The following is a 72089-nucleotide window of genomic DNA, read 5'->3' as shown; positions in this document are numbered from 1 at the left end:
TGAAGTAACTAGGCAGCAACGAGCCCGCATCAATCAACGTGCCCCTGCGCTGAAGGCAGGACGGAGAGCACACTATCCAAGAAAACAAGGTGAGCTGTGGATCAAAGGGAAGGGTTGGACCCCGGGGAAGAAGGGGTTCAAGCACACAGAGACAATAGGGAGTTAAACTCTACCAATCCTGTGTTTCAGGCCCAGTCTCCAGTCGAATAGCCTCCAGGGAAGGGTTTGAGGTCGTAAGAGGTCAGAACAAGCTGAGTGAGGTCCCCGTGGATACCAGGTGAGCGTTACAGATGCATGCGCAGTCACGCGTTGGGAATTAAGTAAATGCGTGATGCCATCATTCCTAACAGTCACATGGCCTTGCGTACCGTCACTTCCCGACTGGCTACATACTGAGGGATCTGAAACAGCATGTTTTGAACCCTCTCGTTGGAGGGGAAGATGAGGCTGTCTTTTGTCCAAATTAGAACCCCTAGAAACTGTTTGACTTGACTGGGGTCTAGGCTGGATTGCTTCTCGTTGATGGAGAATCCCAGGCTGAATAAGATTTCTATTGTCTTCTGAGTGTTCAGTAGGCATGTTTCGTAGGACTCCCCTGTTATGAGCCAGTCGTCGAGGTAAAGGTAAACCGGGATGGATAGTCTACGCAGGTAGGCTGCCGCTACTGCCAGTACCTTTGTAAACACCCTTGGCACTGAGGCAATGCCGAAGGGGAGTACTTTGAACTGATAGTGCTTATCCTTTATCATGAACCTTAGGTATTTTCTGTGCGCTGGCAACATTGAAATATGAAAGTATGCATCTTTCATGTCCAGTGTTGCCATGTAATCGCCCTGTTTCAACAGCGGGATTACTTCCTGTGAAGTGACCATACAAAACTTTTGAGGTTTGACAAACTTGTTTGCTGGGTGCAAATCGGGCACAGGGCGCATGGTGAGATCCTTTTTGGGTACAAGGAAGTACACTGAATAAAAACCCTTGTTTATCTGTAGAAAAGGGACAACTTCAATGACGTCCTTTCCTAGAAGGGTCTGCAACTCTTGCAGTAGGATTTGCAGGTTGTCAGGCATCGGGTGTTTTGATCTTGGCGATCTGAATTGGGGTGGTCGGTAAAAATTCTATACAGTAGCTGTGGGCGACCGTCTTGAGTACCCACTGGTCTGTTGTTATCCCCTCCCATGCAGTAAGGAAAGATGTTATACGCCCCCCGACCGGGGTTGCATGGGAGGAGACCTGGATCTGCAGGTCATTTCTGGGGTTGGAACCTCGTCCTCTACCCTTCCCACGCTGCTGTCCTCTGGATTGAAAAGTGGGGGAGGTATTGTCCCGAATTTCAGTTGTTTCCTGCATTATACTGGTTCTGGGAAAAACAAGACTGCCTACGAAAGGACCGGTGGGAGCCGCTCTCTCTCTGAGGGGAGGGTTTCTGGGTAATTTGTTGAAGGGACTTGAGTGTTTCATGTTCTTTTTTAGCTGCTTCGAGATCATCGTCCACTGCTTCGCCAAAGAGGTTGGTCTCCTAAATGTGTTTGATAATCAGTGCTGCTTGGGTCTCTGGCTTAAAACCAGAGTTCCTCAGCCATGCATGTCTCTTGAGCAAGGTACCTTGTGCCAGTGTTCTCCCAGCTGTCTCGCAGCGTCCAGAGTGTTTTGAGCACATTCTGGTTAACCTGCTTGCCTTTGGAAACTATGCTGTGCAACTTGGTCCTTGTAGGTTCTGGCACTTCCTGAAGGCCTTAATTTTTTAAAATTATTTTTATGAGTCTGTTTACAAACTTTAAAAAAAGAAAAGAAGACAAATTCAAATCCATTAGAAAGGATGCGAGACGGAGCGAACACTGAATACGTGGAGGAAAGGGAAGAAAAAGGAAGAAGAAAAAGGAAGAAAGTGCATTAGACTAGACCAATTTCATTTCCACAAGATCAAAATCACGTTAGTCTTTTAACGTGTATCTATCTCGGCCCAGTAGGGCTTAAGATTGGTGAGGATCGCTGCTTTATTCAGCCTTAAGTTCAAACAATCTCATCTCTAAAAATTCCAAAAATATCACCAAAGCAAAAATTAACTTTCTGTCCGCTCCCTCAAACATCCTTTACCACCAATCCTCTGGGTCTAGCATTCATGAGTTCACCCATTATCCTTGTTCTTATATCTGTAAACTTTTTGCATTATAAGGTCAAGTGCTTTAGGGTCTCGTTTTCAGAGTCGCAGAATCTACACAAATAGTCAGCTTTAGGAGAAAATCGGCGTACATTCAAGAGTTCTTTGGTTAAAAATAAGTTAATTCGAAATTTCATGTAAAGTCTTCTCTTCTTTACACAAGGAAATAATTCCATGTAACTCGGTATCGAACCCCGCGCTCTTGCTTCAGGGGCAGCGAGGTTCATACGACGATGAGCATTTCGGGTGTCACAAGTTTCACACCAGTCAGCGTCCCACAATTTCTTTTTGACTTGATTTGGATTTTTTATCAACGTTTCTCTGTCCGAGCTCACTTTTTCTAATATGGCTAGACATCTACCCTCCCATTCTTCTTGTATTTAGGCGTTAGATGGTTTGTCTATCATTTGTCTCAGGATAGAGAATTGTGGGAGGTTTTCTGTGCTCGTAATTTTTCTGAAGAGCGCCAGGGTGTTCTATGAAACGTAGGCGTTTATAGATGTTAACCCTAGTTCGTATCGAGTGCATGCCGAGGGTGATCCTTTCGGTAAATGCAAAATTCGGTTCCAATAGGTGTTCTCACACACCAGGACCAGGCATTATTGTAAAAGGTTCCACTGAAAGTCCGCTTAGCTGGCCAGTAGCGCTAGGTTATTGGCTATATGGGTGGTAAACGCAGCAGCCGTTGTTATTGTTTTTCCCAGTGCATAAAGCCTCTTGGATTCCTTAGCGGGTGGTCCCTCTCCTGTAGAAAGGGGAACACCAGCCCATTTTCTAGTAGTGGTAACCACTAACAAATCCGGAGTGGCATGACCTTTGATATAGGCAGGGTTGGTCGGAGAAGGCCAAAACAGCTTCTCCACCCTAGGGTTCACGGCCCTGGTCTGGGCCGGCGTCAACAAAGAAGGTGCCAACCTCCTCTTGATTGAGTTCAACAAGAGGATGGCCTGTCTGGCCGGAGTATATCCTCCACGAAATCAGAATCTGGTAAGGCCTCTTGAGTGGCGATCTGAAAATGGTCAGCCGCCTTCTTCAAGATGGCGTTGAATGCCATCTGGTCGTCCACTGGGGAGGCCTGCCGAGCCTCAGTGGAGGGGGGGATCTAAGCACAGGACATCGGGGTCCTGGGTGGGAGTAGGGGACCTCCAGGGTTGAGCATCAACCGGACGTCTGTCCTCCCAATTGTCCATAAGACCTGTCTGATCATCCACATTGTAGTTTTCCAGAAAGGTGCCATCTTCATCCTGATCATAAGTGTCCATAACATCCTCATCTATGAGGACACAAGTAAACTCCTCATGTGGATCTTCGAAGGTCCTTTGAAACTTGGATACAGGAGTTGAAGGAAAGTCTTTTCGCGGTCTCTTGGAACCAAGGGCCTCAGAATAAGAGTCATGTTTTTCTAATCTGTCCGTGCATCCCTCAAATTTCTCCCTGGTCCATGAGGATGCCCCAGGGGGGTCCAGGGGAGGAAAGGGATCATCTTCCCTGTGGCATCGAGATTGTTCCCCTAATGTGCCTGACAAAGGCACAGGACTCTCAACGTAGTCCTGACAGGGTTCGGGGTGCTGTGGCATGTCCTTCGACACGTCTCTCAGCCGTTCTTTGTGCTTCGCCGCCTCCTTCAGTCTAACTGCCGAAGTAATACCTCCGATGCTCTCGGCAATTGTCGGAAAAACCAGGCAGTCTACCGGTTGAACCAGAGGCTGAGAAGTGAATTTCGACGCCACTGGGACAACCGGAGGCTGAGTGGTGGATTTTGATCCCACCGGATGAACTGGGGTTGAACCGGGGGTTGAGCAGTGGATTTCGTCACCACCCGGGCCTTAAGCAGTGTTAAGCAGTGTCTCCCGGAGCGCTTCGACGTCTGTGTGTCTTTTAGTGTTAGTACCCTTTACTTTGGATTTCCCAGTCGCAGGCCGCGACTGCGGCTGCAGGGAAGGCTACCGATCATCCCGATCAGAGGAACTTTGTATTGTGTGTTTGGTGTTACGATCGTGTGCGCCCCTGCCGCTGGGTTTTTTCCCCATAGCGTGACTCGCGTCAGGCATGGTGGGGTCAGGGATGGGCGTCACGCACCGAGGGCAGTCTGCAGTTAGGTCAGTGGCTTCCGAAGGCTTGGTCATCGCTAGTTCCCCCATCACTTTCGGCGGTTGCAACAGCGGAGGAAGAACATTCGGACTGCGACATGCCGTAGGCTGGCCACCGCTTAAAGAGGCGCTCCTTAATCGTCTTAGGGCGCAGGAGCCTACAGGCCTCGCAACTCGGTTCGTTGTGGTCGAGGGGCAGACAATTGTTGCACCGAGCGTGCTCGTCCGTCCAAGGATATTTGGCCCTGCACTATGGACAAAATCTAAATGACGTCTTTTCCATAGCAAAAGACAATTAGAGCGATGACAAAAACTCCGGGAGCAGAGAGGGTGAAAGAGGAAAGGCATACTTGTAAAGGATATGTCCACCCTGACCCCACTCTCCCTACTGTGTAGGCCGACCAGAAGGCCCGGCCACGTGGACGGCAGCGCCACCGGGACCAACAGGCATCGAAAGTCTGCAGCAGTCTTCGGCATTGTTTAACAGGATTCAACAGTCGACGTGACTTAACGGGAACGACAATGTCGATAAAAATGACAATAACGCTATCTCTATGTTAGAGCTCCGCATTAGGGTGACTAGTAATCTGGGCGGAAAAAAACAATCTGAGGGACCTCGGTGGTGAGGGTTTTTGGGTACACTACACGTCACGGTAGGGATAGTGTTACAGACACGCCTATGCCGACGTCCCCTTTCGATCCTCAAAAGACAAGATGCAATACTCTGCGGTTACCACTGGATGTCAGACCATATGCACAGCATGTGATTCTAAGCAGATTAACAAGCATCAGAAACCTTGTTTTGGCTTTGCAATTGTATCTCTCCTGAACATCTGGTTCATATAATCCTTTCCTAGTCCTGATGCTCCTTTTCAGGACCTCTTCGTCAAAACAACACAGTTCTTTACTCTTATTAAACGACACAGTTCTGATTTCCTGGTATAATCCCCTGCCAGGACTTCTTAGGTTCACACTCTTACGATAGTTGCCTGGTGTACTCTCCTGCTAGGACTTCTTGTTTCCAAGCACTTTTAATCATACGTCCATGCTGCCCTTCACGAAATTTACACAAACACTTTGTTTTTCGCCATGTCCTTCGGATGTATTATCCGTTCCGGGTTCCTTCTGCATTTGCATAGTACACATCCAAATGTTTGTGAGGGTTTTGTTTGTAATTCACATTCCCTTCTGATATTAAACTTGCTAGTTCTTTCTCTCTAATTTGCCTATGCTTCATTTACTTACACTCAAAATGGCCACAGATATGCCCCGGTGTTCCCACTGCCTTTGGGAAGACTAATCGGCTTTCTTGGCGTTGCAGAGCTCTCCCTCGGTGGACCGGAGAAGCATCTGCTTCAGGTTTCCTCTTCAGACCACTTCCTTCTGGGTTGTCCAGCTCTCATGGTTTCCCCCTCACACGCTGGCTTTGCTTCAAGCTCTGGTTGGTGAAATGCTGCTTGCAATCACCTACGAACACCCAGGAGTCCCTCGCTGGCTCCTGGCATTCTCGCAGCATTTCTTTTCTTCGCAGCAAGTACTGCTTTTTTCGATGGCGGGCCTTCTGACTCCACCAGTCTGGTAACCACTTTTCGCTTTTCTCAATCTCACTGAAAGACTTTGCTCTCTCCCGCTAGCTGTAGTCGACAGTCTATTTACCAAAAACCTCAACGGGTCTCACCACAGCTGGGCGAGGAAACACATTCTCCCAGGTTTCCCTTTCAGTGAGGGAGTCTGCAGTGTCTTTTGGGCTGCTGTGGCACCCTGTTAAAGCCCAGGGGTTCCTGTTCTTTCTGGAAAGGGTATACTGGTCTCCTTGGCTCCTCCAGCATTTTGAAGCTCCCCATAGGCAGTTGGGGTGCAAGGGTTCCCCCTTCCTTCTTATAGCACAGCACTCCAAGGCCCTTCTCTCTGCAACACATGATTCCTGCAGCAAGGTCCTCCATGGAGGGCTTCTTTCACACTTCCTGAGCCTTTCCTTACTTTTATATTGGCTCTGGCCAATAGGATTTGGGAAAGGACTAGACTGCTGACAATGGTTCTCATGGTGATTGATCATCCTTGTTCCTCCACTCCTCTCCCTGGTCCCAGTACTGGGAACGTGATCTTCATTGAGGTGATTCGTATTCTTCCTCGTCCCAGAACCTTTTAGGGGATTGGTAAGAAGAGTACAACTTACGAGACTATTAGGGGAGGGATTGTTCTTAGGATCACAGGTAGGAGGTTTTGGGTCCCCTGACTGGCATAAATACTGCGTTCCATCTGGTGAGGCCACTTTACTCCCATTAGGATTGTCTACCTCCACATGGTCCACCCTCGGGCAGCCACCCCCACAGTCGGGATCAGGCACCGGATGCCCTTCTCTGGCCACATGGGAGAGACGTTCCCTGGGAAGACAGTGGTGCGATCACCAGATTCATTAGGAAAGCCACAGCCTTTGAGGCTAGGGAGATGAGCCCGCTAAGCAAAACTCTCCCCAAGTGTTTGGGAAAGCGGACACTAATTGGGAGCGACTCCCCACCAGTGGACAAGAACTCTCATTCCAGTAAGGAATTCCCTATTGCTGCGACATTGTCTATGTACATGGGAATACCAGAAGTGGACTGCTAGATGTGGAACAACAAATAATGTAGGAACTGCATTTAAATAGTTGGCTTAAGGCAATGGTGGTCTGTTAAGGGTCTGGACAATCAAACACACCCCTTTTGTATCTGATAACAAGGATAAAAGGACTTACTTTAATGGAGGATAAACGATATGCAGAGGCAAGCCTCTGACGTACTGATATCATTGGGATGCGCAGCCGTGCTGCCGAGCGGAGCCAACTGCAGCGCTGGGAAGGACCCGGAAGGGGGTCCAGCGGGAGACCCATGAGAGACTCTGGCAGAGAAACCAGAGAGGGAGAGAAAAATTGGTGACGAGGCACATGGCTGTGCGGAGTTGGAAAGGCTGAGCAGAGCCGACAGAGATGGTGTGACTACGCAGAGAACGTGGTGGGTTTGGAGCCGAAGAAACAACGCTGAACCCACAAACGAGAGGGAAACAAGTCCCCCACTTGCACCAAGAGAAACCAGAGAGAGCAGAACAAGGCAGTCAGCGAGGAAATACTCCTGCTGGCGTACCAAAAAGGATGATGAGAATGCCAGAAGTCACCTCACATGAGCAGGACCTGCGAGAGACAAGGTACACAGGTTCCTGTCAGTCGTGGGGGCCAAGGCGACCAAATCCAATCCAGGGGCGAACAAATAAAATATAAAACACTATGAGGGGCAACCCGGCCCAGAAGGGGAACCAGAGACATATAATAAGAGCAGTTACAGGAACTCTGAAAACCTGCACCTCGGAATCAGCCAAATGGTCCAAAGGCCCATGCAGAAACCAGGGGAAACATACCCAGGAGGAAATACGCATACCCCTCTGGATTGAGTGAGAAGCTGGGAACACGACAGTCAAGGAAGCCAGGAGGGCGCTATAAAGCAATGCAAGAATCAGCCCAAGGGAAAAATCAGAATTAAGCAAGGCGGGGCTCTCATGGGTAGAAACCCAAGTAGTTGGTGGAGGAAGATTAAGAGATTAAGGAAACAGCCCTTCATCTACGAGCTTTGAGAGAATTGACTTTCTTTGAAACTTGAGAATTTAGGATAGTTATATATGAGGAAAACCCCTTTTATTTAATTGTTGAACTCTGACAAGATGGACATGAACTGATAAAGCAGAGAAACCCCATCTCCTGATAAAGAAACTTGACACTATGAGAGATTCCTGGAACCACTGGGAGAGTGCAGAGTAAAGAACACTGGGCCAACCTATTTTGCCCACTTTCCCATTTTAAGAATTTTTTTTCTAAGCAGCAGGACCGGTTTAGAATTTAGGATTTGGACACAGGGACAAGTTTTATTATTTTGACTAATATTGACAAGCGCCCTTAATTTAGTTTCATAGGTAGGGAACTTCCCTATTAGCAGTAGAATCAATAGTGTTTTCTTTAAGTTAAATAAAAGCATTGTGAACCAACTATGTCTGCTGGTCCGAGTCTTTCTTCTAATACAACACGTATAGGATAAGTGGGCATGAGATTTAGACATCAACATATCAGTTGATGAGTGGACTAATAAGTGTAACCTGAAAAATCAAGCCCCGCTCAACTCGAGATTTAAAGTAATCTAATTTTAAAAACGAAACAGATTACACTACACCCTGGCCAACTGAAAAAGGCTCCGTTCTGATAACAACGGCCAATGCCCTAGATGCAGGGCAGAGAGCGCCGACTATCTACACATGTTATTAGGCGGTCCTATATTGCATTGGTTTTGGACTGTGGTAACTGGTAGAATTATTGAAATAACAAAAATGTTTCACAACGTGCAGGCCCTAAATTAAAGGGTATACTTAAAAGTAAGAGATGATTCATCAACCTAGGATGTCTGCTGGCATAAATATGTATTTTGAAGAGATGGTCTAGATGTGCGCCGCCCTCGCTGGAAGGATAGTTGAGGGAAATAACGTGGGCGAATAACAATGAGGAACTGTTCATTAGTCTGGTACCTGCTGTGTCCATGCCTAAAAACATCTAGGAAGATTTGTTTAAAATGACCTAATGAAAGTAGACCCAATGAAACGAAATATGCCACAAGGTAAACAGTACAAACTATTGAATAAAGGTATTTTAATTGACTATAACTAGAAGCTGGGAAACCCCCAGACCCACAAATATATTGTATCCACGCTGCAATAAAGTTAATTGAATTTGATTTCAAAATCCTGTAAATGTACATGTATCAAGATTTGTAAAGTAGTAGATAACATGTCATGTCGAATCTTGTTGCATCAGTCAACCTCATAAATAAACCAAAAAAAGAATAGGGTGGGGCAGAGTTTAAGGAGACCAGGTCCAGGTAATTTGGTCCGATTTTTCACAATTCTTTGGTGAGGCCCATGTCTGCAATCACTATTATAATTGCACAATGCAACTAGCATTTGCAGAAGAAAGAACAATGTGTAGTGGAAGCAGTAGGGTGGGAAATGGGCCAGCGCTGAAAGAACAGTCGGGCACAGGAGAGGTGACGGAATTATTGCTTTTCTGATAAACAAACTTCGTTTCTCCCCTAAAACAAGACAAAATAGTGCAGTAGAAGCTTTTGGTACACCCAGTCCTCTAACTAAAGGCAATAACAAGAACTACACACAAAGGATTAAGAATAACACTTAGACTGCAAATTACCCAATGATATGAGACAAAAAGAAGTGTGAGCACACTAGAAGAAAGTAGAAGTCATTATGAAGGTACTCCATCTTAAGATAAAATAGTAACCAGTCCTCGGAAGAGGACTGAGTTCTGTAAGTCGCCTTGACATCTCAACTTTTATTGGATCCTGAGATTCCAATAAAGGACTTTTGCCAAGAGACCAATAACAGCACAATACGTAGGATTATTTAGCAATATGATTAAAGCTCCAGCAAATAGTAAACTGCCTTTTAAAATAGCAGTTTTAGAAATGTGGTGATTTTGAACTCCAAATGTTGGTGACGCAACCGCAACTCAAACAATAGTTTCTGTGCTGATAAAACCTAGAGACTGCTTTACCCTCTTCAAAGTTCTGGGACAATCATAAGCTTGCAACACGAGTGGCAGTGTCAGGAAGTGTGTGGTTCATGCAAGCAATAAGCATTTCGTTAATGGACACCTGGCAGATGTTTAAAAATAAATCAAAAGGTTATTTAGTTCTCTGGGATCCTTGGTGATGGCATACAGTCTGTAATTACCAATACATAGAGATGGAACAAGCAGACAGGAGCAGAAGCTGGGCAAATTGGAGTAAGTCTTGGCCACGGCAGCAAGACAGGCAAAGGAGCGAATAGGAGGAAAGGCCAGAGGACAAAGGTGAGAAAGAGCAGGGACAAGGGCAGCAAGATGTCAGGTGGCAGTGCAGGGTCTAGCGGTGAAAGGGAACAAACAAAGCCAGGAAAGCATGACTGATCAGAAAAGCAGACACTGAGCGTTGCGATGCACCATGCTGGAGCCATAAGGGGAGTTAAATGCAATGGTTGTGACCTCGCTACAGGAAGTACAAGGCCGCCACCAGAACATGGGTCCACATAAACGTCACTAGTAAGGATAGCACACCGTCCCAGGAACCCATGGCAACGTTGCAACAGGTGCTGCTTCTGCAGGGGGGGGGTGGGGTGAAATGCTAGACACACCAAACTGCCAGGTCGGAAACCGCAGGCCCGATACGCCCGATGCATAATAATAATGAGACTTTGGGCATTGTTCTTCTATTGTGTGATACAAAATGGGCTTTGTCTGCCCAACATCTCAATATCTTCTGCAGAAAAGCTTAAAAAATGCTGTTCTCCTAAATACAGTGAGCGATAAAGACCACTCTAAATTCTGTCTCCAAATCAACCCGCTTTTGGGATTCCTAAAATATGCCACTCTTGTAACTCACAAGAAAGTATAACCTATAAATGGGGTACGCATATAAGGTGCCAATCTGCGTGGCTCACATGGAGTCTTGTGACTAACCAATAAGGTCTCCTCATACACCTAACAGTAAAAAGCACTCCCATCTAAACTAGTAAAACAGACAGTCACACCCAAAAAACCAGTAAAGGCCAAATATTTACCTTTCTTGACACATTTCTCACAGAGGATGTGTCCACAACTGGTGACAGAGAAGGCAGTGCCACCCCTGCTGAAGCACTGGTTGCAGTGGAACCAATCCATACCTGTGGGAATGCCAGAAAGAAAGCATTAATATTACAATAAATATGTATAATGTTACAAAACATAACATCATACTGTCTAGCAAATGTGGAGCATGGAAAGCGAAAAGAGAGTGGACTGCAACTGGGCTGGGACCAACACAGAGCTCACCCCAACACCATCAGAAGTACTCTTTCCATCTATCTGAGGATGCTGGCAGAGGTCATGGGACACCCAAGAATCATCCAGGATAGATCTAGGGACTGCCCACGTGACCTCTAACAAAGCTACTACGGGTTACTTTGGGTCTATAAGCACTGTCCTTTGGGCGTCCATTCGTCAGGGGTCCAGAGCAAAGGGAGGACAGAGCAAAGGGTTTCTGCTATAGCCTTCTCAATTTCATTCTATGTTCCCTGCAGTGTTCCATATAAGATTTGGAAGTGAGAGTATTTTACTCCGTATTTTTTAAAGTTGAATGTAAAATGAGTTTTAGGGAGTACAAATATAAGTTCAATTCCCAATGAGAGTATTTTATAAGCAAGTACAAATGTGTTTTAACTGAAAAACAGAAATTATTTCGTAATTTGTATTTCTTTGCACCTAGTTTTCATGCATATTAAGAGATACGTTTACTTCTTCCAATCAGGAAGTTAAAATAGTAGACTACAGAAGGGGGCTTCAACTCCCCTGCGCTCATCACTTTCACATTCAATTGCTCAAAAATTACAGACTATTAAGGTAACGTAAATGACGCAATTAGGCAGCATAGTATCAAGAAAAACGGCTTCAAGCCCATTGGAGCCTTACAAGAAAACTGAAATTAACTGTATCTGCCCTATGCGCCAAGCGTCTATTAGTCCATTCAATATATATAGATGTCTAATATCTGTTCATCGAGAAAGTATTGCCATATGTAAATATTCTTTTAATCTCTGTTTCATCAAGAAAATATCACCAACACGTGTTTCAACCTCTCATTAACTGGTCTTCATCAGGGCTTAAAACATCACAAGTCAACTACACATATTGTATATAGAAAAGAATCAAAAAGAATCATATACAGGCTAGCAAACAGGCCAGCGATGTGTCACAAGGTAAGGGAGCAATCAATGAATATTACATGGAAAAATAAAATATATTCCTACTATTAGTCTCTACATAAACAGCCAGTTATACTGCAAATGCAATTCATAATAACCAAAACATGCCAGTGCTAAGGAACATTGTCACCCATTAACTCTTCTTGAGAAATTATCACACCAATCCAGTGTCCACCACCAACACTCAATAGGTTATTTTTGTAAAATGTGTTGTTGAGATTATATAATCCCCTAAATGGTACAACCTGGTATAACCTGACCTATTCCAAACACCCTCATTTAACCCAGATGTCTCCACAGTCGGTGCTTGAGGTGTTAGAAATTGAACAGTAATTACTGATGACATTTATTCACGATAACACCTTCCAAATGGTTCCTAGTTCACATCAATTCATAAGTACATCTTGTTTCACCGACTATCAGAAACAACTGGATTAATACACAGGTGGATTTATATACGTTTACTCGGTTTTTTGGGACAGAGAATGCTATTGATTTGCTTCTGAAGGCGGTCACTCGTGACATACACAAAATAATAGACAATAGCAAGCAATAAAACAAGTAGGTACAATAATATGACAAAGCTAGAAAGACAAGCGCTAGATGAATTAAAAGAAGACACCGAGATTGTAATCAAGCAAGCAGATAAAGGTGGCAAAATTGTGATTAGGGAGGATTAGATATCAATGGCTAATATGCATTTAAATCTACTAGGTTGTTATGCAAAATTGGGTACCATTTCAATCAAAAGAATTACTAAAGAAGCTAAAGATCTTGTTGCCAAATGGGCGAGGGCAGGCTTACTTACAGATGAGGATACAAGTTATCTATTAATTGAGAATCCCAAACTTCAGACAATATACTTTTTATCAAAAGTACGTAAAGATTTTGAACTTATTCTGGAAGGAAGACCAATCGTAAGTGGGATCGAGAGGGTAACCGAGACGTTTTCAAAATACATTTATGCTATAATTGCTAAAGAGGTTCCCAAACTACCAGTTTACCTGAGGGATACTTTTATTCATCTTTTACACATTGTGGAAGATTTTGAATGGGAAGATAACTACTATCTTGTGACATTAGATGTTAAAGCATTATATACATCGATTCAACATGATCAAGCACTCAAAACTACAGATTACACCTATGCAAAATGATCATCATCTTATTTGTTACACAGTATGATGGTAAAAGAAATGTTGCATTTCACACTCAGAAACAATGTATTCTTGTTCAATGAGAGCCTATTTAAACAAACCAAAGGGGTTGCAATGGGGGCAAACTATGCTCTATTACTTGCTAAACTCTTTATGGATTTATTTGAAAATAAGTTTGTATATTGCGATAATATTTACAGACCAAGAATCAAACTATGGACTAGATTCATTGACAATGTATTTCGAATTTGGCAAGGGAATTCTAAGTGTTTGAATGAGTTTGTGAACTATTTCATTGTTAATGATCTTGGTATCAATTCACGAGTCATATCAATGTGACTGAAATTGATTTCCTAGAAACTAGACTTCATGTTATAGGAAACAGGACCATGTCAACAACATTCAGAAAATCAACAGAGGTAAATGCTGTCTTGTTAGCCACCAGTTGTCACAACTCCAGTGTTATTAGAAATATTCCAAATGAGGAATATATTAGAGCCAGAAGAAATTGCAAAGTAAGTGTAGAATTTGAGAAAGAATGTATAACCCACAAAGGGGTTACACTGAGGAGGTTTTAAAGAAAGCAAGAGAACAAAGTGTCATGTTGAATAGAACAGACTTGTTAAAACCGAAAGAAAGAAAAAAGGTGGATACCTTTCAAAAAGTAAGGATGGTGACACAATTCTCGGCAGAGAGTGAAAAACTATATGGATTACTGCAGAAGCATTGGAAAATCTTAACCTTAAATCCTGATTTATCTAACTATATAGAAAAAAGACCAACAATAGTGTATACAGCTGCACCAACCTTGAAGAATTTGCCGAGTCCATATTTTCTACAGCCATTAAAGCAAACAAGGACATGGTTGCATCAGAATTTATTTGGTTTCTTCAAGTGTGGTAGCTGCAGTATGTGTCAGTACAAACTCGAATACAAAAGTTTAAAAATGAATATCAATGAGAAAATTAACTTTACTGATTGTATTGATTGCAGGAGCAAATTGTGGTCTATGCGATTATTTTTGTGTGTGGCTAGATCTACATAGGGAGCACGATACGTGAGCTCCGAATGAGAATCATGTAAATACCTTGCATAAAGAAGATGTGAGGCTGCCCTTAACGGAACACTGGAAAGTATCTCATCAAATGGATGTCACGGCTCTGGGGGGCTGGAGACTATGGAATCAATGGAGGCGCCGCCGCCATTGATTGTGCCTTCATGTTCTTTCAACTTTTCCTGTTAGCGGTTTAATCTTTTTCATATCATGGCAGCCGACAGGAACTTCATTTTCCATTCTGTTCCCGGCGGTCGGCGTCTTGCAACTTTTGGGTATCGTTTCCCCTTTTGTTGCCTGCGCTAGATTTTCTCTGCTTAGCGGTGCTCCGCTGCTGTTGCCTTCCCCCTTTTTGTCTCTGCCGTCTCGCCAGCGATTTCTCTTTGTGTCGGCTTACCGCGGCGCCCCTCCGTATGCTCTCTTTCTCTCTCTTACATTTCTGACTTGGTATCGGCGTCTATGGTGCCTTCTTTCATTCTGCTCTGCGTTTCGCCTTCTCCCCTCCTGTCTTAGTGTTATCACCTCGCTTTCTTTTTTCCCTTACCTTTTCCTTGTTCCAGCCTTGCGGTTAGCAATCCACTTCTTGCCTCGCGGTTTGCTACCTTCTCCTGGTGGTTTACCTCACAGCGCTCTTCCCGTGCCTTGCAGCTTGCCCAGTCAGCATTCCGCTGCCCTCTTTGCGGTTTGATACCGCTCTCTATGGGTTTCTCGCGGTTCTGCCATCCGTGCTATCCGACTCCATTATATCCAAGTCTTACTCTTCCATTTGCCATCCGGAAGTTTCAAGAAGCCCTATCCTGGAAAATTCTCCTCAGATACTTACCTGGAATCCATACCTTCAAGGGTTTTATTATGCCATAAGGCTTTTTCCCCATTTGTTTGGCTGTCCCGGAAGAGAGGTTACCACCGGCCTATTGATCCCAGATAGCCACATTGGCTTCCTTCCGTGGCAGACAGTATCTCCACAAAAAAAGGAAGTAATCACTCGGAGGAGTATGAAGATCCTGTCACCGATAGCAAGTGAATCAGTTTAGGAGGAAGAGGGGCATTTCAAGACTGAGTCCACCAACACTGAGGAAGGGAATTCTGATAATGGATGACAAGTTAGGTATAAGATTCATAGGATTGAAATCCTTACAGAGAGATCCTAGGGGTGGTGACGGACAGAAACAGCTTTGCAGGTTGGAAGCTAAAATTATATGCAAATATAGACCAGTCCTCAAGGGACTAAATTCAGATCATGAAATGGGGATGTTTCTTTAAATATGGAATGTGACCTATATATTATTGATTGTATGTCTAGGGTTACTTAGCCTAACGAAAGCCTTTGCAATTTTTATTGTAATTATTTCAATGGGATTGACTAGCATTAAGTATAGTCACTATTAAGTTGAATTGACAGAACACATCTTGTATTGTTGTTTTGATCAGTGTTCAGAGATTGTAAGATCATCATCAGGATAATATCTTTAAAAACCTTCATACGAGGAAAAATTATGAACATAGGTATTGGTGATTTCCAATGTCCACCAACAAGATTTAGCATGGACTTGGGGTGTCCAAGGATATGTCAGTAGATTCTAGGCTATCCAGTAGACACACCATGGGTCCACATTTATTCACAGTCTTTAAATATGCTGTTGTAGCCGCTATACTTTCCAGCATGTGGGTAGCATGCATGGATAGTTTTGTATTTAATTGGAGATTTGGAAAATGTTCCCTGAAATTATGTATGCACGAGATGGCGACAAGACGCACAGTGGATCGCAGTCTGTAGAGTTACAGATAAGGTACATGCATTTCCACGAGTTGAAGGAGTAGTTAAAAATAAGGTTGTAAGTTGTTCTACGAGTTGGGATAATGGTCATAAACTATCACAATGCAACATTTTAAAGAATCCACAATGCGGTTGTTCCACGAGCTGGAATAATGGTCATAAACTAGCTGCATTCAACGTTGTCAAGAATCCACAATGCCGGCAAAATCATTCTTTATTGACATATGGTAATAAGGGACTCTCACATCCCAGTGTGGTGCATGTCAGACTATAAATAAAAGGAAAAACAAAATGGCCACCTTGCGGATCGCCGCATTTTTGAGAAGTGGTGGGGAGCAGAGGCTATTGGGAGACTGAAAGGTAAGGATTGAGGGACTGTATTGGTTTTTGGGAAGGAGAGGTTTTCTGTGCTAGTGTTTAAATATAATTGGGATATGCTTTGGTGTAGATTGAAAGGCTAGTGATTTATTTGAAGAGTCTTGTTGGTTAGTGTGACTTTAGGTGAGGTACACATGAATTAATCAAACATTACATAAGGGGTGACTCTATGTTATGGATTTCTTAGGAATAAGAGGTGTTGGGATTGGGCCTACATGAGTAAACTTTGTGAATAAGTTAGAATTTTGTGGAACTTGGTGGAAGGCGCAGAGCCATTAGGTAAGACATCAAGACATTATTATAATTGGATAATCATAAAATTGGTATAACTTGTGATTAGGTCTTAAGAATTGGTATCCAATGTGGAAGTCAACTAATTGGTATAAACGGTGACTCACACTAGAAAATTGGAGGTATGAATAACTAAGCTCAATAGAAGATTGGGGCTAATGGTGTAAATGATTGAGGATCTTTTTCATTTTTGCCTCAGCTTGGAGCTGTACTGAATTGGCGTGAACTAGGGACCATTTGGAAGGTGTTATAGTGAAGACATTTCAACATTAATTACTGTTCAATTTCTAACGCCTCAAGCACCGACTGTGGAGACATCTGGGTTAGGTGAGGGTGTTTGGATTGGGTAAGGTTATACCATTTAGGGGATTATATAATCTCAACAACTAATTTTACAAAAATAACCTATTAAGTGTTGGTGGTGGACACTGGATTGGTCTGATAATATCTCAAGAGCAGTTAACGGGTGACAATGTTCCTTAGCACTGGCATGTTTCGGTGATTATGAATTGCTTTTGCAGTATAACTGGCTGTTTATGTAGAGACTAATAGTAGGAATATTTTGTATTTTACCATATAATAGTCATTGAATGCTCCCCTATGTTGTGACATATCGCTGGCCTGTTTACTGGTCTGTATATGATTATTTATGATTCTTTTCTATATACAATATATGTAATTGTCTTGTGATGTTTTAAGCCCTGATGGAGACCTGTTAATGAGAGGTCTAAACAAAAGTTGGCAAGATTTTGTTGATGGAACAGAGAATAAAAGAATATTTACATATGGCAATACTTTCTTGATGAACAGATATTAAAAGGACATCTATATATATTGAATGGACTAATAGACGCGTGGTGCATATGGCACATACAGTTTATTTCAGTTAAAATAGTAGTTTCTTCCTGTGGTACTACATGCACTACTGGTCCAAACATGTCCATTGAGCTGTGAGGGTGAAAGCAGGGGCGCACAATTCGACATGTCTTTTTGCTATTTTTTTGTTGTGAGTTTTTTAACTCACTATTTTTATTTTTGGGAGTATTTGCCAATTCCTATGGAGTAAAAGTGGCCAATACCCCCCTTATCTGCAGGGCTAGTTCTCTGTTAACCACAGATTGCCTCACATACACCACAAAACATTCAAATTAAACTCCAACACAAAATTACATACACCTGCATTCTTCTCAACTGCCATTCTGTACCTGCTCACACACATGAAATTAATGAACTCCTTAGCACACACTCCCCAAAGATACTCTTCCTTAAAGAAACATGGCTCAAACCCTACTACACAAATGTATGCCTGACATGCTTTCCCCACACTATCTCATCCACCACAGAAACCACCCACACAAACAATGTCGTGGCATTGCCATCATATATAAAGACACATGCACACTTAGTAATCCCACCCCATACACATTCTTTGAAGCACTCGCCCTCACTTGCCCCCATCCATCGCACCCCATCTTTCTTCAGCTCATTTATTGCCCACCTACACACAATTCCAACTTCCACACCGACTGCACTGACTTCACGACTAACAACCACACTTCGCCCTGCAACAACATCTACCTTGGCAACTTCAAACCTGGTAGTTCCCTTTCAGACACCAATCCCACCGTATCCTCGCTCAACTCACCCCTTATGACCTCACACAACTCATCACCTATCCAACACACATTGCTGGCAACACCCTTGATCTTTTGATCGCAAGCAAAAATTATTTCTCTGTGGATAATGAAATCTGGGTATCGTGTTCTGACCACTTTGCCATCTCCTTCACACTCACGCTATCACAAAAAAACCACCACCTGCCACACATCCCCATCTCCCACCAGCCAGACAAACCAAACATATTACAGTCATAGCCTTAGCACCACTCATACTACCCCCCCACAAGCACATCCCTCCATCCTACTCCACCAATATAGCACCATCATCTTCGGCTTTGAGTAAGTATTCGGCTGAAATACAGGTATTTGGCTTCAGTCGAACACTTACTCTAAACCTTGCTTGAAGCTGAAGTTACACCCCTAATGCATACGAATGGGTATACATACGAATGGTGAAAGGCAATTGTCCGTGTGATAGTGATTTATGAAAAGATATGTAAAGTATGGCTGGCAATGACTTTAAAAAAATGCTGTGGAGAAGATGAGAGATTTTCTAGAGGAACGGGATATGAAAGTAAACAGCATGTAAGAAAAGTAATGGGTTATAAAAATAATTGTGTTTGGAAAAAATGGTTAGTAGCATACCCCTGTTCGGAAAGGAAAAGTCATGGATAGCAAAGCATAATTGAAAAAATACCAAATTGTAAAAAGTAAGGAGGTTTGCATAAACCCATGAATTGTGCACAGAGGTGGCAGGAGATGGGAACAGTGTGCTTTGCTTGAAGCGCAAAGTTTGCACGACCCACCATAATCGATCGCCCCATGGTAGCATGCTCGGTATTAACACGGGTTGGTCAGCATTCAAAGAAGGGACCCGGCTGCCAGCCTCGCTCATTCCACACACTTCACACCGTGCGAGCCCCACAACAACAGAGTGGGAAAGTTTTGCCAAGTCTAGTAAACAGGTGTGAGGATGCGCCAGCTCCTCCCCAACTATGGCCGAGTGGCATTTTAATGCCCTGGGTTTTTCAATAGCACCCATCCGGCTCTGGATGGCCACCTAGGGACTGTCTCTTTGTGTATGCCAGTGCACTGCCCAAGCCTTTGTGCGGTCATGCAGAAGCATCCGCTGTCATTCCAACACAGGCCTTCCACTCCATTCTCCCCCTGCACCTAATCCTCAATCTCCCCCTTTTCCACTTTCTTGCACTTTCTCCTTTTCCTTTAGTTCTCTCTCCAATTGGTACTATGAACCGTCCCTCCACTGCACCCGGTAATACTCCCTCTTTCCCACGGTCAGCCCCCATCCACTTTTTACCATTCCTCGCTTTATTCCTTGTCGCATTCATCTGTATACATCTCCTTTTCCCCATATCCCCCTCTCGCGTTGCCCACATGATCTGCTTTTCTACACCTCCTTTTCCCTTCCAGTATTCCATTTTCCCTTTCTCGCCTACTAGCTCACCCCTCCCTTCCTCCTCGGTTCTCCCTCTTCCCCTCTCGTTTTGCTCTATCTCCTGTGCTGCCTTCTCTCTTACTCTTGCTTCCTGCCAAGATCATCTGCGACCCGTCTCTTCGAAACGTCTTACCCACTCTTCTACCAGGTCTCCCACCTTGAGTCCTCTTTCAATCTCTCCAATTGTCTTTCCCCCAATTTTTCCCTCCTCTTGCCTCTTTCTTTTCTTGCCATGCCCGCTCATCCTCTACCCTCTTTTTACCACTTGCTCCCTCAGCGATGTCTCTCTCCTCCCCGTTTGCCTTTTTTGGGGTTATAAATATGCATTGGAACACATGTGGGCAGGAGGAACCCAGAGGATAAAATTAAGTCGAGCATCAATTTGAAAGCTGCTCATATTTGCAAATGACACCTGAGACCTGAATTGCCAAGCGTTTGTAATGGGATTTTCCCATTGAAAAACGCGTATATAAATCCAGCCCTTACTTCCTTGTGACAGAATGTTTGAGTAACAGTATACAAGAGAGAGCTTTGGCGTAAAAATATGTTGCAAATTGTACATATTAAAGACTACTTTTTCAGTAAAACTTGTCAAAACTACAAACTGCACGGTACAGTTACTCATCAAACTGACCCACTTTGGCAAAAAATGGGCCTGCTTTGACTAAAACAACTGCCCGATTTGGCCAAATATTACTGGCCCACACTAACATGTTGAGACTGCACTTCAGACCTTAACCTATTTCCCCATATGTGCCTCCGAGCCATCCCGTGGGGCATGTCCCAAGGCCCTTCCTCGTTGATATGGTGATACCGGCACACAACACAACGCCCAGGTGAGTTGGTTTAAAGACCCCTCTACATTATTTTACGATCGACATTGTTTCTCACAGAACACGCAGTGACTGGGCACTGTTATTTATCTTGAATTATCACGGACTGAAAGCAGTGCTCTGTCCCTTCTCCTCTCTCCACCACCTGTGGTACCCTTCAGGGCCCACCCAGAAGAACAAAAGGAGAGACAACATGCAGCTTCTCACTAAGTGGAATTCATCTTTTACTTGCTGGAGTTTGGATTGATTTGGAAAGACTGGGAAATTACTTTTAAAGTTGCTTTTTTTTAAGCAGGACCTATTCTAATACGTAAATGCTTATGTAATTGGAATTGCGATGACTCCTTTTGTGTTTCAGTGCCTTGCTAGAGCCAGAAGGCTAAAGATGGCCAGGGCCAAAGAGAACATTGGAAAGTACAAGTAGACACATCCCAGTCTCCCATCACAGTGATTGCATGCATGCTATACTATACTTTTAGGATAGTCTTAGTTACTTGAGCCCTGTCGAAGAAGTGACACCTATCATGAACAAAAATACAAACTGTGCTGTTATTGAACAGTTTATTTTCTGATAATGTATTCCTCTCATGGTTTACACAAACATCTTCTGTAGACAGCAAATAAGAGAAATGCAATAAAAAATGGATGTACATATTTTAAAGCGTGTTGTTAATTTACAAAGTGTTTTTCTTGTCTACAAAACTTTTTTTTTTTTTTTAAAAAGCAACTATTCGGCTCTGTATTCGGTTCCGGCAGAATACTTGTGCAACTATTCGGTATTCGGCCGAATACTTAAATCTACTATTCAGTACACCGTGTAATCATCACACATGCAAACGACAAAACTGCACCCCTCAAATCACAAATATCCCACAACCACCACCACAAACCATGGTTCAACAGTTCTCTCCTCTCCATCAAGCAGGAAGCCAGATGCCTAGAAAGAGCCTTGCAAAAGAACCCATGCGTTCAACCAAGACATACCTCAGACACTGACGCAACAAATATAAAACAGCCATAGACAATGCCAAAGCCACGCATTACCTCTAAGAACTCCAATCCACCACCAATCGTACCCAGAAACTATTCAACATCGTCAAGTCCCTCTCCAAACCACCATCCACATCTTCTGCACTCCCATCAACTGCAGTATGCAACTCGCTCAAACTACTTCAGCTCCATAATACACATCAGGACAGCACTCCCTTGAGCTCTCCCAAACATTCCAACACATGGGACACCTTCCACCCCATGGACACGGACACCCTCATCACCCAAACTGACAAAAACAAAACCTGCACACTTCCTGAATTATGCATGCCCACCTCAAGTTGCATCCAATTGCATCACCACCCAAGCTCCCCAATGTTTCAACATCAACTCTTGTCTCTCACATGGCACTATCCCCATTGCACTCAAAATGGAACAATTCTCACCCCTCAAAAAAACATCTCTCGACCCCACACTCACTGAAAACTACAGACCCATTACTATTCTACCATACCTTGCCAGAATCATGGACCGCTTTCTAACTACCCAACTGCACCCCCACAAACAACATATTCAACTCCTTCCAATTTCGGCCTAGACACAGCACTGAGACCGCTACTCTTCACATCCTGGATGACCTCCACGGCATCACAGACAAAGGTCCCACACACAGGACTACTATTATTCCTCGACCTCTCTGCAGCCTTCTACGCCATTATCCACACCACTTTACTAGACATCCTAGCCCACAGGATGTATCCCTCTGGCAACGTACTCAAATGGTACACCTCCTTTCTTACTGGCAGGACTCACTTTGTCTCGAAGCCTCCTTATCGATCAGACCACACCCCTGTCAAGTATGGTGTCCCACATCCCTATCTCCACTCCTCTTCAACCTATATATTGAATCCCTTGGACAGACTCTTAGCAAAAACAAAATACATTTCCACTAATATGCAGATCACACACAAATATACTTCCAAATTGTATCCCCTTCACAACTCCAAACTCTCAAAACCTGTCTTTTTACCATCACCAACTAGAGGGCCACCCAATTCTTCACACTCAAGCCTTCCAAAACAGAATACCTCATTATCTGCCCGGCAAGGCACACACCAAACCTCCCCCTTTGGATACAAGAACTTGCCACGGATAACCCACACATCTCTCTCTTCACACCTGTTAAATTCCTTGGCTAAACCATCGACCCCCACCTTTCCTTCATATACCACATAGCTGCTGTCACCAAAACATACAATCTACAACTACACCTCCTACACAAAATCAGACAAATCCTTCCTAAAGATCCTAACCAAAATGGAGGTCTTGCTGTGAGCTGTGCAAGGAGCTCCGATAAATCCTGAAAGAAATTAACAACTGAGGCGCCAAACTTCTCCAGCATGGTATGGATTTGAATTCCATAAGCCCCTTCCAGGGGCTCTTGGCTACCCTTGGCCTGAATCTGACCCAACCTGACCATCGAGAGTGCCTGGCCCTCAGTTTGTGGTGGTGCCAACAACACATGAAGACCCAGTGTCGCACCAGCCCCGAGACCGACAGGGCGACCGGAGTGGCGAGCACGTCACCGGAGGACTTGGCAGGCCGAGAGTATAGCAGTACGCTCCAGCCCGCGTGAATAGTGATGGACCCTGTTGCCCCGAAAGGCAACTGGTATGGAGGCCGCCCAGTGACCCGGACTGAGAGAGAGGGACGCGGCTGTGCAGAGCAGGGCCCCGGCCCTTCAACACCCCCCCACATCAGAGGGAGGAGAGGCCGGAGTCTGCAAGCAGACACTGATTGAGCCTGGCCCGGGAGAGACGACGGCGGGATCTGCTGTACGCGGCAGCTGATTGGGGACCGAGCGGGGCATCCCATGAGGCCAGTGAAGTCTGTGACTGACACTGCAGATACAGCCTGTCGAGACCGGGGCGCTGTGGGTGGAGGCAGCTCCCGTGGAAAAGACACAGAGTGAGAAGTAAAGCGGGCATACACACACCCCCAGCCAAGTGGGACCGTAAAGGTGTACCTGACAGTGTGCGCATCCGGAGCCCCCCCCCACCCCCCCGCTGCCTCTCACGCAGATCTCAGCAGCGGCCATAATAACGGCATGAGGCCATGCAGCAACTGTCTACTGACACCTTAGATGGACCAATTTGAATCAGTTAACAAGAGAAAACAGACGGCCCTGGCCTCCTGCTGCAGTGTGACTAGAGCGCTGACACAAATACTGCTGCACCTCAGAGCAAGCTGCACACAGAGGAAGGGGCAGGAACAGTTGGGAGCCTGCCCTTGGATCCTCGACCGGCAGACGCTCGCCAGATACCTGGCCGACCATGGTGACCAATGGCAGAGGGGTGGCTCACTGCTCCCATACCGACAGACACTAACGCGGACCCCTGACTGATTCCATACGAGCTGAGGCAGTTGGGAGGCTGCTCAACCCGATCTTGGGGCATAGCACCTGTGGGGCAGAGCTTGGAGAGGTCCCCCGGGGGCCCACCATGCACCCTGTCCCATTAGTGGGGACAACCATGGGGGCTACTTCCGATAGGGACTTGACCCATATAGCCTAAGACAAGGGTCGCTCCCGAGAGCAAATTAGCCTGATGTTTCAAGCCTCCAGATAGCGAACGGCCGGTAAAGTACTTGCCCACCAAAACTGTACATAACCCAAAGGCCCAAAGGAGTCCACCCCGGGCCCCGATGGAAGCCTAACTTCGTCTCTCCTTCGCCGCTCACTGGGCTCCCAGTGCCAACACAAAAACTTGGGTCTAAAATGGACACCCCAAGCACTGCTTTTCACAACACTGCGCCTGGGTAATCCATATTACAACAGACTCAAACCACCTGAGGGAGCGAACTGGTTCACCCATTCACTCCCTTCTCTCAGACCACAAGACTTCGCCTACACAATGGCCAAATCAGACAAAACCCGGCAGAAACTCACCACAGCAACCGGTTGAAGTTCCAGGATCCTCGGAAGAGACAGTGTAGGGAGCGGTAAATGCAGCGTCACATGGACGCTGAGTACCTGTTCTTTCTGGAGTTCGAAGCAATGAGGCAGCCAGACTGTCAACTTGTTCTTCTGGTGGAGAATGTGTGACAAAGGGAACCAATCCAATGCCCTCCTGACTAACTCCGACAGGACTGAACAGACTCAGCGTCACAGCACTTCTCTGATTAACGTGACGCCAGGACGGTGCAAGCACCGACAGAGAAGGCCTGATGGTTTCCAGTAGACACAGTGAAGAACAATGAGGTAGATGAAGATCCGGAATTCTGGTTCGATGAGCTGAACAGTCAGCTGTGCTGGTAGAACTTGGTACTGGCAGGGCACTAGGCAGGTAGGCACAGGCAGGGCGAAAGAAAAGCAGACTCAGGCAGGGTAACAGGGAGACCAGAGCAGGAGCCGACAGATACTCCAAGAGCAGGCAAGGAGGGAGAACCAGGAAAGAAAGGAACCCCTGAGAAAACCAGGAATTAAGGAGAGACCCCCTACGGCAACCAGGGAACCAAGGAGCGACCCCTCCCAGCAACCAGGAACCAAGAGCATGGAGCAGGCCCAAGGAAGGCAACCAGACAGGCAAGCGGCCGCCGGGAAACAAGGGTTTTGAAAACAGGGAGCAGGAGGACCAGGCACAGAGAAATTTTGAGCCAGGAGCGAGGAACACAATCAAGGGACTGACCGCATTGAGACACAGAGATTCCTAGCACCTGATAGTCCAAACATAGGCTACTGCAAAGAAATGGAAATACACCAGTCACAAGATCAAAGAACAACGCTTATTACGATCGTACGAACGGGTCTCATCAGCCCACGATGCATGCGCACAGACATCGGGGAGGGAGAGAGCGCGATTCATAGGAGAAGGGCACATATATGCATTTTGAATAACATACAGCCGACTTGTTCAGCCCCTTCATGCGATAGGGTTCATAGGGTTCACAACCTGTCCACGTAATTGACAATACCATAACAACATATTTGCACATTCCCCATCGTCTCGCAAACAATTTACTGTCTGGGAACAGGGCAAAAGCAGAATATGGGAGCATATCATGTTCTCTAGTACAAGGTAGCATTCCTCATGTTACTTACATATATTGCTCCTGGAGTCTAAGGTCAGTCTGCTCTACAACTTAGCAATACGGTCTATCTGGAGGAGCACATTCAGATGCACATTATTATAATTAACGGTGGAGAGAAAAACATATTCTTAAAGAGGAAGAGGCACCTAACGCACAGATTAGCTGTTCCTGCAAGGACTTCATGGTTCTATAGTGAAAGACAAACAACACGTTCAGTAGATTGGGTATTCCTGTGCGAAAGTGTCCGAAAGTTCATGGAGCAGTCTTATACCATGTTCAGAGTGAAATGCAAATTGAGCAAGGAACTGCGCAATGCTGCCAAGATGGTGAACAACAAAATGGCAATTTAGCCAATGTTACAATGAGGTAATGCGGTGTGTTGCGAATGTGCTTAGGCCAACATACATTTATATAGTACCAAACTGAATGCATATTTACACACCCGTGACCCAGAAATAAGCCGGGAGCCAAAACGAGGCTTGGGACGCAAGCCTCAGTCCCCAGGCGATCCACACATGCGTGGTAGCCCTGACACGGGAGCTTGTGCAAGCGCCGACCTGTGGCAATGGCGGCACTCCTGGAGCCGAGGATCCGGGCCGGAGAAACCCGACCGAGGCGCCAGCGAGGGTACAAATGCCAAAGGAAAAATTCACGAACCGGATGCAAGGCATGCACATTGGTATGGGGTTCCCAAGTATGCTCACATGCCGAATGTCCTTTCCAATCTATCAGAAACTGGAGCACCCCACGCCTGATTCATGAATCACAGATATTTTGCACCTCAAACTCCGAGGTTCCCCGAACATCCGCTGGAGTTGGGCGCGAGCCAGAGCGGCAATAAGAGTCATGCACACCCAGGGCTTCAAAAGGGAGATGTGGAAGACAGGATGAATATGCCAAGAGCGGGGCAACCGGAAGCGGAAGGCCACAGCAAATATTCGTTATCTCAAAGTGACCAAAGTAACGAGGGGCCAGTTTGGTGGGCAGGTTGCGTACTGGCAAATTCCTCTAGGACAACCACACCTTGTTCCCGACTTGATAAGAGGGCTCAGGGCACCGCCGTCTGTCGGACCTGTTCTTCATGTGATCCCGTGCCTCAGCCAAAGTAACTGCCGCCAGTTTATTTTGATTGCGGATGATGGTCACCATTTCATCGGCAGATGGGACAGTACTGGGCAACACTGGGCAAAAGGGCACCAGCTTGGGACGTATTCCGAAAGAGCAAACTAAAGGACTGAGTCTGATGGCAGAATGGACAGAGTTGTAATAGGCGACTTCTGCAGTGTCTAAGTGTTGCAGCTAATTATCCTGTACGGCGTTAGCGTAGCAGTGTAGGTACTGCACCAGGGTCTGATTCATTTGTTCGGTCTGACCATTGGTCTGGGGGTGATACCCAGAATTTAGCACCCGCTGAATGTCCAAACGCTGACACAATTGATCCCAAAAAGAGGAGACAAACTGATATTTTCTCTGAGAGGCCGTCGAGGTGATACACCTCGTGTAAGAAGCTGCATGCCATCTGGGAAGCCCAAGGTATCTTGGTGAATGGGATGAAATGCGCCATCTTGGAAAAGCAGTCCACTATAACGATGATACAGGTATGTCCCTTCTTCTTGAGTTCGAGGAAAGCTTTGGATTGAGAATCCCAAAAGAAAGGCGTCTTGTTACTGGTTAGACAGGACAATACTGCCATCAGGTGTGAGAAGTGTGGAATAAAGCGACAGTAAAAATTGGCAAAACCTAGGAATCGCTGCAGCGATTTCAGATCATGGGGTTGCTTCCAGTCTTGTATGGCTCATACCTTGGCCGGGTCCATCCGGATTCCTGTACTGCTAACCACGTACCCCAGGAATTCCATGCTTTCCTGATGGAACCGACACTTCTCGGCCTTAGCATATAGATGGTTGAGGGCCAGCCTCCGAAGTACCTCCTTGACGTGACCGATGTGTTCCTCCAGACTGGTGGAAAAGATGAGGATATCGTCGAGGTAAACCCATACAGAGATGCCATTGAGATCAGAAAGGACGACGTCCATAAATCGTTGGAAGACGACCGGAGCGTTACACAGGCCAAAGGGCATAAACCAGTATTCATAGTGTCCGAAAGGTGTCTTGAAAGCCGTCTTCCACTCATCCCCCTCCTTGGCCCCCCTGAGATCCGACTTAGTGAAGATACATGTAGTATGCAAGTACTCGATGATGTTGCGAATGAGAGGATATCAGTCCTTGCACGTGATGTCATTCAACTGGTGATAGTCAATGCAGGGCCGTAATGTACCTTCCTTCTTCTGTACGAAGAATAGTGGCAACCCAACAGGGTATTTGGACGGAACAATTAATCCATTATTTAGATAGTTGTCGATGTATTCCTGCAAAACCTTCTTTTCAGATGGGGCCAGAGAATAGATCTTGCCATGGGGGATGACCGCATTGGGCAATAGGTCGATGGCACAATCGTAGTGTCTGCGAGGTGGTAAAGGTATCTCTCCAGGTACGGAAAATACTCTGGAGAAGTCTGCATACACCTGAGGGACTGTCCGGATGGCAAAGAGACAAACAGATGAATCCTGAAAGGTTTGTGGACTTTCATTGAAGACATCGGGTGTGGCACCTGAAGAACAGCATTTTTGATAACAGCGCCTGGAAGCGAACACCAGTGTCGCGTTTCCCAATCAACCTGGGGATTGTGGTACAACAGCCAGGGCAGACCCAGTACAACTAGGTACAAAGGAGACTTTATTACATCCAATGAGATCAGTTCCTGATGTGCATTGATGGATAAATGCAAGCTCCCAGTGTGTTGGCTAACTGGTCCGGAAGATAACTGAGTCCCTTCAATGACCTCCACAATCGTCAAGTGTTCCTTGTTTTCGAGAGGTATGTCGTTGCTAGTTACAACGGAGTTGTTGATGTAGTTGCCTGAAGCTCTGCAATCCAACAAAGCAAGAGTCTTCACCTTCTTGTCCTGCCAAGCGAGCCAAATCTCCAAAACCAATACAGCCACAGACTGCATGGGTGGAAGGACTGGAATGGAAGTGAGGTTTGTCGTTGCCTTCTCCTTACACGGCAATCCTGTCAGTTTTCCAACATTCTTGGAGGACGCAATGGGCAAAACCCCAAATAGTGACCTGCAGCACCACAATACAGGCACAAACGATGGGTTCGCCATCGATTCTTTTCAGCCTCAGATTACGGGCCCCGGATCGCCCCCAACTGCATAGGTTCTGAACCTGGATCCATCTGACCCTGTGACCCTGATGGCAGCACAGACTGACTAGTTTGATACCTCTCGGCTAAACGTCATTTGCCTCTTCTCTCAGCAAGCCTATGGTCGATGTGTAGCACCTGGTCGGATTCAGGAATGTGTAACAGCTCATCCTTGTATTCATCACGCAAACCACGACAGAACAATCTTCTGAGTAACCTCGGGCCATTGTGAATCAGTTGCCAGCTGTCTGAATCTACTGATTTATGCTATAATGTCACTAGAGCGCTGTCGGAGATCCATCAGCTGGTTCCGTGCGGGGGAGGCTAGGTTAGGCGATTTGAAGACATCAAGGTACGCCTTCTCAAAGGCCACAAAGTCATTCAGTATCAGGCTGTCTGAAGAGACTAGGGATGCGGCCCAGGCAAGCGCATTACCAGTTAGGCTACCAAGGATGTAACCTATCTTTGCTTTGTCATGAGAAAAATGACCAGGCCGGAAAAGAAAGTGTATTTTGCAATGGTTGCAAAACTCTGCCACTCGACAAGCGTCTCTGTCGAATTTCAAAGGGGCGGTATGAGCCATGGCGCTTTCCGTCTGAGGGGCTGCAACGAATCCTTAACCCACCATCTCTCTCAGAGAAATGTTTTCTTGGTGAAGGGCAGTCATCTCGAGACATAGTGCTCAAAGTGCCTCCAGAAGTTCTTGAACCTCATCCATATCAGGAACAGGAGGAAAGCGTCTCAATCTGTTAAATGCGACATTACATTGACGCAGAGTACCTGTTCTTCCTGGAGACCGAAGCAATGAGACAGCCAGACTGTCAACTTGTTATTCTGGTGGAGAATGTGTGACACAGGGAACCAATCCAATGCCCTCCTGACTAACTCCGACAGGACGGGGCTCAACAGACTCTCAGCGTCATGGTACGGCACTTCTCTGATTAACATGAACTCAGGATGGTGCAAGCACCGACAGAGAAGGCCTGATGTTTTCCAGTATACACAGTGATGAACGATGAGGCAGATGAAGATCCGGAATTCTGGTTCGATGAGCTAAACAGGTCAGTCAGCTGTGCTGGTAGAACTGGTACTGGCAAGGCACTAGGCAGGTAGGCACAGGCAGGGCGAATGAAAAGCAGACTCAGGCAGGGTAACAGGGAGACCAGAGCAGGAGCTGACAGATACTCCAAGAGCAGGCAAGGAGGGAGAACCAGGGAAGAAAGGAACCCCTGAGAAAACCAGGAATCAAGGAAAGACCTCCTATGGCAAACAGGGAACCTAGAGCGTGGAGTGGGCCCAAGGAAGGCAACCAGACAGGCAGGCGGCCACCGGGAAACAAGGGTAGAGAGAAAACAGGAAGAAGGAGGACAAGGCACAGAGAAAATCTGAGCCAGGAGCAAGGAACACAATCAGGGGACTGACCGCGTTGAGACGCAGAGATTCCTAGCACCCAGGACTCGGAAATAAGCCGGGAGCCAAAACGAGGCTTTGGATACAAGCCTCAGTCCCCAGGCGATCCACGCATGCACGGTAGCCATGACACAGGAGTTTGCGCAAGCGCCGACCCGTGGCAATGACGGCACTCATGGAGCTGGGGATCCGGGCCGGAGAAACCCGACTGAGGCGCCAGCAAGGATAGAGCCTCCAAACAGGAGGTCGCCTGGACCGCGGACCCCAAACCAGGTAAGTGGCCTAACAGGAGCTACCACATACCTGGAACTAGACATCAGGGAGATACTCCTTGACCTCAAGGCTGGAATTGGTGGGCTAGATTCGAAACTTGATTGGTTCTCTTACAAAGTGGACCTCCTCCAACGCCGCCTAGATAAACATGGAGACCGGCTGGATGAGGTGGAACACAGAGTTTCCGGGCTGGAGGATGGGTCGACCTACTTGACGGCCGGAGTCTCATTCCTCGAGATGCAAATCAAAGTGGTTGCAGCCAAAAGTCAGATAGAACCAGGATCAACGTAATATGGAGGAATTTGTGGAGACAGTGTGCAAGGAACTTTTTGGGACATCGGAACTGTCATTGCTGTTTTGTGGTGGAGCGGGCCCACCGTATACCGGCCTCCCAGCCAGTACCTGGAGCGGCCTCATGCCCTATTATTGCAGGCCTCTTCAATTATCGCGATCCAGATGCAATCCTCCGGCTGGCCAGAACCAAAGGGGAACTGCACTATGATGGCAAGAGGATCCACATTTATCCGGATTTCTCTGCGGCGGTACAGGCATCGAGAAGACCCTTCACAGGAGTCAAGCCAAGGCTGAGAGATCACAATATTCAATACTCCATGCTGTTCCCCGCGAAGCTCCATGTTCAGTACGGGGGAGAACAATTCTTTACTTCACCTGAAGCAGCGAGTGCATACCTAGACGAGATCAGCAGGCACTCCCCTTGAAACAACCCAAGGTCCTGTGAAGACAACCAGGACCGAGCAGATCGGAGAGACCCGGGATGAATGATCAAAAACTTGATTGACAGCAGAGTGAAGAAGCCATACTTTGAGTACCAGTGGTTCCGTTGTTCCATACCGCCCTGTCGAAAACTTGCCTCAATTGTATATGTACCACCACGGGTGGAGGAGCCTCAAGCGCTTGGCTGGGCACTAGCATCCCGCCCACAGCTATGTTTTGGGGGGGTTGGGGTTGGACGAATGGGCGGGGTGGGGGTTGCTTGTGGGGGCGGGAGGGGGAGAGTTCAGAATGAAGAGGAGCGGAAGATACAGGGGGTAGGGTGTAGGGACTGTTTGGGAATTAAGAGGGTGTGGGGGGCGGGCTGAGCCCACATTGGTGTTTTTGGAGTCGGATACTCACCAGCGCCTTCGCCATCTCAATTGTCCGGGAAGGCAAATATCACACAAATCCAACAGTACAATATATGGGGACTGACACCCACAGCGAGAATAGACGTACTGAGAACCTCTGGGGTTTTGCATAGTGACTTGGAACAGGGGAAATAACCCAGCTAACATCCGAAGGGTCACGCAATATTTGCGACGCCACTCGATTGACATGGCCTTCATACAAGAAACCCACCTTACCTCCTCTACTGAGAACAGGTGGGGCACCAATTGGTGATGTCACAGGTACTTCTCGTCCCACTCCTCATACGCCAGGGTGGTGGCTATACTGATTGGCAGGGGGTCAAGTTCCGCCTGATCTCAACAGCGAAAGATGACGAGGGGCGCACTCTCCTAGTCCATGGGATCCTGGAGGGTGTAGAGGTGGCTTTGTTGAACTCCTATGACCCCAATACAGATAGTTTGAATTGGTGATGATTCACCTAGCCCGGATACCAGGGTGCCACAATAGTGTGGGGAGGGGACTTGAATACCGTCCTGGATCCTCTCCTGGACGGGACAGCGGCAAGCCAGGGCAACATAACCAAGGCTGGTACACAAGCACGGGAAATATGTGCAGCATACAAACTTACTGATGTCTGGTGACATGCACCACAGGGAGAGAGACTACACCTACCACTCCTGCGTACACGGCTCCAGCTGTAGGCTTGATTATCTACTGGTGTCTCGTGCCAGAGGACTCCAGTGGGGTGTCTGTCAGATAGTTTCGCGAACACTCTCTGATCATGGCCCGAATGTGGGGTGGGCAGACCAGGGGCAGGGGGACACAGTTGGCAATTTAAATCTAACGTATTACAGGACGCAGTGATCCAACAGGAACTACGCAGTGACTTCCAATCCTTCCTCCAGGAAAATGAAGTTTCTTCAGTTGGGATGCTTTGGGAAAGCCTAAAGTGTTTTACGTCAGCGGCATCTGCATGTCCAAAGAAAAAGGTCTCCTCCAGAATATTAGACACAAGCTCACACAGGGGGAGGCTAGAATTAAGGAACTTGAATCCGAATATACAAGCACCTTGAACCCCCGAGTCCTTGCACATCTTCGCGAGGAACTCGATAAATTCAGGACGAACGCTGAACGGGAGGTCCACCACATGGCCCGCGATTCCAAAATCAGGCAATTTGGTGTGGGACAAAAGCCTTGAGCACTACTTGCACGGTTGATAGCTGCCGATAGGCGACCTCCCCAAGTGGAAGGCATACGGGACCCCCGAGGTAGATTGGTCAGCTCTGAGGAGCACATCGCGGCAGTGTTTCAAACATTCTATGCAGAAATATATAGCTCCAAAACCTTGCAAGGCCCAGAGGCACTACAACATTATTTAGACCAGATAGAACTATACTTGGTAGACGAACACCTCTGCGGACCCCTCGAGCGTCCCATATCACTGGAGGAGATATTACGGGTGATCAAGGAACTACCTCGGTCAAAATCACTGGGAACTGATGGGCTAACAGGGGAATTCTACAAAGACTATGCCCCTTTGGTGGCCCCAGTCCTTCTCAGAGTATACGAGGAGGCGATCACAACAGGATCCCTCCCACCCACACTGGGCTAGGCCAACATTGTATTGATACATAAACCGGGGAAACCCCCCGAAGAATGTGGGTCCTACAGACCTAGTTCCCCGATTAATATCGACAAGATACTGGCTAAAATTCTTGCAAATCAATTGCTCCCGCTGATTGGTACTGGCGGATCAGGCAGGGTTTATCCCCGGGAGGAATACAACATTTGGCCTTTGTCGTCTATTTGGAATAATGGAGGCAATTGATGACACCTCCCAGGCGATCGCTGTATTTCTAGACGCAGAAAAGGCCTTCGATTCGATCAAGTGGCCCTTTCTATTCGCGTTGCTCCGCAAACTGGGTTTGGGTCCCCAATTTATAGAACTGGTATCCCTCCTCTATGCCAATTCAACAGCAAAGATCATGGTGGGGCGAGCAAGATCGTCTGCCTTTAAAATGGGGAGGGGAAGCCGACAGGGATGTCCCCTCCCCGCGTTCATTATTCACCCTTGTGATGGAATCATTAACGGTGATCCTGAGGGAGCGGCATATACAGAGTGGGCTCAACCTAGGCCCGCACAGACTAATTAGATCATTATACGCGGATGATGTGGCCCTGTATATTAGTAACTAGGAGAACAACGAAGATTCAGTAATGTGGGAAGTGATATGTGTTCGGTGGCTTTTCGGATTTTAAAATAAATCATAATAAATCAGTGGTGTTCCCCCTCACTTCAAATTTTCTGGAGTTCAGAGATGAGTTTGGGCTTAGATGGGAAACCACCGGAGTCAGATTACTGGGCATCATGATCTCCCGGCGGCGTGAGGACCTATTCCGCAACAACTACGGTGGGGCAGTGGAGGGGCTACAGGAAATAGTGGCCAGATGGCGCACGCTCCCACTCACCCTACTGGGTCGGATCGCAATTGTCAAAATGTTTGTCCTCCCCCGATTCCTTTATTTGTTCCTGAATGTTCCTCTACTGCTACTGATCAGCTTGTTTTGCTGCCTGCGTGGACTCATTCTCGACCTGGTGTCGGCCGGGAAAACTGCAAGAGTGGTATACACGACACTGACACAACCACTGAGACGGGGAGGCTTGGCCCTTCCTGATCTAGAATGCCATTACTGGGCAGCATAGGCACACTTCTTAAGTCATTGGTACACTACACACTTTGTCCGACCCCATGTGCAGGAGGAGAGAGCTCTGGCAGCGCCGTATTTGTTGCGTGCAGTGATAATTGGGAAGTCCTGCATGGCACCCAGCACCCTGAATGTAGTCAAGATCACATGTGCGATCTGGCGGAAAATGGCAGGGAAAGTCGGCCTTCCATCCTATACTCGCCTCTAATCCCAGCCCGCCACATTCCAGGCCTACCCTCTGACCAGCGAACAGGTATAGCTCCGCTGGGCAGAAAAACTAGGGATACGTACCCTATGGGACATCTTTTCTAAAGGGGTCTTCATCGCAATTGAACAGGTGAAGGACCGGGGAGGAGTCTCGGCATTAGATATCTTTACGTATTTTCTGTTGCGGCTGGCACTCAGGAGGATCCTCAAAACGAACCCTGAACAACCCACGACCTGGCCGCTTTTGGAGAGGGTAATACAAGCCCAGGGGGAGGGCCACCTGGTCTCGCGGATATACAGGGTTCTGATCTCTGAGCTACCGTGCGATGGGGACACCCTCCGAAGGCGGTGGGAAAATACCTTGGTGACATCATAAGTGACAAAGACTGGGGGTAAATACTGAACCAGACCCAGAAGGTGTCTCTGAACTCCAGATACAAGCAAATACACTATAACTTTCTACATCAGACCTACCACACCCCGGCCAAGCTGCACAGATATCACTCTGACACACCGCACGATTGCGGGAGGTGTGGATATGCCACGGCAGGGTTTCTCCACCTGGCGTGGGAATGCCCAAGGATCCATGATTTCTGGGTGGAGGTGATGACCAAGGGTTCCGCTATTGTTGGTGGGCCGCTGGGGCTGGACCCAACTTTAACTCTCCTGGAATGCACTAGAGGTTTACCACCTGTGAGGAGGAGGTTGGTGGGTCATATACTGGTAGTGGCTCGCAGAAGGGTTGCAATGGCATGGGGGAGGGGGTCATCCGCCCCCAGAATACAAGAATGGCTACAGGACATTACATACTGTCATGATGTTGAGACTGCCTTAATAAGAACATGCTTCTGCATGCCCGCCCCCCAGTCTGGGCCCCGTACGTTCAATACCTGATTTCAAATGCAGACTGATAATATGTAAATGGATGAACATGTATGCTGTGGTAATCGCTGGCGCTATACTCAAACATGGCGGGCAATTGGAAGGACTCCAACTTTGTCTTTTTGTATTGTTATGTTGAATAATATAAATAAAGTATTTTTAAAAAAGACATATCCTTCCTGCTGACAACTTCTGCACTGCAGTATAAGCACTGGTTCTCTCTAAGCTGGAATATGGAAATGCTCCAAAACAAAGCCATACAAAACTCAGCAGCCAGACTCATTCCCCACCTACCAAAACATTCACACATCACCCCTGCTCTTGCCCAGTTTTACTGGCTTCACATAACCTAGAGAATTGCCTTCAAAGGACTCTGCATTGTAGTCAAAGCCATGCACCTCAAAACTCCATCTTACCTTCATGTCAAACTCAAACCCATGACCCACACAAACACCAGACAAGACAGCCAACACCTTCTACAAAATCCACTCTGCAAACTCGCATGACCACAACAACAAGCATTAACCCACTGGGCACCCAGGGCATGGAACACCGTACCTCTCCACATACAGACTGCATCCTTCATCACCACTTTCAGCCTCAAAACATACCTGTTTCCCCACACATAACCCTGCCCTCCTCCGCTGCTATCGCATGTCTATCCTAATCTTCCTATCCTGAAAATATTGTTTTACTTTCTCACCTCCCACCGTTTCAATATTTGAAGCATGTATTGTGCTCCGAAACCCTCTGGGTAGGACCAGCGGTAAACAAAAATTCAAATAAATAAAATACACAGTACAAGAGGTAAGGTTAGAAAAAAATACAGAAGATGAGAGGCAAGTGGATGTAGAGAGGGAAAATACACATGAGACGAGGAAGGGTAAATATGCTGTGGATGAGAGAGACATTTAAATTACAAAGGAAAAATACAAAAGAAAATAAGAAATGGAGCAGGAAATGCACAGGGAAAGAGGAGAGAGGCAAATAAGATTCACAGGAGCTGAGTAAAAGGGGAATGTAGTATTTAGAAAAATACTACGGTAGGAAGAAGAAAAGAGAAACACGTTGTCAAGGAATAGAGTGCAGGAGAGAATATACCACTAAGAAGTAGAAGGAAAAGCAGGGAATACAAGGCCAGAGAAGCAGAGATAATTGAAATACAAGAGGCGAGGAGTGAGGGGACCAGGAAATACATAAGAGGAGGAAAAGGCAAAGTGGTATAGGAGATGTAGCTTTGTTTAAAAAACCAACAGAGCACAAATTGGTATGATTGCAGGGTTCTCAAGGCACTAATTGGCAAACAGGCATTATATATGGAGAAGCAAGTTCTTCAATTCCCTCCTGAAGGACATGTGATCCATAATCAATGCAGGAGAGTTAGGAAGGAAGATGAGGGCAGTCGATGAGACCAAAAAGGCCTGGTCTCCTTTGCTTTCATGACACTCTATAGGAAGCCATCAGTGGATTTTATTGGATCGATCTAAATGGGCAGATCATGGTATGGCACACTGCATTGCCTATATTAAAAGCTGTACATTAAATGTGCTGAACATTAAACGTGGTAAGCCCAATGGTGATAAATGGACACTGTTGGCAAAAATACAGTGCAACAAGGCTGGGTGAAACATGATTTTGGCATCAGATGTTGAAAATCAACTGAGTATCCATGATCTAAATAGGTTTTCAGGCAAATTACAATGGAATGTCCAGGTAAAGGAATTACTACAGCAGGGTGTGAAGGCGCTGGGAGTTATTTAGCTCCTGCTTGCAGACTGGAAGAGTCGGATTAGCTTGTCCCCAACATCTATCATGAACTACAAAACTCCTCAGTCCAGCTGGTTCAATACAAACATACCTAGGTCACCTTAGCTTTATGAGGTTAAGAATATGTAAAAAAAACAGTCAAGCACTAACATAAGACATTTAAAGCATAATGAAAAAACATCATGGTTTGCTTTTCATGTGCAAGTCAGATTTGTGGCATGCCATGAACTAGCTCCTCGTTCCACGGCGTTACCTCCTACTTATTGGCTGCGGATGGTTGCACATGACCTACTTTTTGCTTCTGCTCATGGAAAATAGTCAAGTAGGAAAGAACCGTTTCTGCACATGTACAACTGGAAAAAGTGGTTACACATGTCTGATGCAATTAGCAATAATTAAGGAATGAAGCAAGGACAGGAATTTGAGTGACTGCATTGTGTAATCTAGTAGTCATAAATCCTGGTTTGGTGTGACAGCAGACAGTGGCTGCAAGACTTGGAAGCCAAGTGGGCATGTGACGAAGTCCCCCACATGATTCTGGGGACATCTAGTGGGGGCACCTTGGCAGCGGGGTGCCACTCAGAGCTAGTGGATGATGTGCAGGGGACGATCCACTGGACAACCCCATCACTGGGAAGAGGACAGTCACAGGCAGTTTCCCTCCCCTCTCCTCTGCAGGATTATCTTAGCCAAAGCTGGACCTTACAGACGAGGCCCCTTCCACAACCTATACTGATGGGCCAAACTATCATGCCCTTTGGAACGTTTTTTATTTGGTATGCATTGTTGTCCATTTAAGGGAGGCAGCCCCTGCACCAGGGACACAAGAACAAAAAGGAACCAATAATATGCTCTCCCATTCTCAAGAGAAATGTGTAAGCACCATCCATCCACTGTGAGCGAGGGAAACAATGTAACAATGAAAATAAATCTCTTTGCCGCAGACGTCAAACTTCCAGTCTGACATTAGAGGCCCTGTTTATTTTCCTAGGGCACTTGCACCGCATCCCGTACGAACATCAGTGGCACATCAGAGGTTCATGAGACACTCACCTAGCAAGCCCGCATGGACAAGCAAACTGGATTTTTCTCGGATGCTAATGCTTGTTCGTAATGATGTTACAAACCCAAACAGTGCAAGTGGGAAAATGGTGTGAACATTTAAAGAAATCCTCCTCTTACCCTCTGCTAACATCACCACTGACCCTGAGCCTCAAAGTCCCAAAGCACACACAGGAGAACCAATTAGGGTGAGACAACAGTGGACCCACATTTATTCTGATCAGCAGGTGCAAACCCTCAAAAGGAAGCCCAACACAGAGGGAGGGTCCCCATGGCTATTTAAGTCCAGGGTCTCAGATAGTGTGGACATTGGGAGTATGAGCTGGTGGCAGGAGATTGGAGCAAGTTGGAGAGCAAGGCAGGTGTTTGGCAGAGGTTGAAGAGAGAGAGAGGGGGTATGGAGAAGGTTGGAGATGAGATGGGGTATTATAATCAAGAGGAGGCTGGTTCAAGAGAGCAGGTGGTTGGTTGGAAACATCACCATGGGTTTGATTTGAGAGACTAGGCTGTATGGAAATGTCAGGAGGGGGTTGGTTTAAGGGAACAATAGATTGGTTTGAGCTGTCAGGAGGTTAATGGAGGAGAACTTTAGGAGGCTTGCAAAGCCCTCGCTAGTAAGAGCAGGAAGACAAAAAAGGCACACTTGGCCCAAGGTAGCGGGGAGTCCCTGATATGAAGAAGTCAAGGCCAAAGTGGAGGAGGAATGGATAAGTGGCGTGGCATCGGAAAGGAAGAGAGCCAGCTTGGAGTAGGTGGGTGATGAAAAAGGTAGGAATAGGAGCCAGGACTCCAAAAACTCAGGGAAGGAAAAAAGATGTTGCCTCAATAGCCAAGTTGAAGAGGAAAAGAATAGGAGACAGAGAAGGCTATGGAAGAAAGCTGTCGGAACCCCTTAAACCAAAGACTGAGAATCCAGGGGAGTGAACATCCCGAGAAGCACCAAGAGGGGTATAGGCAATTTTTAAGCCTAAACTGAGACCAAAAGAAGACCGCCTGAGAAGGGGAAAGAAGAGTATGGGAACCTCTTTAAACCCAGACATGTGGGTTTCCGGTGAACAGAGGAGGAGAGCAGTTCCAAATAGAGATGCACCAAGACAAGGGCGCTCTTGGGGGCTTTGCAACACAACTGATTTGGAGACCAAATTCAAGGTGGGCGGCAGCATACAAGCATGCATGAACCCTGAGAACCGGGCAACTGAGGTTCAGCAATAGTGTGCACTGTAAACTACAAAGGGAACCTGGGGCTCCTACATTGTGGCCTCACACATATGCTAAGGGGCAAAGGAGAGTCCACACATAAAGTTACGGGTGTGAGGAGTGATTTAGAAGTATACCGCAGAGGACAGTGGTGGGGCACGGTTGCCAGATTATGCTGGGATATATGGAAGGTTTTGTTAGTGGAAGACTGGCTCATACATCGCAGAGACAAGATTCAGAGAATAGTGGAAATAGGGAACTACCCCTGAATGAATTGTTGCACCAGATTTCTGGATAATACATCATGGCACCTTAGGTATTAAGACAGAGGCTCTCTAAGTACAACAATACCCTTATTTGCTTATTTGCTCTGCTAAACAATGCACATTGCTTCCACTGAAAGTATATTCAAGATTATAGGTGGAAAGCAACAGAAGAATAACAAGCAGTTGCAAATGAATAAACGGGCCCCACCCCTCAACATGTCACTATTTTGCAAAAATATTATGATCATAGAATGTATCATGTAAACTACATCTGTTTCAAACAAAAAATCCATTAAATTACTGTCCCAATAAAAGCTACATATATGAAAATGTAAAAAAAATGCCAAAATTGAAAAAATATGGTCAATGCAAAATACATAATCACATTCTCAAGTTTGATAAACCATTGGGATCATTACCAAGATACTTGATTACATTTCCAAATGCATTCTGAAGCACCCAATTTTTAGATTCAGATTCAATTTATTATCAACTGGTAAAATTATGAGAAGACGAATATTGCTTCTGTGGAAAAACCAGCTGTTACTCATTCCCTGAAGCATCTGATGATTGAGTGACCAAAGATGCACAATGTACAATATTAATACTGGGGAATTGTGAGAATCAGAAGGGATGGTTGTTAGAGGATGATTTATGGTCACGTTTAACAAGCGGGAATGAAATACTCGCAATCGCTGTATTCAAATTTCTGTAAAATATATAATATAATCAAGGCTTTACGTTAGGCTGTCAGTGTCTCTGAGAAATGTTTTATTAAAAAAGGCATTAAAAAAATATTTGATTTTTTTGTTTAATAATTTTTATTGAGCATGTTAATTTACATTTGAAACAGGCATAAGATAAAGAACATTTTGTATCTAGTAGGTTTACAAGTCAGTTAAATCCATTAACAATGGTATAACAGGTTTAGGGCCTCATCACAAGTCTGGCGGTAACCCTTAAATGCGGCGGTAGCGCTATTACCCCCGCATTTAAGGGCCCACCAGATCATGACCTTGGCAGATTTCCCCCCAGCTCTGAACTGGGGGGAAATCCGTGGCAAATTTGCTGATTTTCGGTGCGTTTACCGCCGGCGGGAAATCCGCCAGCGGTAATAGCGCAAATGTTCCCCATTGGGTCCAATGGGGAATGAGGAATTCCCGAATGGGCCCAATGGGGAATGGGCAATAACCGTTCCGCCAAACCCGTGATCCAGCGCTAATAGCGCTGGTGGGTTTGGCGGTAGGGCTAATAGCGCCGGCGCCACGCCTCTCGTGGTGATATAATAATAAGCTAAAACAGTTACATTGCAAATTGCTAATAAGACATACAGGGGGGACAAACTGGACAAGATATGATAGATGAGATGCATATAGGGGGTTGATAATGTTTAAGCATAACAATTTTGATGCTACATGGTTGAACATCATTATTCAGTATTATCGAGGTATTGAATAAAAACATTACATTTTTTGTTGAATTTTGTAAAAGATCTACAGTAAAAGCGTGACATTTTTCAATACGGTGGATGGAGCAAATGAAGTTCCACCAAGTATTGAAAGGCAAATTAGAGGCATTTTTCCAATTAAAAGTAATATTATGGTAAGCAATGCTAATGAATAAATGTAATAAAGTAGGCGATTCAATCAGTTGCATGTATCCATTAACGATAGTGCCAATCATAATATTATTTTAAGAAAAACATTTTGTAGACAAATCCACATTTTTTCCCAAAATGCATGTACACATTTACAATAAAAGAATTGTGTGGAGAAAGTCAGAGTTTGATGAAAGACATGACCAACAGTTATTAGATACGTTAGGAGCAATTTTTGCAATTCTCATGGGCGTGAGAATTGCACAATGTAGAAAGAAGAAATGAGTTTAGAGTTAAATTATCGCAATAGATGTTGAGTGATAAAGTTTCCATATTGTACTCCACATCTCTGGGGTGGGTTGGAGGTTCCAATCAAGTTTCCATTGTGTAGTAATAATAGAATTTAGCAAATTAAGAGAAGGGGGATCATTTAAGAAAGTATATAACTTGTCAGCTTTCATAGAGGGGCTATTGATTTGAAATGTTAGTAGAGTGGAGGGGATTATTGAGTAAATGTAGCTGCAGATTTGGTTAATGATTTGAGAAGAGCGGTGTGAATGGGAAGATCAGACATAGGAATATTAAATTGTAGTTGTTGAAGTTATGCAAAAGTGATTGCTGCAAAGTTATGAAATATATGTTTAACTAGTCTGACACCGGAAGAGTACCATCTTTGTATGATATCAGGTTTGAATCTGTTAGGGAAGTATTTATTGAACCAAAGAAATATATCTCCCAGTTCAGTTTCGATAAAAGAGTTGGAAGGAATCTTATTCCACGTGGTTTTGAAGAGATGTAGACATGAGAACGTGGTAATATTAGGCCATGAGAATGTGGTTAAGTAATGCAAGAGAGAGAATGGGGTGATGATATTTGCTTCTATGTTGATCCAAACAGGGGCTTCATTAAGATGGTTTTCATATTGTTTAAAAGCAATTAGTTACTGGGGGATAAAGGCTTTATGATATATTTGGAAGTTTGATGTACGAACTCGAGACATTGCAACATAACATTGTCCGTGACAGAACACTGGCTCTTAAAAATATTCCACTTTTTTGAAAGTTTGCCCTTGTGACTTGTTAATGGTCATTCCAAAGGCAAATTTCATTGGAAACTGTCTCCTCCTCAATATAAATAGAGGTCATTGCTGGAAGGGGCTAAATCTATTTGTGGGATAAACACCATATGGTTTTGAGCAGTTCCTGTGAGGACCCCCACAATTATCAGATTGGGTTTAATATCTTTAACTAACAATCTGGTTCCATTGCACAGACCTCTTTTTGTTTTAAGATTTCCAAGCAACATAATAATACAGTCAACTTTAATTTTCAATTTATGAAGAGGCATTCCCGATGGACCCAACTCATTTAGCAATTCTATGGGATAGTTTTGAGCATCTTTAAGGCAACCGGTCCGTCTAGAGGAGACAACAGGTGAAGCAGGCAGCCTCTACTGCGCATGACGGCTTCGGGCAAACATGCATCTGGCCTTTTATTATATAGTATGATTCGAACCCCAAACAGGGGGTTAAAATGGTTAATAATTCTTGAGTAGTTGTACACTTGAAAGCATCTGTCTGGTCATCTGATGCCCAGATCACCTTTGGTTCTTATCTTCTCTTGACAGGCTATAAAGGAGCACTGCAATCTGGCATGACGGGAACCTGCTCCCCAACAGTGGTACACCCTCTCCTGCAGAAGTGGTAGTGAATCTCGGGGGCCATATGACTCCAGTTGTGTTTTTGGGAATCTGACATTTATGGTGCAAACTGCATATTGTGGACTTGCCCAGCAAGCATTGTCATTTGAGATCCTGTCCAGGAATGGGATGGACTGGACAAGACAATGGATTCCAAGGTTCTTGTCTCACATACTCCCTTTCTGTAACTTTGACAGAGTTTCTCTCAAAATTGAGAGACAATGTGTTGTTCCCCATTCTTTCTTGTTTCCCATTCTCTCTATATGTGCTAAGGTGGCATCAGAGTCTCTAGTGCCATCTGATCAAATTGATAGTTGAGGAGACCTTCACAGAAGTGTACGTAATTTAATGCTGCAACATATACCATCTACAGAACCCAGACTATGTAGGATTTCCATCTTGTTGCTAGATGGTCCCGGTTGCTGGGACACAATGATTACCATTGAAAAACAGGTCCGATTTCAATTAGATACCTCGTTGGACATATTTAAATCTGCCAGTTTCTGTCTCCTCAGTCTGTATAGGCAAAACACCAGAACTGGCTGAGATTTCTGGGTAGATACAGCTAAACAGCCTCCCTTTTCCATCTCTTCTTTTTGGAGAGAAAGCCCCTTGGTACAAAACGCATGGAAACTCATGATAGTAATTGGGGATGATAGGAACCTATCTTTTCTGGTCGTGCTTGGGTTGGTTCAAAGACTATCATCTGGGACAAGGCTGATTACAAAGCTCTGCCAGCAACATCAGTGTTTTCGTACCTTCAAGCTCTCAATTTTATCTCCACCCCCTCAACAGTCCTGACTATTTCCTACCATCAGACGGTTCTGCTGAGAGTCTGAATCAAGATTTGACAAATACCAGGGTTGGTTCGCCACCTATCATTGTCTAATGGATCTTATACTTAATGTGCAATTGAGTTCTCAATATGTCTTGGTAGGTTGATATTACAAGTAACAGAGCTGCATGAGATTTCAGAGTGTTTTAATGGCACTTTCCATTGGCCACATCTTGTAGACACTGTTCTGACGCTAAAGAATAGGTTAAGAACGTTTATGATTTGGACACTCAACTTTGAAGGGATTGGACACCTAAAAAAAAACCCATTTTGCATTAACCCATCCCGACAATGGTTGCTCCAGGAACATCTTTATGGTTTGTATAGAATTCTCCCTAGACCCTATAGAGGTTTGGTCCAACACCTTTCCTGATTAAACACAAAATAAAGCTATGCTTTTGAACAACACTTTTTCTGTGGTAACTGTCATTGCTCCGCCTTGGGGTGTACTTTTTAGGTCCAAGGCACATGGACTCAGGCTGGTTCTTTTAATTTTTGGTTCTTTTTATATCTTTATTTTCAGTCGAGTTGGTGACGGGTGACAGCAGAACCATCTTTATTCTATTCCTTTACACCTTCTTTTGCTTAGATTGATTGATTGATTGATTGATATTTTATTTCTATCGCGCTCATACACAAGTGTTTCATTGTTTCAAGTGGTGTTATGGCTGCACACCTATATATTTCTACAAATCTTTGCACTTCTTACCTTGGAACAGTGCCAGGTTTTTTAATGTGCATTTCATTTGAGTGGGTTCTATAAAGGACTTATATTACTTCCTCATTTTAACAAAGGTAGCAGGCGCCCCTCTCTCAGAAGACAAGGCATGATAACCTGTTCAGTGGTTGTTAACCACATTGAGAGTTCGCAGCCATTGCTTTTTGCTCACTGTACCTTTCACAGATGGGAAATATCCATTTGCATATCAGTCTTTGTCCCGCCCACATGGGCAGTCCAGCACCGAAATGCTATGGCAATTCCTCTCTGAACAAGAGTACCATCAGCAACCCCATACACGTGTTTCAGCCTTGTTGGGCATCATCAGTGAGGTGAAGCTGTGCCTCTCTAAGCACAGTGAGCAGGGAGTCCACTTCTGATTTCCCCCAGGTACCCTAGGGTGACCAACCCCAAGTTCCTTCAACAAATTCAACAAAGGTAGCAGGCGCTCCTCTCTCAGAAGAACAAGGCATGATAACCTGTTCAGTGGTTGTTAACCACATTGAGAGTTCACAGCCATTGCTTTTTGCTCACTGTACCTTTCACAGATGGGAAATATCCATTTGCATATCAGTCTTTGTCCCGCCCACATGGGCAGTCCAGCACCGAAATGCTATGGCAATTCCTCTCTGCACAAGAGTACCATCAGCAACCCCATACACGTGTTTCAGCCTTGTTGGGCATCATCAGTGAGGTGAAGCTGAGCCTCTCTAAGCACAGTGAGCAGGGAGCCCACGTCTGGTTTCCCCCAGGTAACCTAGGGCAAAAAGCGTGTGCTGCAAACTCTCATCTCAGAACAGGTTATCATGCCATGTTCTTTCTGGAGAGGAGCGCCTGCTACCTTTTTTGAAATACTTCCTCACTTTAACCTAGGGTTGTCCTCTGGTCCTGACAAAGATGGTGCATATTGCAGTATCCACCTAAACGAGCGTGGTATGCAATTACTTTTCCAACCCCTGTGCTGGGTTTCCATTTGAGGTGGCATTCGCACATAGACCCTTGTTCCTATGGCTCTGCTTTAGACTGTATAATAGGTTGCTCTTATTTAGCAGTAGAATCAAAGCAGATTCCCAATTATCTGGAAGTACCCAAATGGATCGTTTACAATTGATTGTTTTACCTTTTTGACCTACAAATTGATGTCCCTTTTTACCTCCTTCACATTTGACCTACTTACACGAACATGTGAAGCTGGGTTTGCGGGGGTGTCCCCCGTGCTGCTTATGTGCAGTTAAGTATGTCAAAAGGGAGTTGTGGGGTTGTCTCCTGCATCCTTAAACAATGGAGGCAGGGTACAACATTGCTATGATCACCTACCTTTTTTCTTTCTCTTTCTCATTTTACTTTTCATTTCTTTAATATGGCAGCAAAAAAAAAACTGACCTGAACAAGAATATCTGTTAGCTTTCAAACTAGCACATTTACCAATCGGGTCCATATGTGCAGGGATTTCACACAATCAACGATCGAAACCAATACACTTTCACAATTTTCCTTAAATCTTGTTAACGGCTGTTTGTTCCTAGTAACACAGCACGCTCAATTTCCTCACATACGCCAGTGTTTACACATGCCACAGCATCAATTACCCGGCATGCAAAATTCCCATGTCACGTTTGGAAATCTTGCAAGTCTGGAGACATTCTATCCCTCGCCTTACTCATCAGTAAGTTCCTTCGTTGATTCTTACCTTATTTTTTGTAACTCGCATATGTATTGCAATCAACGATAACGCGCATTGACATTTATAATATGCACAGAGACGAACTGTTGATCGGAAAGTCAGATTGGCCGAGAGCTGTTCACTCGCGAACAATTGTGAAACGAACAAATCGCTCTTGTCTCGGGAAGATAGCTCAGCGGCAATGTGCTTGCCTTGGAAGCAAGAGGACAGGAGCACCACAGGTTCGATCCATGGGTCCGTGCTTAGAAACCTCTGGGTATTAAGTGGTTATAAATAACAAATCATATCATATCATACATCCCATTATCTACTCCTGCATTCTGCAGGAGTTGATTTTTTCTCTGCATTGTTTTGCCAGACCTGTTATTTATGTATCAATTGGAAGGATCATTTATGTTGTTCTTCATCATGCAAGTTGCATTTGTCAGCATTGCAATCTATTAAGTCAATTGTTTTCTTAATTGTGGGCTGGCCAGCATCCATTATTACTTGCTTTTTCTTTTGTATTTTGTGATTACATTCTGTCAATTTGCATGTACTGATATAAATAAATATGATCGGATATGTGATGCAGCTGTTGCTATTTCATGATTGCAAGTGTTGAGCTATTTTTTTTTTACAAACTTTATTTTATATTTTATCTCAAGAGCTCTGGTTACAAACATGTTGAAATATAAAGGCATAATATAATTAATTCAATGTCTTATTTTCTTATAGTTTTCATGCAGTCACTTATACCGTTGTGTCCTTGAGCATAATAATTCATTAACAATGAACAATCAAAGAGTTAACAGTTTTCCCCCCTCCCCCTCCCTCTCCCGGCTTGTTTTATGGTAACAATAAAGTGCGGTTGAGTTTGCTATGAAACGCATCCATCCGCGTGTCTCTGCAGTTCCCGTCCTAGAGGTGATTCATCCTGGTTTCGTTGATCATATTATAGAAACTTTTTGTAATATTCTAGGTTTAAAGTACATTTGCTCTCTGTCTCTGCTGAATTCGTGGAGGGGCATCCACATGTTCAGGTATTTCGAATATGAGCCGTAAGCCAGGGATGCTGCCTTTTCCAAGGACATGATTCCCCACAGTTTAACCCACCACATAGCTTCTATTGGGCCTTGTTTATTTTTCCACATATGTGCCAAGTTGATCCTTGCTGCGCTTAACATGTGGGTGATGAGCGTGGCGTTGTTCCCGGTGTTTGCATAAATGTTCTCAACTGCAGCCCCCAGCAATATACCACCGGATCCATGGGGATCTGTACCTTCGTTATTTCTTTAATATGACTCAGGATTTCTTTCCAGTATGTCTGTGCTCGTGGGCAAGACCATCACATATGGATCATATCCCCTACTCCCCCGCAGCCCCGCCAACACAATGTGGAGTAACTATTCTTGATGGAGTGTATTCGCTGTGGAGTTATGTACCATCTAAGGCACAGTTTAAATGCGGCCTCTTTGATTGAGGTACATTTGAAGTTCTTCGCTGCCCGGTGCCATATTTGTCCCCATGTTTCTATGGGAATATGCTCGCCCACTTCACCCTCCCATTTGTTCATGTATGTGAGTGTCTCTTCTGGGTCTGCTCCGCAGAGCAGGCGGTGTATCCACAATATGCCTTTTTCGGGAGTTCCTTGTCACATAGTGAGTTCTAGCCCCCTTGGTTGTCGGGATGCTCCTTTCACCCTTGTGTTTGTGATCCAATGTCTTATCTGAATATAATGATATTGTTCCGTTTTGGGGATCATGAAGTTTTCTTTACATCCTTCGAATGTCAAGGGTACCCCTTCTATGTAAAAGTCTCCTAGGACAAGACTCTCCCTTCCCTCCCAACGGGACCAGAATTGTGGTTATGTGCCTGGAGAGAAGTCTGTGTTGTTGGCCATTGGTGTGAGTGGGCCTCCCCCTCATTTTAGCTTTTTACTCCGTAGGGCCCTATCCCAGTACCATAGGGTAGTTTTCGTTGATTCCAGAAGCGTGCCTCTCCCTCCTCTATGTTTCGGGTGCAAGAATCCTAATATTTCTAAAGGGTTTTTGTTGCTTCTCTTTCTAAGTGTACCCATCAGTTTTGGTTTTCCCTCGGAGATCATTGTAACATTGGTGTCACTTGTGCCGCCCAAAGATATCTCCGCAATTCTGGCACCCCTAACCCTCCCATGGTTTGTGTTCGGAAGATAACTTTTTGGGGGATTCTCGGCTTTTTCCCTTTCCAAATGAAGGCCATAAGTTTCTTTCGAAAATTTTGGATTGCCGGGGGAGGGATTTTCACCGGGAGAGCGCCCACTACATATACAAATCTAGGAAGCAGAGACATCTTAACTGCAGCTATCCGCGCTGACCAGGATAACTCCTACATATCCCACCTTTTCAGGTGTTCTATCAATGTTGTCATCAGTCCCGGGATGTTTGCCCCATAAAGCTTCCTATAGTTAGGTGTTAGGTTTACGCCTAGGTCCTCGACTCTATTTTAGTGGGTATGTTCCCTCCCACCTCTCCACCCTCTCTGGGTTTTCTGTGATATTAAGTGCGCTAGATTTGGGGTAATTAATATGGAACCCTGAAACTTCTGCAAATTTCTTTAACAGTGTAATTGCATGAGGGAGAGAATGCTCTGTGCCATTCAGGAAAAGAAGGATATCGTCTGCATATAATGCAATTTTCTGAGTACCTCCAGTCCCGGTGTCCACTCCCAGGGTGTCCTGCTCTGCTCGGATTCCCTGAGCTAGCGGCTCCACAGCCATAGCGAAAATTAGCTGTGAAAGTGGGCACCCCTATCTAGTGCCCTTACAGATTGGTCTTGTCGATGAGTATATGAAATTAGCCATAACCATGCCAGAGAAAATTGGCCATATCAAAATCTCCCCAAGACCAGCTGAAGAAAGCTCCAGTCTAAGCTATCAAAAGCTCTAGAAGCGTCCAACGCTATTATGGACATGGGTTGGTCAGTTTTTCGTGCCCATTCTATGACATTTATTGCTCTGCGAATGTTATCATATGTGTGGCGTCCTCTTATAAAGCCCGCCTGATCTGAGTTAATTATTTTAGGGAAGACTTTGGCTAACCTTTGTGGTAAAACCGTGGAGTAAATGTTTGCGTTGCCGTTTAACAAGGAGATGGGGCGATAACTAGCACATTCCGTTAGGTCTCTATTTGGTTTTAGGAGAAGGACTGTGGTGGCTGGGCTCATATCCCTCGTGACCTGGCCAGTATCTCTTATATAGTTGAATAGGTGTGTTAGTGGGCCGACTAATACGTTTTGGTAAGTTTTATAGTAGGCATTACTGAGGCCGTCTGGGCCTGGGGATTTGTTCCCTTTCAGGGCATTAATGACTCCTTGCAACTCTTCTTCTGATATAGGTGCTTCCAGCTCTAATCTGTCATTGTCAGTAATCTGTGGCAGATCCAGTTGTGCCAAGAATTCTGTTTGGGTCTCCCCTTTTAAATTATCCCTTGATAGGTGCTTAACATAAAAGGCATGCATGACCTCTGCTATCTCTTTTTCGTCTTTGGCCATCTCCCCCCCGCATGTGCTAATCGGGTAATGCGATTACGGTTCTTATGTTTTTTCAGTTTGGCCGCTAGAAGCCGATTGGCTTTGTCCCCTTTTTTATAATACATTTGTTTTGTTTGTAGGAGTAGTTGTGCAGATTCGTCCGCATAGTGAGCCTCTAGTGCAGCTTTGGCTTTTTTGAGTTCTCGCCAAGCTTTGGGAGATTTTTTATCTTTATATTGCACTTCTGCAGCCTTCACTTTTGTCTCTAGATCTTGCCTCTCTCCTTCTTTTCTTCTTAGGAGATTTACTGTGTGTGCAATAAATTCCCCCCGGACTACAGCCTTGCTGGCATCCCATAATATGCCCCAATCCATTCCCGGCGTAGTGTTTTCGGTGAAATTATTTCTTAATACTTGTTCAATGTCCGTTCTCAATGCCAGCTCTTTCAATAGCAGTTTGTTTAATCGCCATGGTTTGAGAGTTTGTGCCTTCGAGTGTGGCATTTCCATGGTCATAGAGACTGGCGCATGATCGGATATACATCGCACTCCAATCTCCAGCTCTGTGATCTGTGGGATGGTTGTATCGGAGACTAGGATCATGTCGATCCGGGAGTATCCTTTATGTACTGCTAAATAAAAAGTGTAGTCTTTTTCTTGAGGACAAAAAAAGCGCCAGGTTTCTATTAGTTGTAGATCTCTAAGAAATTGGGCCAAGGCTCGTCTGTTTAGATTATCGCTAGGTGTTGCTGGGAGAGTCTTGTCCATTGAGGCGTCCATAACACAGTTGAAATCTCCTCCTTTGAGGATTTGACCTCTCCCCCATTCTGCTATTTTAGGGATCAGCTCCATAAGGAACCGATCTTGCTTTTTGTTGGGGGCATAGATCACCACCAGGCGTCACTTGTTGGTTCATTAGCTTTCCCCCCAAGATCAGGTATCTCCCTTCCGGGTCTCTTTTAACAAACTGCTTTTCGAATTGGATTCCTCTAGCTACAAGAATTCCCAGCCCTCTCTTCTTCGTCCCACTTGAGGCTAGGAATTGTGTTGGAAAAGCCCTGTGTTTCAGTCTGTGCTCATCTTCTGGGAGCAAGCGAGTTTCCTGCACCTACACCACTGAAGCCTGTAACTCTCTCAGCCTTCTCATGATGGATCTTCTTTTAATAGGGGAGTTTAGCCCTTGCACATTAAGCATGACGAACGTCAAGTCAGCCATATTCAGGGTCAGATATCATGTGATTTATCCTCCTCTTTTCCATTAGAACTCCTGGGAGCCGCATATATACAGCTTTATCTTCTACCGCATTTTGTGTTTTGTGTGCGATTCTTCCCCCTTCCCGTGTCCCAACTTTCAAAAACTTTATGACATCAACAAATAACATTAGCTGTCACACAGTTAAACTGTTCACCGGGAACTAACTTTTCCTGGAACTAAGGGTTCCGTGTTTCCTCCCCAGCACCTCCCCCTGCCCCTCATTATTTCTTATCTCCAGTCTAGTCATCTCTATTTTTACGCTCACCTTCTTACCCTTATTAGGGTGATCCATTAGTGAAAATCAATCTGCCTTTTTCTCGGGTATTGCCTCCGCAGAGCTGTCCTTCAGCTGCTTTCTTCCAAATGTTGATAGGCACATAGGATTCAAAGCTTGTTGGCAGGACTTTATTTTTATCATTCTGAGTTTATCACTTTATGTTCTTTTGTATAGCTTCGTAGGTGCGATCGCGCTGGTTTCCAATGTTCTCTCTCTCGGGCCTCGCAGTCTTTAGGGTGATCCGTTGGGGATCTCCTGTCTGTATCGCTTTCCTTCCCTTCCATGTTTCTCAAGAGTTCATCCCATTGCTCTTCTTTTGTGATTGTGTATTGCTGTCCCTTCCAGTTAAAGCGGAGTCCGGACGGGAAGATCCAGCAGTATTGGGTTGACTTGTTCCTCAACCCAGGTCCTGATTAAGCTGAATGGTTGTTGTCCGGAATTTGATAGGTTCTGCCTTTACGAGCTGCCTTCATGATGTCATCCTTTAGTTGGTACAGGTGTACTCTAGTTAACACATCTGGGGTCAAATGTCTGTTGATTTGATAGGTGGTGTAAACCCTATGGGTTCTGTCCAGAATTATGTCTCTCCCATCGTCTGGCCCCAATATTTGTTGAATTATTTCGATTACTGTTCGTTGGAGCTCTGAATCTGGGATTGATTTGGGCACACCTCTAATTCGTATATTGTTACGCCTTGATCTATTTTTGGCATCTTCTTGTTTGTCTTGGAGATCCTTTAGTTGTTGCTCCAGATCCTGGACTCTTCTAGATAATGCATCCTGTTTGTGTCCTTGCTCTGCCATTGTCGTTTCTGCTTCTTCCACCCGCTTTTCCACTGCTGTGATTCCTTTGTTGAGCTCAGCTATTGATTTGGCCAGGTCAGAGGCACTATCTCTAATGTCTTTTTTTAGCTCTTGTAGCATCTCCAACAGGTCAGACTTGCGCAGCGGTGGGTCCTCTTGTGTCAGTTTGTCTTCTTGGATAGGAGAATGCACTTGCGCAACTGTCTGTTGTAGGGTGCGCTTTTGGGCGTCTGCGGTTTGCATGAGTGCTTTGATATCTCCAGAGGACGAGCCTTTCTGTTTCTGTCCTTGTTTGGACATGTTCGATAGCGAGGAAGCGCAAGAGTCAAATTCGGGTTACACCAGGAGCTTAGATATAGGACCTTTATGCTTTATGGATAGTTTCTGTGCTTAGTGCGTTATTGCCGTATGGGATCCCTTCCGGTGCGGAGCTTTACGTGCTGCCTTACGCTCGTATTAGTTGCTGTGAGTGTGGTGCCCTGTCTCCCTTTCCTACCTGCTTGGGCGTATGCTATCATATCACGCCTTGTTGGGAAAATCACTTCTTGATCCAAGTTGCTTTCTTCTGTTGGGTAGGTATAAGGCTCTTAGTTTCTATGGCATCCGAGAGCTTCTCTCACGTTTCTGGGCCGTCCCGTATTCATGCCTGGATCCCTTCCATTCTCTCCGACAAAGTTCCTTTGCCCTGACACCTGTTTCCATTGAAGAGCACTGCCTGCTGCACTGTGCAATGATACGTGACTATGTAGCCTTCTCCTATTTCTTGGTCCGGGGAGTGAGCCACAATGCTCCAGATGTCCTCTGCGCCTGGAGCTCACTACTGTGTATTCGGCAGGCAATCAGGAACTGCTGCTCATTTTGCGACATGGCTGTCATTGCACCTTCTGTGAGTGCCTTTTGCCTGCGATTACACTAGATTTCATCAGTACATAACCAGGATGACATTATAAAAGGGATATATCCATAAGAGTCCTGAGCTTCTCGAGTGTAGCAGAGACCAAGCTTCACTACGAAAGGCTAGTGGGAATGGAGCTCAGTGCCCAGAGCAGTGCGTAGTCACAGCATAGGTTAAGCTAAATTCGGTGCATCAGTTCATGCTTTATGGTTGGTTAACCATGTCTCCCTGCTAAACAAACAGTCGGATGTCATAACTGTGGATACCACAAAGGGTACCTGCTCACTGTGCTTCTTCAGGCTTTGTTTTAAAGATTGGTACTCCCGCTGCGGTCGCTGCACACACCCGTGTCCGCTTCACTCGCCTTCCGGACTGCTACATGTCCGCTGGGCTGTGGGCGTTCTCTCCCTCAGTCGCATCCAATCTTTCATTCGTCTGCTCTGCATTCAGTGGGCCTTCCCTGAAGCCCGCGCTACGGCCCTCCACCCGTACCAGCTTCCGTCTGTTGTGGCTGGCGTCTCATGATGCGTGTCGGGGGAGAGCCAGGCAGCGGGTCGTGGACCACTTCAGCTTCGCCGTGGCACTGGCTAGTTAAGGCGTTCCAGATATGCTGAGGGTTCTCCGGGTGTTTATTGTGCCACTCCTCCTGTTTTCTAGACCCTACTCGAGTTCAATCTGTGCTGCGTACCTTCTCTGCTTCCATGAAGCCCATGGCGGACGCCATTTTGGCGCGAGGTCCGATACGGGATCCGGACGGAATGTGTCTGCAACTTTGCTTTCGTCGTGTATCACGGCCGGATTGCAATCTCTTCCGGTGCCCGAGGTATTCATAGCTGTGTGGGTTATTTTTGCAGCATTATCGATGCGTCGATCAGGGGATAAAGGCCTCTGAGCTGTAGGGAATCACAGAGCTTGCCGAGGAGCCATGCGTCTCGGTCCTCGGCTGGCCACGCCCTCCTAATGAGCTATTGTTAAATATGGAACAATGTAGGGTTGCAACCTAGTAACCTCTATTTGGAGGTACAGGAAGATTAGCCTTCCAGTTCAGAAATAAGCATTTAATTCCCATTGGGCACTGTGTCATTGCTCCACCTTACCACCAACATTCAGAAGAACTGGGACAGTGAGGGTCTATCTGTGAAACGCCTGTGCGACAGTCAGCCTGTACAAGTAAGTACATCAAGAGAAAGAGAATCTGTGTGAGAAGGACAAACTCTCCCTGTGCAAGACATCACTAATGGTCAACTGGCCCAGTTTAACTTGTGTTTAGCCAGTATTGCCCCCTCCCCCCAACATACACGCCAACATTTGCTAGCACCAGACATATATGTTTAGAGAAAATTGGCGTGAGAAATGCATTTGCCCAGATGTCTGACAATTTAGAAAGAAGTGATAAAAAAAATGAATAGCTAAAATAGCGAATCTAGTTCCTAATGCACAGATTGCAGGTCATCTGCTGAGATGTGAATATGTCCATCGTCAGGCCTAATTAGGGGCCTCATCACGAGTTAGGCGGTGTTTGGGCGTAATTAGCATAGAGCAGTTTTAGCATTAACATCGGGAGTAGTCGCGTGGAAACCACTGTATTATGAGTAGGAGCAAATGCGCACACGTCCACGGTGGTAACGCTAATGCCGCTTGATCCAAATAACGCCGGGAAGCAAACTACCGCCCGAAATTCCATCGCAAATAGTGCTAATGCCGCCGGCAGCCAACATCACGTGCGATTAGTGTGCGGTAATAGCACACAGTAACAGCGTGCGTGAGAAATGCATCACCACCGGAATGGAAAACACTGCAGCAGCCATTTTGGAAATTACAATCCATTAAAAACCGGAGCCACGGGCACCCATCCAGAGCAGCTGAACACCTAGAATGTCACAGGAGCGTGCATGGGGCAAGTCAGCCCAGGATTGGCTCTGTAAGCTGAAAATTACAGAGCCAGGGCTCAACGTCCTTCTGGAGGAAGTTATAGGGCACTATGACAAGATGTATGGGGCATGCCAGAAAAAGATGACCACAAAGTGCCGCAACCACATCTGGGGCACCATCAGCCAGAAGGTGTCTGCTGTCGGCCGTGTCCCCAGGGATGGGGAAGACTGCAGGAAACCGTTCAACGACCTGCGGGTCCAAGGCCTCCTAGCCCAGCACCGGACAGACTGCATCGTCACTGGAGGAGGATCACCACCACCACCAGAGCTCATGCCATGGGAGGAGTGCTGAAGCAGCATCATCGACATGGCAGGTATAGAGGGAGTCGGTGGAGCAGAGGCAGGTGCTGGCACCCAGGAGGGCAAAGGTGAGTCAACCCCCTCCCCCATACCAAATGTAATGTCAGCAGCCCACCACACCATCAGCAGCCCACCACACCATCAGCAGCCCACCACACCATCCCTCAGTGTGAATATCCATGAGCTGGGCATTGTGACTGGGTGCAGTGTGTGGGAGCCAACACAGGCACCCACTGCAGCACCCATGTGCCAGTGCACCTAGGCCATCCCTGTGAGCTTGAGCTTTGAGGAGGGCAGCCAAGGAACACATACAAGCAACATGCAAGACACAGCCATGGTGGGGGCACAGCAGTGCGTCATTGCCAGCTGGCTGTGTGAATTCGATGAATGCCAGACAAGAAATGCCTAGGCCAACAATGTACACTGCCATGCCACCACCGGGATGCCACATTCCCAAGTGTGTCCCCCCTCCCACACCAGGCCCCATGTATACCAACCCACTGCAAAATGCAAGCAGGCCAGGCCTGTGCATGAGTCCAACCGGCCTGTGCAACCCCCCCACTCTGTATGTATGCCAAAACACATGAGTGAATGCGACCTAATGCCATCCCCCACGTCCACTACAGGCACACTGTGTGTGTCCTGAGGTATCCAGGGAGGATGAGGAAGCAGGGTCATCCCATTGAGCGCCCACCCACACCTCCACCAGCACCACCACCCTGCAAAGGGGCCGACAGGGTACACCAAGGCGGAAGACCCACCTGACCACTCCACAATGCAGTAGTGCCATGCCACCATAAGGGGCCCAACCCTCCTGTGGCCGCCGTTATAGCATGACTGGACATGATAGAGGCATGTGAGCTAAGAATTCAAAGCCTTGTCAGAGGACACAATAGGCACGTGAAGGCCATCAGCCATACTATCAGGAGTGCAACAAAGACCATGGCTAGCGACAATGCCCGCACAAGGACGGTGGTGGAGGCGTGCACACCGGGTTTGGGCAGAGGGTAAGGGAGCTATGCGAGGGGCTCTCTGCATTCGCTGAACAAATGAGGGACAGCAATAACCTCCTCTGGCAGCAAATTCAAAAGCCTGCCTCCATCCCATCTACACCGAGGAGACCCAACAGGGAACCCCACGGTGGAGGTCACAGCGCTGGCTGCTACAGCGTTCTCCCGAATCCAGTGCACATGGAAAGCAGCCACATACCCAATGAATGGACTGTGCACTGTCGGCCTGAGGGCCCATCACATGGACACATGGTTGGGTGGTGGGGAGGGGGACTGTGTGCTGGGGTGTTTGTAGTGGGTGGGGTAGGGGGGACTGTGTGCTGGGGTGTTGGTGGTGGGTGGGGGTAACTGCTGGGGAGTTGATGGTGTGTGGAGGGACTGTGTGCTGGGGTCAGGTAGGGGTTACAACAATATACATTAAAGCAGGTTCAAACTGAAAAAAATGCAAGGACATTCATGATTGTGTATTAGTGATCTTTATTCATGTGCAGTTTGTGTATTGGGTCTGGTCACTGTGCTAAAAGAAATTATCTACCAGTGGCTGTCGGGCCAGCCTCCCCTCCCTCACCCCCATCCCTGTGTGCATCAGCCCTGTCTCCGGCCACATGGTCATCATCATCCCCTGGGGGTTGCCTGTCTGGTTCGGGGGGTAAGAGCACATTCCACCTGAGGCAAATGTTGTGCAGCATTGCTTATGTCAGACAATTTTCCCAACTTTGTCCAGGGCATACATGAGGGCCCCTCCAGTGCAATCTAGACACCTGAATCGTGCCTTTAAAAGTCCAAAAGTACGTTTGATGTAGATGCGTGTCCGGCCATGGGCATGGTTGTATGCATGGTCATGTGGTGTTTGTGGGTCAGGCGCATGGGTCATCAGCCACATCAGCTGTGGGTATCCTGATTCACCTGCATGGGAAGGAATGAAACATCAGGCATTTGTACCATGCATGAGTCTGCAGAATCAGAATATTTGGCCATTATGTACCGTGAGCATTCCTGTGAGCAACAGGGACCTGCAATGTGTATGTGTGATGGGTGTACATCCTTTCTATTTCATGCCATGCATTATTTCTCCTGTACATGCACCCTGTGTTGTTGAGGTGGCTGTCTTGTGGCGGCTGACAGTTGAATGCACCTTGGATGACTGCTGTGGCAAGGGGACACAGCACTGCAGTGTATGGTCCACGTTTCCTCATTATGAATAGGCATGAACTCACATTGAATTGTAAAAGGGTGTACTAATACTCCCTACATTATTTGGTCAAGGGACACCGGGAACATTGTTCTCCGCGTTCCACCTGCACCACTCCATGGATATGTTTGGGTTAGTGGTGCAAGGAGTACCACAGGATGGGGCTACTGTTATGACTGGCTGATGAGGGGAATTCGGCATTTGTCTTTTCATGTGCCTGTACCATTAGATGCTGATTAATGTTCATTACATCAACAATTTCGTTTTTCCAGTTGATACATGCTTTTATGCGCTTATGAGATACTCTGTCTGGAGAATTGATTCACATGTTTACTCCTTGGGACTAAATTGACACAGTACCTTAGGGAATAAGGAGTGGGGTCCTCTCTCTTCAGATTCCTATCTGGGGCCCTGGTTGGACTGGCTGTTGGGTGATGGGGTGTGGATCTGCCCAGCAGCACAATTAAGGTGCATTGTGGTTATTGTGGTCTGATGTGTTGTTGTGTTTGCAGCAGTGGTTGTCCATCACCATGTGTGGGTCTAGATATGGTCGCCGTGTGCATGCGCCCTTGGATTCCCCTATAAATGGTGCAGGTGCTGCACAAGTGCTGCCAGTGCATCCTCTTGCCATGCAATGCTTCCTTTGGCTACCCCCCGTTTTGACTTGTGCTTAAACATACATTTGTGGGAGGGTTTGTACTCACCCGCTCTCCAGGTCCATTGTCCTCTGTGCCTCTACATGTATCCCGGCAGTGTGCAGTTGCTTAGGACCATGGAGTCATGGGTGGATCCAAGTTAGCGGGCACAGCAGTGACTGATGATTAGGTCAGGCCCACAGGTCATCTGCACATTCACATAGCGGTAGTGCTTACGGTTCCTAAAGACTGCCTCATAGGCCTGGGGCACAACCAATGCTACATGGGTGCAGTTGATGGCTGCAATGACGGTGGGCACTTGTGCGGTGGCATAGAAGTGTGCCTTGAGATAATTCACCTGGGCCTGGGTGACGGGCAATGTGAGGTGCAGGTTGACATGGCGCAGCAGACCATCCAGCACCAGGCCCAGGACTGCACTGAATGTTGATTGGGCCATGCCAAGCATCATGGCCACAGAGTGCTGGACAGTGCCAGTCCCCAGGACCTGCTGAACTGCCACCAGCTTGACCAGTGCATGGCTATGTGGATGACAATCTTGCCCCAATTCCGTCTTCTGTTATGGCCAGCTGCTCAGTGATGGTCACCTTATCCAGCTGGTACTCTGTTACCAACTAGGTGTCACTGAGGACTGAGGGTGATAGCCTGACCCTGGGGATGGGTGCAAGTCTTGCTGGGGCTAGTCTCCTCCACCTCCTCCTCCTCATTCCCTCCTCCCTTGCTCCCTGTGCCCTGCCCTGGTTGTCCAGCATCTGTAGCTCCAGGCGCAGCATATGAAACTGCATGTCAAAGCTCCCAGCAGAGAATGGCAGCATAGTGTTGTAAAGTGTGTTTGTGGCCTTGGTGGGTCTTATGTAGTCCTCTGGCGTGCATTGTATGCACTGGTGGCTTTCTTTCTGGCACCTGGGTTCATTTACCTCCAGTTGCAGGTAATACCAGCTGTATTATCGACGGTTTTGGCGGTAATACCGCTGGACATGGAGTTGTGATAGGACTGTAATAGCGTTCTGTGTTTACGGCAGTATTACTGCCGGCTGTAATAAAGCCGGCTGTATTAACACCAGTCCCTTTTGGATCAGGTGCTAATTTTGCAGGGTCGTGATCAGTGGAGTGGTATTCCAGGCGCTAATAACGTTAACGCTGCATTTAAAGGCTGTCACCCAACTCGTGATGAGGCCCTAAATTACTTCTTCCATACCAGACAACAAAGTGGAACATGTTTTTGTTTCAATTCTGGAGTCCCTGGTGCAGCATTTATAATGACGAAACAAGCCCTGGAAGGGAAACAAAATAGGACTAGATAAGGTACTCCCCCTAGATATCAGAGACGTTCAAATGTTGCTACCTGTTCTCGTCTTGCCTGGATAGTGTAGGTTATCTCCTCCCTATTCACGGTACTTAAAAGTTGGCCAGGAGAGGGATTTGTCAGATTTCCCATAAATAAAGGAAAGCTCATTGTCATGTAGAGTTATGGTCTGCCTTCCTCCCACGCAGGAGAGTATATGTGATACCCTTTTTTGTCTGGGAGGATAGCTCGGGGGCACTGTGCTTGCCTTGGAAAAACATAGACGGTGGCCCAAAGAGGGACAGCAGTGGCAGAGCATGCAGGTAAAAGTACGGTTTTATGAAATGTCCTCTTTAGATATATCAGTAGTCTGTGGCATTTCTCTCAACTTTTTCAATCTCTGAGGATAGTGAAGTCAACTTGTTTTAGACACCGAACACATTTTAGTCAATAGAGATCAATCATATTTTGGAGGCTGATCAAGTGTTGCGGAGGGGCACACACTTGAAAATGAGGGCCAGTTCTGAGATGTGGTCTGTGGAAGATATGCAAAAAAGTAAGCCATCAAAAATAGCTATGTGTTGTCACTTTGTTTTAAAAAGTACCTGGGTAAAAATAGTATCCTCATTTTGAAGCCCTCTAAGGGAAAGCTGTGGCTCATAAATTGACTTAATATTCATTACCAATTTTTAAGGACACAGTCACAGATTTACACCATTTCACCAGGATTGTTTCCCCAGTTTTAGTTGTAGGTTCTGTCCCTTTTGGGGACCAAGGCCAACTGAACAATCAGGGGAACTGTGCCCAAGAAATCAGGCATTGATAGCCAACTGTTTTGCATGGGTACGGCGTATGGCACAAATGGTGCAAACATTGTGAACACACACCAAGTTGAGATGGTTCCCAAGTTTCAGGACCAGTCCTGTTTTTGGTCCCATTGGGAAGCAGCCTGTGGTGCTATGAATGAGTGTGTGGCACGTCGTAAAACGTCAGGTTAGTTGTTGTATGGACACTCTGTTAGACTCCCTCTCTGATCCTGTGTGTTCATTCGGTCTCCTACTTCCATATCGCTCTTTCTCCACGCTCTGATTCCAGTTTTCCCTCTCTTGTAGGTTCCTTAGTGCTGTTTGATCCTGTGAGGCAAGGTTTACCTCCTTCAGCTCAAATCCATTAGCACATCTATCCTGCCACCTTGAGAACTCCTTTTACATTTTCCCTGCAAAACCTTGCCATTAAAGCATTTCATTATCTAGTAAAAACAATGCCTTCTAAAATGTAGTCAGTGAAAATGTTGTGGTGAAAACACCTTTACAATCAAACAGTCACCAAGCAAAATCTAATCCAAACATGAAGATGAAAAATATACAACAATGTTGTGCTGTTAAGGTATGCATTATGGTTAAGGGAGATGCAGAGGGCTTGTGACTGTCTGGTTTAGGATTGTAATAATCATTAGGGTTGGAGTAAAGATTATAGTTAGAATTAGAGTAAGAGATATGACTGTGATGGTTGTGAGGGCTGGTGATTTTGTTGTTTCATTAGGGTAAGGGTAAATGTAAGTGTAAGCTTAGGGGTATGGTAAGGCTACGGTTAACAGAATAAAGGCTTGGGTAAGTGTTAAAGGAAGGGATGGAGATTGGGGAGGGCTGGTGATGTTGAGGTAGGACAGAGGTTAGGGTATGTGTTAAGAGTTCTGGTTAGGCTAAGGTTAGTATTAGAGCAAGGGTTTGGGTTAAGGAAAGGGTTATGGAATGTGTAGGGCAATAGTGATGGAGTTGGAGATAGGGTCACTGTCCATTTTCAATTTATTTGGTGTTTTGTATCCCGTCACATAAAATCCTTCGGGGTGCTGATGTGTTAAGTAAAGCTTAAGAGTTAGGGGTAAAAGAAGGATTGCAGTTAGTTTTAGGGCAAGGTATAAGGTGCTTGTGGCGGGCTGAAGATTGCCTGGCTTTGCTGGGGGTTTGGGTCATTGTTATGGTTAAAACCTATGAGTGTTTAAAATCGCTTTTTTGGCGACCTGATCACTAGCAACATTTACAAATTTACCTTGCTTGCATAGAATGACTACATTTTGAAAACTACTTTTTCACATGACATATTCCTGGCAACATTTTCACATACAACCGGAATTTCCACCCAAACAGATTTTCTTATAGCAGTTCCCTTTTCCATTCAGTCACTTAGCTGTGCAGCTTAACTCAGTTATTGAGAGGCTAGGTAGGGACTGGAAGGGAAAGGCTGTACCTCACTGCCCCCAAATAAGAATATTTAAAGAAGGTAAGGCGTGTTGCTGACACCAGCAAAATGTGAGGACATGCTTTCCTTTCAGTATATGGATAAGCCTCCCAGTGGGTCGGTGGAGATACCGTTCTCCTTCTTTGTGTTTGCTGTGAGCAACAATGTATCATCATGCAGGTGATTAAATACTGTACCACTGCCTCACAAAAACCCCAGCTGGAAAGGACCAGCAGTTCCGAAGAGCAGAAGATCCAGGATTTCCATCCCAAGCAGCTCACAGCAATGCCTGAGACTCCCAGCAACTTTTCCACAGATGTGGTGACCATGGAGCAAAGAGAACTGAAGAAGTACTTCAGCATTCTGATTTTCTAACTAAGAAAAACAAGTGGGGTAGATGATCAGGACAATGGACAAGCATGGAGAGATTAGACTGAGGTAGGGAGCGTAGTAGGAGGGAGAACGTGCAGGCCATGAGATGGTAAAAACGAGGGCTGTGAAGGTCCCACTACACGGTATGCATATGACAATTAGGGGAGTTTCTGCATATTAAAAATTTAAAATGAAGGACACATATGGGCCAATAAAGAGGACAGTTGTATGTATGGTGTTCAGTGAGTATTTTGTGGAGGTGTGGGCATGAGAAAATAAAATGATGTATTTGTATGTGAGAAAGGGGAGAATATGTGGGATAATGAGGGGATGACTGTGTTTTGGACAATAAAGTTTTGGGTGTATTAGGCAACGTGGGGAGGAAGGATGCAAGCAAATTAGTGCATAGCTGGTGTATGGAAACAATAAGTGTGGGTATGTGTGTGGGAGATTATGATGTACAAAGTATCGGAATGGATTAATTCACTGGCATGTCATCATTCAAATACTTAAAAGCCATGATTCTAAAAAGGGGGGAGAGAACAATTCTTAAATGGTTGTGCATGATCGACTGGGGAATATTGTTTTTAACAAGGTTAAAATATAATTTGAAGGAAGTCATGAGCCCCTCTTTATATTTCGCCAAATGCTTGAAGAATGTACCATTTGGCTGACACAGCATATTAAATTGCTAGATTCCCTTGCCACACTCATTGGCACAGAGCAAAAGTCTCATATTTGCCAGAGAAAATAGTCAACTGTGTACACTGTTTTTTTTTTAGAGGATTTGGTAACCCTACAGTCATTGTGAGAGGTTTGCATGTGCAACACCACCATCCACTGGTCAAAGCTCAGAGTTCGAAATTGGCATCAGCTGGGAGCTATTTAGCTCCTGGTTCTAGCCAAGGTGAGCCTGGTTAGCTTGAAGATAACAGCTACCATGAGCTACCTTTGACTCTACAGGCAAGTGGTGCATTTCAAACATAAATATCTTTTTTTAAATGTATTTGTAACATTTTTGTAACGCCCATTTTTGTTTGGCCAGATTAGATACAGATGTGCCTATGAGTAGCACATTGCAGTAGTCCAGTTTGTGTAGGTTCAGGCATGTGCTGTGAGGGTGTATGAGTAAGAGACAAGTGTGGCATGTTGATTGGCAAAGACTTTTATTAACAACCAAACTGGGGGATGGGGGCTTTGGAGGACATCCTAACTAGCCCTATCTCCAAGAGGGGTTTTCCTGCCTCAACAAAACAAACTAATGAAACTGTCTGTGTCAGGATGTCCAAAGTAAGGTTTGCCGTCCTGTGTTCAAATCCTAATCTATCCCTCTCAAGGTAAACTAAACATAAGGTGAAAAGGGAAATGGTTCTTGGCTGCCAACCTGTAGCCCAACTTTGCAGTTCAAAACAAAAGTTCCAAAAAGGTGTAGAAAAGCAAGTAAATGTTCCACAAGACTCAATGGGTTGATTCCCTTTCACCGGAGTCTTTTTGCTTTACTCAACATTCCCTTTGTCTCTTTACTTATTAGGCCTGACTCCCAGGGCCTGCAACAAGTAAGGATGGCCTTGAGACCTTTTCCAAGCCATCTTGAAGTTTCCAGAACCTTTGTGAGCAGATCTGGCTCCCAGGTACTTTGAAGCGGAAAAATAGTCTGGTTCTCTCCCAAGCTGTGCCGAGTGTCTTTCTCTCAATTGCCACGGATCACAGAGCCCATTCTCAGTACCCCTCCACTTGGTGCAGTGTCCTGCCAAGCAGGATACTCAGCGTTCTGGTTTTCACTATTCACTTACTCCCATAGCCTTGGCCTACTCTCCTGCCAAGGTCTCTGGGTGCTACATGTACGCGCAAACTTCAAATTCCACTTTACTACTGTTTGGAGTGCACTTCCCAAACATGGGTCCCAAAACCCCCTTCACTTTATTATTCGTATAGTTCTCTTTATCCGATTTCTCTACAGCCAACAACTTTGCATGTGGCACTTGTACATGCAAATTTTGTATCTCTCTCATTTGCTGTTTGGGATAGACTTTCCCAATATGGGTCCTGGACCCCTCTACTTTGGTTTTTCACATATGGGTCTATTTAATGATGTTGCAGTTCAGCTGGCAGCCTTGGTGTACGCTCCTGCTTTGGTCTAATTTGAGTCCCAGACCCCTTTACTTTGCCTCTTCATATGTGGGTCCCAGACCCCATTCTCAGATTTATAGTGCGCTTCTCTTAGTTTCTTATTGTTATGCTTCCAGACCCCTCTCTTCTCTGTACTTAGTCCCAACCACAGCCTCCGGGGTCTCCCTGTGCCTTCCCGGTCCCCCTCTGCATACCTTTGCACTTGGTCCGCAAGGGTTCCGGTCCTTGACAACACCTGTAATCTTTTGCTGCTTCCCCTGGGCTCTGGTGGTCTTCTTTCGGCGGCTCTCCAGCTGATCTCTTCCAGTGCGGGAGTCTCCTGTTTCCCTTAGTCCCTTGCACACTGCTGGTGCTCAAGGATTTTCCCCCCTTTTTGGGAGGAGCCCTTTTCTTCTTGGTTCCCCCAGTGAGGGAGACTCTAGCTTCTGTTAGTTCCCAGCAGGCTGCTGGGGATCAAGGATTCCACTCTCTCTTGGTAGTGCAGCGGTCCACAGCTCCTTCTGTTGCAGCACAGGATTCCTGCTCCTACAGGGAAGGCTTGCCAGCACTTCCTGGTTTCCCTCCTCTTTCTCTACTCGGGATGGACCAATCGGAAACCAGTAACCACTAGACTATTCCTTGTGGTTCTCAAGTGTGATCCTCATGCTTCTGTGCATCTCCCTGGTCACAGTACTGATCTTAGAAATCCCTTGTGAGTCATTGGGGATCTTACTTGTCACAGTACCAGGAAAGGGATCTTCACTTAGGTAACTCCTATTCTTCCTCGTCCCAGTACTTTTTAGGGAAATGCTACGATGACCACAACTCATGAGCCTATTAGGGAAGGGGTTGTTCTTAGGTTTGCAGGAAGGGGGTCTAGGGTCAGGTGATGGGCAGTGACATCTCGCTCTATCCTGATGGTCTTCCCTAATCCCACATGGGGGCTTCCCACCCATGTGATCCTTACACTCAGTAGCACCTCCAGGGGGACTATCGGATAGCGGCCTAACCTCCCTGGTCACATGGGAAGGGGCTCCCCCTAGGGAAGAAGGGACAACATCCAAAGATTCATCACATTGCATAAAAAAGAATTAATGCCACACAAAGGATATTGGATAATATATAATGGACAGAATGTTAGAGTTTACATCGTGCACATAATTTAGATTTGCTGGGTACTATGTACAACCCCACCACTCTTACTACATACTATAACATAGACCATTTGTGTAAGGAAGCCATATCTCACATTTAAACTAATTGTGTAAGGGAGCCTCACCTTGCAAATAGCCCATCTGTGTTAGTCAGCCAAATCTTGCATTGAGTCCATCTGTGTTAGTCAGCCATATCTTCCATTTAGCCTCATTGTATAGGAAGCCTCGCCTTGCTTTTAGCCCATCTGTGTTAGTCAACCATATCTTGCATTCAGCCCATTGGGGTTAGTCTGCCACATCTCACATTTAACCTAATTGTGTTAGGTAGCCTTGCCTTGCTTTAAGCCTACTTGTTTTAGTCAGCCAATTTTCACATTCAGCCCAACTGAATGAGATAGCCTTACCTTGCTTTAGCCCATTTGTGTTAGTCAGCCATATCTAGCATTTAGCCCAATTGGGTGTAGTACCCAGATGGAACCTAGGATGTAGGCATTGTTGTTTGCACAACTACCCCATTTTCTCCTCCCTGTGCAAAATCTGAAGGTGTCTCACTCACTAGTCCACAGGGATCTGTCATCCAGGTGGCCAGTACACAGCCATCGCTATTGATTCCAGTTCCTGGGGGTGGACCAGAGAGGGTAGATTACCTTGACGAGGGGTCTTTCAGGAGTGGAAGTGGGACTTCGAAGGGCGAGACGCGTTATCCTCTTCCTTATGACACCTTTTCTCCATCCCGCCCAGTAGGATATTTAGAAACTCTACATCCCCCCCCCCCTTTTCCAACACAAACACTTTCTCACACCATGAGAGACAACGGACTAAAACCAGAGCCGTTTACCCGACATGTCCCAATGCAAGGGTCTCCCTTCCCCACAGGGATAAAAGGCAGAGCACGAGAGCACACTCGGAGCAAGGCCGAACGCACGAGGAAGCAGTTATTCCAAGACGGCAGTTCAAATGAAGGAGAAAAGCAGCAAGACCTGAAAGGACATCAAGGAGGGAGTTACCCTTGCCCTTTTCAACCCAGAGCTGCAAAGCCTCTGACAAAGGAAAGAACACCAGGAATCGCAGCTTGGGAATGGTGTGACCGATGTCAGCAGTACATGGAACCCTCCCGTACTGATAGCCAGGGCGGGGAGATGCGGTTGTCATCGTGGTCCCGTCCTTGACTCCAGCAGCAAAAGAAACGCCAACGAGTTCAGTACAGCCGGTGAGTCAGAAGAACCGGATAGTGGACCGGACTGCGTTAGGCTCAGGGTTGCAGTTGCAGCATTAAAATAGACAGAGGTCTTTTTGTGAACGAACTTGGTACCAGAGAGAGTGGTCCGGTGCCACGAGGGGCTCATTCGAAGGTATCTAACTGGTACCCCTCTCCCGAACAAAGAGAATGTGGAATTACAAAAGCATTCAAACTACAAGTACCAAGAGGCTACATGGAAGGCCGGTGTGAGGTGTCAAGGGGGTCATACAAGGGTCATGCCAAACCCTATGTACAATCTAAAGTCCTTGACACATTGCGGAAGTTTTGACGATTGTGAAATTGTTAACCCAACTGAGGGAATTGTGAAAAAGGCGTTTGCGCCCGGCTGAAGGGAACGCCGTGCAAACTGTGAAGGCCGCGCTTATCATAGGCTAACAGAGTGACCCGGCGAGACATGATCGCTCTTCCGAAGTCTCTGTTTAAAATTGACAAGTGCCTTGGAAGGTTTGAGCCTGGATGAGGGGGACCCAACTAAAACTAGATGGTTGTTTAAAAAGACATTGGCCCTCATTACGACCCTTGCGGAAAGCGACTGACCGGAGCGCCACAGCGTAAATAGCGTTTCCGCCATTGCACGAAGGAGCAAAGTGCGGCCCATTCCGACCCATCGGGCACGAGCACCACGCCACGGCGGAAGTGCAAAGTCCGCGATGGCGGAAATGACCCCAAAACGGCCCACACCGCCGCCGTACGGCGCCCTAGGTGCAATACCGCCACCCCTCTTAGCGGTCACCGCAGTGTGCACCTACCGGAAAGTACGGTGACCGGAAATATACGGAAACGGAAGTAAAAACATGGGCCCGGAACGGGAAACATCCCGGCGTACACCTATAAAACCACTAAAACCACACAACCACTAAAATCACTACCCTGAAACACACCCCAACCCGTCACCCACCCTAGCGAAACCAAGACAAATGGGAAAAGTAGCGAAGAAAGCGTGCGACCGCAAGCGGCAGGTCCACTTCTCCCGCGAGGAACTCACCGTGCTAACAGAGACCCTCCAGGAGAATGCTGCCGTCGTCTTCTCCACGCAAATGACCAGAACGGCACTTGCAAACAAGAAGACCATATGGGCTCTGGTGGCACAGCGGGTAAGTGCGGTGGGGACCGCACCCCGCACCCCACAGCAATGCCGCAAGCGATGGGACGACCTGCGGATACGCGTCCGCAGCATACTCTCTGCCAACCGCAACATTGCCACAGCCACCGGGGGAGGTCCTGAATCACCCATCAAGTTGACCCCCTGGGAAGAAATCTGTGCCTCCACCATCGGAATGGAGAGCATAGAGGGAGTCGGAGGGATGGAGAAAGGAGTGCAGACATCCGAAGATTCAGGTAGGTGTACCAGATAAAACAATGCCAAATCCACACAGTCCATCCATGTGAAGTACCATGCGTCCACATAGTGCAACAGAAACACATGTCCAGGAGAACGGCCACACACATCGGCCTGATAGCGCACGTTAAAACCCACAATAAATACATAAATATTTAAAAACCCCTAATACACGCACTACACGTGCAGCAGGCACACCCTAACTGCAGGCTGCCAAACAACTGCACCCTCACTCCACACACAAATCAAAGCACCTCCAAGGACCCGACCCAAGTCACCCTCAGGTACCACCCCAGAGCATGTGATACAATGCCATTCCAATTCCCACAGACCCATCATTAACCCTCGCCCTCCTTTACTCCACCACAGGGTCCGATCCAAACGACGAGCTACAGGACACCCCTACCAGCACACCTGCAAAGAGGGCCAAGACCAACGGCCAGAGACCCTCCACCTCAGCTGCACGCATCAAGACACGGCAGCAGCACAAATCAGGTGGCAGCACAGAGGAGGGAACATCAACAGGCACCCCAGCAGCCAGCATGCCCACAACACCACCACCACAGGTCCCCCCAATGGATGCCACAGAAGGCACTGCCTCTGGTGGCAGCAGCACCATAGGTGACACCCCATTGATGGCAGCATGCTCCGACACAGAAAACGGGGATGTCGAAGTCAGATCCATCCATGACCTGTCCCAATCCCCCTGTCTGTCCCATCCCGTACAACATGAGGATACCACGCAGGGGCACCCACAAGACAACGACTGGCCATCCCCCCCAAGCCCTGTGGCAAGGCAACATGAGGACAACAGCCCCTCTGTGACACCCCCGCAAATGGGCATGGCCCAGCAGAGGCAACAGTCCCTCGACCAGTTAATCGTGCAACAGCAGCAAATGGCCACGCTCCTCAAGGACCATGCCGATGAATGTGGGGGCACTAAGGCAGACATAGAAACATCAACTGAGACACTTAGGGCAGAAATGGAGAGAGGCACAGAGACGCTGAGGGCACAAATGGAGAGTAGCACCGAGAGCCTGAGAGTCCAAATGGAGAGAAGCACCGAGAGCCTGAGGGGGGAACTGCATGCGACGTCCAAAGACGTATGTGCCGAACTTGCCGCAGTGCGCCGTGTGCTCAATGAGCTCTCGCAAACCCTTAGGGACATGCATGGACGTGAGCAGGCAGACACATCATCCGTTGCAAGTTCCGTCCAGGGCAGCCCCCAACGTAGATCTGGAAGGAACCTGCGCTCCACAGGCAGGGGTGCCCCTGATACCCGCAGAGGGGGCTTGCAATAGCGACAGCCCACTGACAATGAGCATCTTTGGACACTGGGGTTCGTGGGGGAGGTAGGAGGGTGGAGGGGGTGTGTTGGGCTCACTTGGGTGGCGGGTCGATAGGGTGTTCAACATGACATCACATATGCCATAAAAAGTGCACGATCAACCAATGAGATGTGTGGACATTGATTTCTGTGTACTAGGCCATCATAGGCGTACAGTCCATATTGTGCATGTCCCAGACACGCACAGTGCCACGAGTCCCGTGTCCATGTATCAGCCACCAGGCATGAGTGCTAGAAGCATACATCAATGAGATGCTGACGAATGTCACGGGCCTCCGGTGCCTCGCAGACTCCATGAGGTGCTGCCACATCCCCACCCTCATCATGACCATCATCATGTGCTTGCAGTTCTGCGTCAGGGGGCATGGGCACATTTCTACGTACGCACATGTTGTGGAGCATGACACATGCCATGACCATCTTTGCAACCTTCTCATGGCGGTACAGGAGTGCCCCGCCAGACCTGCTGAGGCAGCGGAAACGAGTCTTCAGTAGGCCGAATGCCTGTTCAATGACTACACGGGTACGTGAGTGGGCATGGTTGTAGTCCTCCTCATGCTGGTCCCGTGGGTTCCGGACTGGTGTGAGGAGCCATCTCTTCAGTGGATATCCAGCATCACCTGTATGTGGACGAGAAACGTATGATGTGGAATGCCATTGCTACGTACGCACACCCCCCCCCCTTCCTGCCAGGTCATTGCCAAATCACATTCCCCACATAATCATGCATGTAATGAGACTCACCGAGTAGCCAGGATCTGTTCCCTGCGTGTCGCTCCATGTAGCGTGGTATTGTAGAGTTCCTCAAGACCATAGAATCATGGGTTGATCCAGGGAATCGGGCACAACAATGTGTAATGATCCTGTTGGAGTCACACACCATTTGTACATTCAGGGAATGAAATTGTTTTCTGTTGCGGTACTGGGCCTCCATGGCATGTGGGACGACCAATTCCACATGGGTGCAGTCGATGGCACCAATGCAACCCGGTATGCCGGCAAGTGCATGGAATCCCACTTTTGTGTTGGTAATTTCCTGCTCCGAGCGTGGTAGAGAGATGTAGTCGTCTGCGTGCTGCAGGAGGGCATCGAGCACTTGCAATAGTGTCCGTGAGAACAGTGGCTGAGAAATGCCATGCAACTGTCCGACTGTGTGCTGGTAGGTGCCTGTGGCCAGGAAGTGGAGTACAGACACCACCTTCAGTAGGGGTGGGATGGCGGTTGGGCTATCTATCATGCTGACAAGGTCAGCCTGTGTCATGTCCACAATGGCGGCTATGGTGTCCCGGTCCAGACGGTAGAGGGTGTGGATCTGCTCATCAGTGAGGTTGAACGGATGTGCTCGGAGGCGTGGGATTGCGGGCTGCCTGCGTGGTGGTAGTGGCTGTGCTGGCGGCCCTTGCTGGCCCTGCCTTGGCCTCCTCCTCCTCCTGCGTCTCCTTCGTGCGGCCGGTAGCAGTTGGTGTTCGTCTTCTTCTTGGAGTTGGAGTAGTTGCAGTGCTATCAGGTCCCCCAGGGCCAACATCGCGAGTCCTGCCGGTAGCATTTCGGTGTGGTTGTGGGAGGAGACTGGCTGTGCAATTTATGTGTTTTCAGGCTGTATGGCCTCCACCTGTGGTGATTAATTCCACCTGTGCAAGCTGCTCTCCCCTTTGGCCGAGCACGTCCCGCGCACAACGCTGCAAATCTGGGAATGGCATCTTGCTATTGCAATCATGTATTTGTACCCGATGGCCGTGTAACATTGGTTGACATGTTCATTCTGCTGTGGTCCCATTGTTGCACATACTATCTGTGCAGTCGCGAACAGACTTGTGAAGGGTCAGTGGAACGTAGTACTCGAGTAACGGTGGGCCCTCATGCATCACTGTACCGAGTTGCAACGACGGGCGGGGCGTCCCATTTGTGGGTGAAGGCAGTTGCCATTTTCACACACAGCCGCACTCGATGGAATAATTAGTGATTTCAAACGGCCACAGATGCCTTTTCGGCGTGATGTTGCAAATGTGGAATTCCAAGGGCGGCGCTTTCGGTTTCCAGCTAGCGGCGAGGAGATGCCCACAGGTCTGACTGCAAATATAACGTTCTGTTGTTCAATGTCCTTGAGACAGGGCCCATGGCGAGGAAGCAATGATTGATATGAATAGTTTGGGATGCGCAATTGCTACGTGGGCGATGAGGCCGGCCGTTCCCACATACATGTTACTTCACAACACTGGAATTACGGGCTGGGGCACTGTGGATTTTGCAGGCTGCATAACGCACAGACTCAATGGATGTTTCTAATGTTATGTGAGTAATTATTCAGGCGTTTTGATTCCGGGATGAGGGAATGATGAATGGATGCATGGGCAGGTGATTTGATACAGAGTTTGCCATGTACAGGGCTTCTTGGGATCTATCCGCCTCCCCTACGCTATGTGATGCAGGGCTGCCATGGTGGGACCATCGTCTATCTGGCCTTGTTGAGCCCTCCCTGTCTCGACACGCCCTCAGACACTTGTGTCCATGCACATTAACATTCCCATCTGATGGATTCTGTTTTGACAGACGCATGCACAGGTACACTCGTTTGTGATGGTGTTTGCACCTCGATATAGATGGTTAGGAGTCGCAAGTGGTTTTGGGGTGGTGATGATCCTTTGGAGTGGGCTAGCATGCATATGGCTGTGGATTTCGTGTGATCATTGAAGTGAGTTGTTGGAATGTAGTTCTGATGGCCATTCTGTTCTTTTTCTTTTCTTTTGGTTGACAGGTATCTCCTCCCCTTTTGCCACTGCCATCTGTATGCCACACCTGCAGATGGGTTTTACTCCCGACACCTGCTGCTTCGTGTTAATCAGTGGAG

This window comes from Ambystoma mexicanum, chromosome 13, assembly GCF_040938575.1.
Source record: "Ambystoma mexicanum isolate Mex_15411 chromosome 13, UKY_AmexF1_1, whole genome shotgun sequence".
Classification (NCBI taxonomy): domain Eukaryota; kingdom Metazoa; phylum Chordata; class Amphibia; order Caudata; family Ambystomatidae; genus Ambystoma; species Ambystoma mexicanum.
This window is presented reverse-complemented; position numbering follows the sequence as displayed.